General features: G+C 32.5%; 1 pseudogene across 1 annotated transcript; it reads left to right on the forward strand.

Annotated features, from left to right (window-relative positions):
- Positions 1 to 31901: 31901 nt before the first annotated feature.
- On the forward strand, positions 31902 to 57397 carry LOC149563026 (AT-hook motif nuclear-localized protein 16 pseudogene; annotated as a pseudogene). Its single transcript, XR_016364012.1, has 2 exons — positions 31902 to 33244; positions 57244 to 57397. The product of XR_016364012.1 is annotated as an AT-hook motif nuclear-localized protein 16 pseudogene (transcript).
- Positions 57398 to 72089: the final 14692 nt, after the last annotated feature.

Here is a 72089-nt window from a genome sequence, read left to right on the forward strand (position 1 = left end):
TTATTTTAGAAAACAAGAACGTCTTCTATCCAAAAAAAGGATAAGAATTTGCAACATTTTTTCTACCAATATTAGACAGTCGTTTTCTAAGTTAGGAATATTCCAAAAATTGCCTACTACCTATTATTGGATTCTAAAAATCATTAAACACTCCACCTACGAACTAAAAAAAAACTATTCTAATTTAAGATCCACACACCTGGTCCTAGGTGGCTATATCTGGAGAGCTTATCAAACTGCTACTCTAGGTATGCCACCACATGTAGGATGTTATTACAAACTTCAAAAACTAAAAGCATTTAAAACATAACATTAAATTCCCTATTACATTTTCAACAATGTTGCCTCCTATAGTGTTTCTCTTCTCTGCCACTGCAGTAGGGTGAGGCATTTTTGTGAAGTTAATGTGGTGATTCTAGTTTTAGAAGCTTGTCTTGTCCTTGCAGACCATTATTGATTGGCTAGTAGTTGCACAACACTATTTATTTTGTGCCAGTGATTGGTTAGTGTAACAATAACCTGCTATTTGTACAACACTATTTTTTCTTGTGTTATTGATGGATTGGGATAACAATAGAGGTAATCTTGTGCCTTTTTTTCCAGGCAGATGAATTTGCAATGAAAAAGGCTTCTGTTACTTAGATTTATGGTGATGAAGATGGGTCTCTCTTTAGAGTGCTTGCACCAACTTTAGTTATCATAGAGGAATTGCATGGCCCCTAGTTGTTAGTAGCATAATTTATGAATATGGAAGAGCATGTAATTTTGAATACACCTTCCCAGTGTTCATAAGGAATGTTTCATGAATTTGGCATATTTTCTCACTGTTCACATATGAAAATAAACAAAAATAATAATATCGAACTCCCAAATGACTATTTACATCGACTTTAAAGTTCAAGTTACTTTATATTATACCTTGCTAACAGAGAAGAAGAGGGTTTTTTAACAAACAAAAAATTATACATTTTTTTGTAAAGTTTAAGTTACTATAGGTCATACCTTGCTAATAGAGAGGAAGAGGGTTTTTCAACAAACAATATATAAATAAAATGAGTTGACAAAAGCAGTAAAACTTGACATAGCCAATTGTAAAAATATTAAACAAAATATTTAAGATTTTTAAAACAATTTTTGATACTTCTTTTATGTATTAGATATGATTTATAAAAAGATACATCATATATCAAGTTTTTTAAGGGAAAATCACACTAGGTCATATGATCATACTACTAATGCTAAAGGCGAGTTTCTAAAACATACTATAAACTATCCAATATACACTTTTTAAAGTATATACTGATATACAAAGTATCCACTTTTCAATGCATAATATTGTAGTAAGCATCAATAGTTTCTACTATTAGTATGCTACCCCATACCATTCCTATCTATAGGTTGTATCAGATCAGAGGTCTCATCACTCAACCTCACCAACTCCACTATGAACTCATCTCCTTGATTGACATGAAATTTTGTTCCACTTTGCAATAACTAGTCTTTTGTTAGTTTTTTTCTTAGTATGAGGAAGAGGGTTTGCTTTACATTTTTAGATTTCTCTAAGAACAACTTGTTATTTTTGCTTCTATAAGGGGTTCTTATTTGACACTGACCTGGATATAAGGGGTTTTCATTTGACACTGACCTGGAAGATTTTACCTTTCTCCTCATATGCTCTAGACAGGACAACATAGTATAAATATAGTGAGTCATTTCTAAGTATTTTGGTATATACATTTGATGTTCCATTATCATTAGAATTGGGTGGTGGATGATTTTAGTTTTATTCTCAAACAACTACATGGGTTTGATGAGAAGATAACACAAATGAGAGAGAAGAAAACATGTACATTGTTGATGATTTCAGGAAGATGCAAGGTGAGTTAGCGATGAAGCTTCACATCTGTTGCTTGTGTGATGGACCTATAGTCCACTTGAAGAATTGTTTCTTGGCTATCTTGGATTTATATTTTACTAGACATAAGTTCTGACTAGCCTACAGTGTGATGGTAGTTTCTTTACTCTTATCTCTATGTATGAATACTCGTAACTCCAAGTATACCTAGCCAAATTTGAAATAAATCTATAGTATGCTAGAGCATATAATTAATTATGAAAATAGGATTTCAAGGAAATTCTATTGAGGTTTTTGAATTGAATTAGCTGCTACACATATTAAGTAAAATATTAATATCAATGTACAATAAATTTGATATACCTATAGCGAGGATTACCTTTTTAATCAATCTCCAACAATGGATCAAACCCAAACCCTTCAATAGGTTCAAATTTTGTTTATGATCACAAACTTCCACATTATTGGTTGAGTGTCTTTTGAATGTGAAACTAATAATACCTTTGCATCACTAGTTCAAATATATCTGTAGCTCAATGTGTTATTCTGTACACTATTTTTAGTTGAGTTTTAAGAGGATAGACTTTCATATTGCAAACATGTAATCTATTTTCTTACCTAAGTGGTTACCTTTAGTCTATTTCCTTAGGTATACCTTGATCTCTATACTATTGTATTTGTGCTTTGATTAAATAGAATGTTGTTTATCATAGCTATTTATGCATCTTCTTAAGCTTTGACATTTATTTACTTATAGATGAAGATAGCCCAACTCCAATAGCAATAGCAACATTAGCAACAACAAAAATAGAAACAACAACTATAGTAGCAGCAACAACAACAAAGCAATAGCCAACAATAGCTTCAACAACAATCTTTTTCAAGTTAGCAATCCCAAGTTGCTAACCATCAACAACAACATTAGGAGAAAATTGGAGTTGCTACTGTAACTATTGATGGGAGTATGTCAAATTTACTTTGTGGAAAAATGATCAGGTAGTTGTTGCAACTATGGTGATCCTATATTTTGCATTGAACATTCTAGATGTAGATAAATAAAATGGTTAAATGATCTGTCTCAAATTTGAGAAATTCCATTCTTTAATTTCTAGTATATTGTGTTTCAAATTTTTTTTCCAATTACAAAAGATATCCTTGTTTCTTGTGAAACTGTGAATATTGACACAGTTATAGGACCCATGAAACAAAAAAAGTTGTTCTTAGAGAAATTTGAAAATGTAAAGACCATGCACCTGAGCTGGAAACCTTCAAGTGAGTCTTAAATAGAATTTGGTTGAGAAATCTTATTTCTGATTTTTTTGATTGTGAAAGGATAGCTCTAAAGGTCAGAATGGAAGAAAATGAAAGTAGCCTAGGTCATTGTTTGGTCTAGCTAATAGCTCAAGAACTACTAATACTACTGGTCCCTCCCCAAGTTTTGCACCCTCAATGCCATCAACTCATACCTTCAATACCATCAACTCAACTATATAAGCCTTATATCTGGACTACTTCAAATAATGGAGATAAATTTATATAAACAATTATATCTGTTATGTCAATTCCAATAATATCAATAATGCTCTTAGAATAACAAAATCAAATTTAGGATGGCAATAAGTTTGATATGTTTATGATTCATCTCTTTATGCATAAATGTCCATTTGTTCCATGTTGTATTAAACAATTGTTTCTTATCCAAGCCATTTAATTTGCAACCTTTTAAATCTTTGCAAAGATAAGGATAGAATGAGAAGAAAAAATTTCCTGCTCCAATTTTATCTTTGTAGAGATATGATAATGGAATGGACGCTTTACAATTAGAGGACACCTTTGAGAAGATAAATTCTCTTGCTCCAACTTTATCTTTGTAGAGATTTAAAGGTTGCAAATCAAATGGCTTGGATAAGAAAAAATTTCTTGATACAACATTAAAATAAATAAATTAAAAATTGACCAAACATTGGTGGAAATTTTGACCAAATCTTGATAGTTTTCTACCAAGAATTGGTCGAAATTGCAACCAATTATTAAAAAAATCAACCAAACATTGGTAAAATTTTTAACAAATTCTTGATAGTTTTCTATGAAGAATTGGTCAAAATTTCCACCGATTATTAAAAAAATTTGACCAAACATTGGTGGAATTTTTGACCAATTCTTGATAGTTTTCCACCAAGAATTGGTCAAAATTTGCACCAATTATTAAAAAAAATTGACCAAACATTGGTGGAAATTTCGACCATCAATGACAAATTAGAGCTACCAAAAATTAATTTTTTTTGAAAAATGTATTGATTGAAATTTTGACCAACCTAGATGTTGGTTGAAATTTTGATGAAAAGAATTCCCACAAACTGCTTGGTCAAAATTTCAACCAAACTGGGTCAAAATTTTGACCAAAATTCATCAAAAAATGTGTTCAAATTTACTAGTGATACTTGTTGAAGAAGATGCTACAAATCAAGCTACAAACCAACGACAAGTTTTAGTGACTATCGAGTCACATACTATGAATGCCAAGTTGTATTCAGGAACTAAGCTACATTCAGATGCTAAGTTACATAATGAAGCTAAAACATATTTTGATTTTGAGATTAGTATGCATGAAATAAATGTTGGGCTACCTGAGAGGGATGTACATAGTGACTCTAAAGTTGAAAGACAAAATGAAGAAACTAGAGCTAAACCAAGATTGTCCAAATATGTCAAGAGACATCATCCTTCTACACAAATTATTGGAGATAAAAATGCTACACCAATGACAAGAAAAAGATTTAGAAATGATACATGTTTACTGAGCATGAAGGAACCCAAATCAGTAAGAGATGCATTAGAAGATATGGATTGGAGTAAATCCATGGAAAAAGGGACTAAACAAATTGAGAAAAAAAAAACATGGACTCTAGTTCCTAGATCAAAAGACAAAAATGTGATTGGCAACAAGTGGGTATTCAGAAACAAGCTAGATGAAAATGGTGAAGTCACAAGGAACAAGGCAAGATTAGTTTGCAAAGGATATGCATAAGAAGAAGGAATTGACTATGGAGAGATATTTTCCCCTATTTCTAGATTGGAAGGAGTAAGAACTTTACTTTCTTATTCTGCATACAAAGGTTTCAAAGTTTATCAAATGGATGTTATATTTGCATTTTTGAATGGCATATTAGAAGAAGAAGTTTACATAGAACAACTATAAGGATTTGTTGATGTTAACAATAAGAACATAGTATGTAGATTACACAAAGCTCTATATGGCTTGAAACAAACACCAAGAGCATGGTATGAGAGATTTCATAATTATCTTATGAAGATTGGATTTGAAAGGACTAAGGATAACAACAATCTATACATGAAGATAGAGTAAGATAAAGCTATTTTTTTATCTAAAATTTTTGTTGATGATATCATATTTGGAGGTCAAGATGCTTTATGTAAGGCTTTTGCAAATGAAAAAAAGCAAGAATTTGAGATCTGTATGTTTGTAGAGATCAAATTCTTTGTGGATTTGCAAATACATCAAATCAAATATGGTATATACATCGCTTAGTCAAAATATGTCAAGGAAATATTAAAAACTTTTGGATTTGAGGATTCTAAACTAGCAAATACACCTACGGTGGCAAGACACAAGTTGTCAAAGAATGATGATTCAGTTGAGGTGAATCAAACATTATATAGGTCTATGATTGGAAAATTACAATAAATAGTACATAGCAAACCTAACATTGCATTATCTATAAGGATAATTGCAAGTTTCTCTGCTAATCCTAGGGAGAATCATTTGATGGCTATAAAGAGAATAATGAGATATCTTAAAGGAATAGAGGAGATAATAGAGGAGATATCTATACTATAAGAAAAATGAGAAGTTTGAATTAAGAGCCTATACAGATGTTGATTGGGCTGGAAACATTGATGACAGGATGAGTACTAGTGGAGGAGAATTTTTCTTAAGGAAGAGGTTGGTCACATGGACTATTGAAGCTAAATATGTTGCTACTGCTATAAATTGTATGAACATTGTATGGATCAAATAGTTACTCAAAGGTATGAAGGAAGAGATCATAGAACTGGTAACACTTTATTGTGATAATACAAGTGTTATAAACATATCAAAGAATCATGTGATGCACACAAAGACTAAGAACATTGCAATCAAGTATCATTACTTAAGAGAATTAGTTCAAGATAAAGAGGTGAAGATGGAATATGTTAACACAAAAGAGAAAATTGCTAATGTCTTCACAAAAGCATTACTTGAGGATGCTCATGCATATCTAAGAGGTAAACTATGGGTGATACCCCTATCAAAGGCTATCTAAGCAACAAAAGGAGTGCCTTGCATCAAACAACCTCATTTTCATATGTTACAAATTGATGTAGAGGATCTAACTTTAGGAGCTACCTAAAGTAATCAAAGAACTAACACTTCAAATCAATCACAAACAAGGTGACAAATGAAGAAACTAAGAAGCTTATATCTACATGTTAAAATGACAAGTCTTTGGCATTGTTGTCAAAGAGGGAGATAGTTACTGATTAAGGGAAATACAAGAAAGAGGGAGATAGTTATTGATTAGGAGTAATACAAAAGATTGAAGATTTAACAAAGAGGGAGAAATCCTACCATCTATCTAGTCAAAGAGAGATACAAGAAGTAATTCAGAGGGAGTTATAAGGAAGAGAATTGTAACCTATTCATAAGATGGAAGTTGCTGATAGAGGGAGAGATTTCAATACAAGGAATTATCTATTGGTATTTTGTTGGTCTTACTCTTTTAACCTAGTCATTTTGGTTGATTAGTTTGGTTTACTATCAATGCTAAAGAGGGAGATTGTTGAGAATAGATTGAGAAAGATTGTTAAAGAGGGAGATTTTTGAGAATAGATTGATATAAGTATGATCAATATATATGTTTCAATAATTTTTTTGTCACTAATGTAAAACATCCTAATTTCTAGTAAGACAACTACTTATTTGATTGATGAAGAGGATTTGATCAACAGATGTAACAATAGCACCTAGAGGAAAGGTTGAGTTATAAATATTTTAAAAAGTACAAGAATTAGTTAATACGGTGATAACATGATGTATTGATAATCTACTTAAGGTTACAAAGGCTAGTTACACTAAGAAAGTTTAGAAGAACAAGTTAAACCAATTTTTTCTACCAAGCTTGACCGAGTGGATAGTAGATGCTGAGAAAAGTTAGTGCAAGCTGAGCAAAAAATTAGTTGGAGCCGAGTAAAAGGCTATTTTACTATATGCTAAGAAAAATAGTGGATGTCGAGTAAAGTTTAGTTGATTTTGAGCACTAGTAAACTTTAGTTTATGCCAAGTAGTTTCATAGAGGATGTTGAGAAATGTAGTATGTGTCGAGCATCGAAAGAAAGTTAATGGCAAGTAGCTGGATTATTTGAGAGATCATGAATTTAATTTATCTTAGCTGACAAGTTTGTTTTCCTGGATTGTGTGAATCAAGTGGAAGATAAGATTGATGAGTTGAATTCAAGATAAACCATTTTTAGGAAAATTCAAAGAGGATTCATAGAGAAGTTTATGGAGGAGATATGAAATATGAGGTAAATTCATTGTATCGTACCGAATCTATCCTAATCCTAAATTGGATGATGGAGAATAAGCAAAAAATGATCTTAATTTCCTATTCATAGGAATGGCTAGTTAGAAGCAAAGGTTGTCATGTGCAAGAACCTAAGGAAGACAAGGACTCAAGGATTTTGCTTCATCAAGTGACCTAAGAGAAGAGTCTCCATTGGCATATTAAGAAAGAAAGCTTAAGGGTATGAATTCTTGAAGGGTGAACAAGCAATCAAAGCTAAAATGTGTGAAGGCCAAGAAAAATGGAGGACTGAAATAGAGATTTGTAATCTACAAATGGAGTTGTAAGTTGTTATTAGATTAAGCCTTATTGTTACTCTCTAATAATTGTATCGATCTAGGGTAAATCCTTTCAATTAAGGTTCACCTAACAGTCATTTGTAAATCCTTTAATCGGGTGACATTCCAAGTGAATGGTCTAAAGTCCTCTAACAAGGCTCACTTCTAATAGGGTGATTGGAATACTTTAACAACAACACATTTAATAGTGTGTATTGTAACCTTTAATAGGGCTGGCCTTTCATGGGGCATCACTTAAGAAGAGTGAAAAATAGTAGCATGTTACTATTGGTTTTTCCCAAATTGGGTTTCAACATAAATCATTGTGTCAATTGTGTTGATGAATCTGTTATGTTTCATGTTTGCATTTCTGCATGTTGATTTAGCATTAACCTACAAGATTTAAGTGATTGCATAATCTAATGGATGCATGCATGAAGATAAATGTTTTATGGGTTCACTAAGCTGTGAAACTTTTTATTTATACATCTAGTGTTGGAAACGATTGATTAATTGTGTGTTGTTTTTGATGTTACACAAATGTCATAATCATTATCAGTTAGTATATGTCAAGCTCACTCAAGCAGTGAAGATAGTTCTTAGTGCCTACCAAGCATTCTTATGTTTGCCTAGTTCTAAAGGCAGTGTCTACGAAGTTCACTCAGGCATCAAAGGAAAAGCTACAGAAAGTGAGCATTAACTGAGCTCACTTGAGTAGTGAAGGAAAGTTGGATGGACTAGTGCTAACTGAGCTCACTTGGTTGCTAAAGGATTTTCATAAGTTTGCAATGTTAACCAAGCTTCTGTTGGTTAAGAAAGGAAATTGTTTCAGAGTTAGTTTTTACTGAACAGGGTTAGCTAACAAATGATTTTCTTATTTTATTGTATTAAGCTTAATTGACCGATCTATTGATTCTAGCTGACTAAGGTGATGAATATTTATTATTGTAAATTGTATTTGAGCCAACTTGACAAAGTAGAAGGTATAAGTATAAGGTCAAGTTGTGATTTCAAGAGTGTGTGAAAAATGTAACAGATTGTGCAGATGGTGATGATGTAATTGAATATTTATTTATGAGCATAGGAAGTGAATTTGAAGGATAAGCAAAATATCCTTGTGGTGTAGCAAAGCCATATTCGATTAGGAAGGATTGAGTACAAGCCAGAACAAAGATCTAAAATTGACAACTCAGTCACATTTAAATCAGGTCATCTCATTGTTACTTTCTAACCATTGTAGTAGTGATCTAAATCTCTTAATAGAGTTGGCTTAACAACTATTTGCAAATCCTCTAACAAGGTGGCAATTCCATTAAATTGTTCTCAAGACCTCTAACCAGGCCACTCCTAATAGGGTAATTAAATTCTTTAACATGGTCACACCTAATAGTATGTTTTGTAACCTTTAACAAGGTTGGCTCCTAATAGGGCTCACTTCTGAAGAGTGAAAATCAATAACTAGTTGCGATTGATGGTTTTTACCAAATTGGATTTTCACGTTAAATCCTAGTGTCAAATGTGTTCATGCTATTTCCTTTATGTGTTTACAACTAAGTTAAAGTAATGGTAATCATAGATAAAATCTAATGGTTTGTATGTTAATTTTTTTTTGAGCTAATCTAATCATTATCGAGTTACAACATTTTGTGTATTTACCAAGCTTCAATAGTATTTAGTTATTTGTTTGCATCTTGTACTGAAATTCAAGGGATTTGGGATTTATTTTGTAATAATTGATTCACCCCTCCCCTTTCAGTTACTCCTCTTATATTTCCAACATCTAGACCTTGGATAACTGATTCACCATGCCCCCCCGCCCTCTCTTAGTTATTCTAAAGTATTCCAACAATAACTTCCCCTCAATAATTTTGTGAAACATTATGTTCCATCTTTAGCATTCTTGCATAGTCTGTGATTGATCTATTTCTTCTTTTAGCTATGTGACGCCTCGCCCCGACCCATCATAGCATAGTGATACCTTATTATTATTTTGATACTCATGACTCGAGATGTCAGGACATTTTCTGATGCTTTGAACATATTATATTATTTCATGTTGTGTGATGTTTACTTTTAGATATTTGAGTTCATCATTTAATGCTTTATGAACATGTATGTTGACAAAATAACTAAATGCAGGATTAACACATTGATTATGGAATTTTTATGATTAAGGATATAAGTAGGATGAAAGAAACCCTGATTGATTTTAAGATATATGTTTCAATTTATGTGATTTCTGATACATATATATACATATGTGCATGTGATTTTTTGGGACTACTGATGTGTGCAATGAGTGTGCAGGATATTTAGCCGAGAAACCTGATGGAGGAACAGAACAGATCGCTATGTGCTAATTGTGGAAACCTTGTTGTTTGTAACTAAATTAATTGTGAGATGTATGAATGTATCTTTCTATGATCAATAAATGTTATGTTTTGTAACTGTGTTCTTTAGTGTCACTTGACATTGGTAAATTTGCATATGCATTCCAGCATGCTACTTAGGGTTAGATGTGTAACCTTTGGACCTAAGTCAGATTAAGTTAGTGTCTTTTTGCTAATTTGATTCTTAATTGAGTTTAGTCACCCTTAATCTAGATTAGTGCTTAATCTACATTTTGGAGTTGTTAGATCGTCCTAAATATTCCTAGCATTTGTTTGGTCCCAAATCTATTCCTAAGACCTTTAAAACATGAAATATTTATACCCAAAGGGTATGGGTATGGGTTGGGGGCATTTTCCAACCCCTAAGCCCGATTTATTGACTTTTGAGGTCACTCAAAAAGTCTATTTTTGCCTTTGTGCGAAAATTTCAAGTGGTTACCATGAATTGCATTACCTCACCTCCACTTAGTGGTTAACCTTAGTATGGGTTGAGTTAAAAACTTCTAGAGTTGTAGGTGGGTGGGGGAAGTTATTGCCTTTTTGGTGGTTGAGTTTGAGACTTATTTAGAGGTCCTTCTTGGAGTAGTTTTGGTTATTACCCAATCTCTACTTTTAGAGAGGAGTCTTGGAAGAGTGAAAGAAGGAAGAGAAAAGGTCTACTCAAATTTTTTCATTTTCCATTACCTCTTTGTGAAGGTAGGAGTTCTTCATCTCCCTTGTTCAGATTTTCATGCTTATGCTACTTGTTGTTGTTTGGATGCTTGTATGTATGTTGGGTATGTTGGGAAGGATTGAAAACCATGTTCTTGAATGCTTTTCTTTCTTGTTTATGTTTGAATTTTGAAGTTTTCTTGTATGGGTGTTTTGGTATTACTCACCCTTGGATAGGGCAGAAGTGACCAATTTTGGGAAAGGTCCTTTTAGTTGGACCCCAACAGTGTAGAGTCTCTTCTCAGGACGAGAAGAGGGAGAGAGGGTAGGGTGTTATGGGCCCCTACCTATCAACACAAACCACGTATGAGTTTTGGCATGTAAGAATGGAAGAACGGAAGTTCTTGATTTATAGCCCCAATTGGGCACCTAGTTTGGTGTTGGGTTTGACATCTCCTATTGGAAAAATCCACCTTTCCCTAGTTTTGATTCATTTTGAATCTCGTTGTGAAAACCTAGTATGAATATGCAATTTTGATTTTGTCTCTTTGTCATGCTTGTTTGACACCTGATCGAATTTTGTTCCCTCCACGGTTCTTAGAAATGTGTTGCAAAATTGATATGGAACCCTTAATAAGGGTCATGAAGGAAATTCAATTAAATTGCTATAATTTTGGGATTGAAATCCTATGTAATTATAATTCAAAATGTTGTTGTAATGGCAACGACATTGGGTTTTCTTCCTAGTTCTTTCTTGACTGAGCCTTTGAATCAAGTTTGCCAATAAAATGGTGATTGAGTAATATTGCTTATCATGAGATTTAATCGTAATTTTCAATTATATGGATGCACATCAAAAATAGGATGGAAATGATGTTGATTCAATTAGGAAAATTTCAAGTTTTCTTATATGTTGGAAACAAAAATTGTGTTATACATGAAAGTTCAATTTTGTGATTTTTATAAACAAAACAAAAAAAAAAAATCAATCTTGCAATGTTATTTTAAGTAGATATTAGATTCCTGGTTTAACTAGGTGTTAGCCAAAAAAATTCAATGACAAAATCTGTATATATATATATATATACCCTCCTTTGATAAATGGATTAAACTGGTTTTCATCCATAGCTAAATATTTTCCTTATGTTTCTTGTTATTTTAAAAAATTTCTACACTTAGAAAAAAATATGACATCAAAAAAAAAAGTTTGTATCCTAGAGCCAAATAGTCTTTGGAATTTGTATGGGGGAAACAAATTAAATGCCCCTTTGGTAACAAAGAATCTAAAAGATTCCCTTAATATCCTTTTTTCTTTATTGAATGTTATATTTAAAATAAAAAAATAAAATAAAATAAATATCAAAAAAAAAGAAAAGAGATTTTAACTAAACTAAATATCCTAAATATCTATCTTGCTACCTAAGAAACTTTTTGCATTAATCCCCCCCCCCTTCCACGTCAGTTTTGGAGATGCATCTTAAAAAGGGTTTTTATTTAAACAAAGTCAAAACTGTCATCATTAAGGATGACATCACCTGTTCCCACATCCCATCCCCATCTTCATTTTCAAACTTGGGCGCTCACATGGATGGGAAGGCAATAAAGTTGTTTTTTTTAAAACAAAGTTAGCAAACAATTTAACTTGCTTTTCTCCCACCTTCAAATCCCCTTGGGTCGCTTGTTTTATGGGGGGCCTACCAAGGTCTTACCTTGGGCAGAGCGTTGTCCCAAGTGCAGCACTTGGGAAGCACTCCTATCTTTCGGAAACGCATGGGTGTAGGGGGGTTAGTATAGGTGTTAGGTGTTAGATAGTAATAGGTGTTAGTTTATGTGTTAGTATTAGAGTTAAGTTTAGTATATATTATCTTTTTTAGTTACTTTTTGTTATTTATTAATAATTTTAATTAGTTAGTTTTAAATGTAATTTAATTTGTTAGTATAATTTGCATAATTCAAATAAGTTTAGATTGTGTTAGTTATGTGATGATTAGTTTAATTTATTAAAGCTTTTAAGTTAGTCATATTTAGTTAGTTGTTAGTTAATTAGATTTAAATTTAGTAAGTTTTAGATAGTTATTTACTATGTTAAGATAGTTGTATTGTTTAAAGTTAATAAATTTTAGATATATATATATATATATATATATATATATATATATATTCAATTTTAATTTTAGTTAATTGTTTTTCTTAAGGTGACTTTTCAATATCAGTTAGATTGTCAAACGATGTTTGTCTAAAAGATTTATAGTTGATCTTGATTAGATATTTTTCAAATTAATCTAAACCTGAATTCATTTACATTATTATTTAAATAATTTTCATATCTTGTTGAGAAGTTAATAAAATAACGTTACTAATGATCGATATCAATCTAATAACAAAAGTTCAGATCTTAACAATGTAGTTCCCCACAAGTTTATAAAATTAAGATGAAATGTAGAGAACCTCTACTTTAACTTTGGACGTAAACTTATCGAACTTAGAGCATTTTAATTATTATTTTAAAAAAAAAATTGTGTGTTTTTGCTTCGTAGTTTGGGCATGACAAGCTATCTCATTTTGTGGTGGAGTCCTTGATGCAAACATTTTTCTTTTGATTCCTTTGTCATTTTAGAATCTATTAAACTCCTTTAATATGAATTTACCTCCTCTATCTGATCTTAACTATTTTAGACATTTCATTTTCAACTCTAGCCAAATACCACTTAAACATTTGAAAAGCATCAAATTTTTCTTGGAGAAACATCATAGTCATCATTCTCGAGAAATCATCAACAAATAGGATAATGTACTTGTCACCATATTAACTTTGTACACTCTAATAAGACATTATGAAACAATATGTACCAACTCCAAAATATCATCAAAAGAATAGGTATTTCTCTTGAAACTAGACATCATTTTTTCCATTTCAAATTGTTTGCACATAACTTTATTAGGTTTTTTTAAGTCTTGGGAATCATCTTTCACTTTCCATATTATTAATTCTTACAAAGTTATCAAAGTTCAGATGAAATAAGTTCTTATGTCATAACCAAACATCTTCAAATTGTGTAAATAAACATGTTTTTTCAGATAGGTATAGATAGAACAAGTTACATCTTGTTTACTCTCCATTTACAATTAGTTCACTAGTAGTGTAATGAACTTTCACCTTCTTGTTTTGAAATTTAACTCGATAGCGTGAACAATTCAGATGTACCACACCCAATAGATTATATTTCAGTCCATCAACCCAATATGCATTGTCATATCTAGTCTTTTCATTCAACATATTAGATCCTTTACCTTTCACATAACATGGTGCATCATATCCAAACTTAACACAAATTCCATTATAGTGTTCTATCTTTTCAAACTTACTTGTATCACTAGTCATATGATGTGAGTAACCACTACTAATTATCCACATATCATTCTTACTAACATGTGAAATGAGAGAAATTTTGTCAAACTTTTCATCTTCATCAGATTCATCTTTCATTGCAACATAAACAACTTCTTCATCATGTTCATCAAAATTATGCTTTTAGAACCATCTTCTCCAGCAATGTAACAAGATTTCTTACCTTTTCCCTTGTAGTTTTTGTTACCATGGGTGTCTCTATTGTCTCTCCTTCCTCGCTATCTATTGTCTTTCCTTTTTCCTTTTCATCTCAGTTAGGACATCTTGCAGTAATATGAAAAACTTTATTACATGTAAAATAGATTATAGGAAGTTTACCTTTGTATTTTCTTTTCCTCTTAGTAGCCTTTTTTCCTATAATAGTTCTAGATCATCAAGGTCATCATCTGATTCATGCTTACTTTTGAATTTTTTATTCGTTTATATCCATTAAGGGTTATTTGAGACTTGAAAGCACAATCAACACTAGAAGGTTTATAATTATCAAAATTTGACAATTCAAATGCAATGAGCCTACCAACCAGGTTTACTTCATTACTAGGTCTACATCTAATTTCTCATATTATAGATACTCTAATGGCATAAATAGGAATTAAATTTCTTAATACCTTGATGATCACTGTCTCTTTAGGAAGTTATACTCTAGCACCCCTAATTTATTATTATTATTTTTTAGGCAAAAGTGGCTAGCCACTATAATATTTATTAATCTGATTCAACGAGGTCAACTGGGAAAGAATCAGTGAAGAAAACCCAACATCATCCCTAATGTTTACATATATTTAGATATTATGAACAAGCAATTACAAAGGGTTATATAATTTTTGAGAGCTTGCAAACTTTGAGTCCTAACTTTCCAATGTGAATGGTTCATTTTCATTAAAGATTGGAATAAAAAATTATACACTATAAAAAATTAGTTTGTTGATACAAGATCATCTTATATTATGTAATTATTAAAGATAAGAGATCAACAATATATTTACGAGTGTTAAAAATATTTTATAATAATTTTTTTTACATATATACTTTACAAAAATCTACTCAAAAATTTAAAAAAATAAAAAATACTTAGCTCAAATGAAAAAATATAATAACTAGTTAAACACAATAAAAAAAAATCTCATCTTAATACTAGTCTATCTTCCACATGTATCCACCACTTCTTTGATTTGGCCACAATATTAGATAATAGTTTCTCTTTCTTTCATTCTCATGTCATCAAACTTTCTTCTCAAACTTTTACCTTTATCCCTTAACACATTTTTGCCTCCTCTATGCTTTTTTGATAACTTATCCAACATTTTCTTCATATTATTTCAATCCTTCACATCATCAAACTCAACATAACTTAGGAATGATGTCATATTTGTTAACATTTGATTATGCTCATGCTTTTCTTTTATTTTATCTTTTCTTATGGGTCTAGGTGCTTCTATGTATTCATTGTCCAAGTAGTATAGTGTAAGATATCTAACTCAGATAGATGCAATCTCAACAAATGTCACCATGTTGGGATGTTCTCTTTGTTCATCATGAACACTTCACTCTTATACATTTGATCTTTAATTTAAGTCCCTTCAAACATTCTTTGCAAGTGAATCAATTATCTTCAGCTCCAAATGTATTGATTCATCTTTTAACAACTTGATCAAACTTGTAAATCCACTTGGACTATATAGAAAACCATGAGTGACTCAAGTTATTCATATCAACACTTATCTCTATGTTTAGTGTTAGCCAATTGCTAGAAACATAAAATAGTAAATAGCATGAAACATGATAACAATATTCACAGAATTTTGAAACCAAGAGTTAATGTGGAAACCCAATTTGGAAAAACCACCAAGTAACATGCTACCACTTTTTTACTCTTCTAAATTGAGCTTGGTTAAGTGCCAACCTTATTAAATATTACAAAACATGTTTTTTGTTAAGAAAATAGGTTTTTAAGGGACCTTGAAATACACTATTAGGTGTGACCCCATTAGAGGATTTAATCACCTTGTTAAGAGTGGCTTTGTTAGAGATCTTGAAAGCATCCCATCTGAATGTCACCTTGATTAAAGGATTTACAACATGACTATTAGGTAAACCTTGATTAAAGGATTTAGCTTCCACAATGGTTAGAAAGCAACAACTATATTGATTTGATAAATTATAACTTTGTATATTTAGATCTATATTCAATTCATTCTTGGTTCATTGAATGGTCTTCATCGCATTCTCCATCTCTAGTCTTTGATCTTCTTGGCAACACCTCAAGAAATCTTACTTTCACCAACTCCTCACTTTTCCTCTACAATTCTTTTTCTTCTACTTATCCTTCATAAATTTTGTAGCCAATTAACATGTAAAACATCTCATATGCCTCCTTAAATAGATATGTTTAATTTTTTTCACTCAAACATAAATGTAGATCTTAGCTGGGCTTGGTCAAATTCATTAAATTTTTTCATAATTTTGTCCTTCTACTTCTCTCCTTGAAACTTGTAGAAACTTTGGATTGAATATTTTCCTTAGATTTATTAATAAACTTAAGTCATGCATAAAATTGTTGGAATTACAATAGGAAAGGTAAACTTCTAAGAGGGGGGGTTGAATTAGTAGTTTAAACTTGGACCCATAAAAATTTCACCACACATCCATCTCACACATTCAATGAGTAAACTAAAATAACATGTAAAACACATACATCTAAATCATGTAAACACATAAGAAATCACACACATATAACATGAAATATGATTACCCAAAAACCCTTCAAGTGAGAACGTAAAATTGGGGTGGGGATGACACCCAAAAATATTCATTACCATATTAATAAAATGTATCTAATGAAGGTTACAATGTTTTCGTCATGAGTCATGATCTACCTTGTGAAAGGTCTACCTTGTTAAAGGCTTACAAAGATTTTTAGGTCTCACCTTGTTAGAGGATTTCAACATGCTATTAGAAGTGTGCCTTGCTAAAGGACTTTAACTGACAACTAAGTAAGCACCTTGTTAGAGGATTTTATATAGCCTATTAGGACTACTGTATTAAGAGATTTTGATTGAAATCACTTCTTAGAATGTCTCAAATTTGATCACATGGTTACTACTTGCTTTCTTGAATCTCTAGACTTAGAATGTGACTTCTGATCTCTTGGGTGAAGAGTGATGGATTAAACAATTTGGTGTACAATGAGAATATTCTCTCAAGCACCTTCTTCACATCCTCAACCTTAGTCACCAATGCAACTTGTGTGAGTGGTATGTCACCTGATATCTTTTCATTCACTTTTTTTTGGAATTTCTTTTCTGACCATTCAAGTAATTTTGCATTAGTATCTAGGTCATCATTACTAGCATTCTCCACTATATCTGTCAGTTGTTCCATTAGTGGCTTGGTCTCATCAAGAGTTGGCAGACTAAATGCATCTAAAAAGATGTCTTTAATATCTTATAGTGATTTCTTCTACTTGTGCTCCCTTCTAAGAATTTATTGATGCTTCTTCCTTTCTAGGGCTTGCTATAGTATGCCCATCTATTCTATGTTCATGGTATCATAGTGATACTTGCACAAAATGATCTCTTTATCAAGGCTCACATATCCATATTGAATCACTTCTTCTACCTATGATGAACTCAGGCTCAACACTGAAATCTGCAATAGTGTAGCATCTATGCTCATCTTATGAAGAGTATGACTTTATGGAGTGCCAGATACTAGTAATGTTACCAAGGCTTGGAAATCATTTTGCTCCTTGAGTTGTGGTATCATCTCATTCTCTTCAAGCTTGGCTTGTTTTGCCATAATGACTTGACTTGCACCTTGATCTTGTGTTGTATGTACATATAAATCTATGTGACCTGTTTCTTGTTGTTCTACAATAGAAACTTGTGTTTCCACTGTGCTCTTCTCTACTGTATCAACCTTAGCAATTGTATCAACCTTGTTAGATGTATCTTCTAGTATCTGGACCAAAGGTTGTACATTAGTGACTAGAGGGATGATAGAAGGTAGTTCTTGTTGATTCACCTTTTCCCTTGCAGTATCATTCGCTGATTTCTGTAGCTCATCTACACTCACCAAAATAAGATTGTAACAAAGTTTGGCTTGTAGTGTAGGCTGATCTAGTATCTTCTTCAAATCATCCTTTGTTAGGGGATTGATGTTCTAAGCTAATAGATTAGAAACATCCCTAAAAATTATTGTTTCAATATCCATACTAGTTACCTATTGGGGGCTAACACTCGACAATTATGTGTGTTGCACACTCTATTATTCATGTTGCTCTTCCTTAGCTATTTCCTTTTCATCTATATGCATTTTTTTTCCTCCCTTAATAATGTCATTATGATCTTCTTCATCATCCTTCACTTGAATGGGTGCTTGCTCTCCTTCCTTGAATATTGTCAACCCATAAGAAAGTTTCCACATCTGTGTGGTCTTCTTAAAAACATCCTTAATATTATTTTATAAAATGTTGAAGGCTCTAAATTTAGGTGTAAGCCTAACTACATATTTCTTAACAACCTTAGCAATTTGTCCCTTGGTGAGTTCAGGCATCACTTGGGCTAGAGAAGTTTCTCTAATTTGTCTCTACAAGTGCAGGAAATAGTGCCATTTTTGCTCAAGTCTATTATATAGAATCTTAGGCATTGAGTTGGAAATATCTAGTAGAGTTTTCTCTAATTTTTCAATCATGGCATATATAGCCTCCTCCACTTGAATTTTCTCTACTTTACCAAAATTATCAAATTCAACATGACTAAATCCTGATAAGTTTGCACTATTCTTAACATTTTCACATAAATTTTTAAGATCTGACAAAGGATTATGACTCACCAGCTTAAATTGACTATTGCCATCTGATTCTATTTTCTCTTCATCTGACTTGGCTTGTGCCACATATTTTCTTCTTCATCTCTTCTTCTCTTGACCTCCTTGCTCTACTGGTTTGGTCTTTTCCTTAGCCTATTGATCTATTGCACATGTACTAGCCCATGTAGTAGGTGTAGTAGGCTTGGGCTGACTCAACTTAGCTACCTTCTTAGCTTTAGTAACTAGTTGGACTTTAGCCTTCCTCTTCTTTAGCTTGGCAAAAGTAGGTGCTTCCTTGGCTTCTTCTCCCTTGACACCTTCAATCTCCTCCTCTTCTTGGTCTTCTCCCATACCTTATGTGAATTCAAGGGGTGCATGTACTTGAGAGTCTTCTTCCTCTTCATCCTCTTCTTCTTCTTCTTCTTCTTATTCTTCTTCTTATTCTTATTCTTCTTCTTCTTCTTCTTCTTCTTCTTATTCTTCCTGCTTGACACCCTCTCCAAATTTAGCTTTCAGGTTCTTCACTATCTTCTTTCTTTTCTTCATGGCAGAGGTAGTCTTCAATTCCATGGTAATATTGGATTTTACCATCTCATAGTTTCCAAATATCTTTGCACTTTTAGCTACCTCTTCTGCAAGTAATGCAGTAATGGTTGTAGAGGCTTCATCCACATTGATTTCATAACCTAAGGGTCCTAACCATCTCACCTTTGGTTGAGTAGCTTGCACATAAGAATAATTAGCATCCACTAGAAAAAATACATCACCATGGTGTTTTTCTACTAGTGACACTGGTATTCTCAATATTTCCTTCAATGACTTCTTGAAGTCTTCAAAATAACTTTTCATTAAGGATTCAAAATGTTATTCTAACTGCTTAATGTATTCACCAATCTGTACTGCTATTAATCAATTGGTTTTCCATCCCACTCTTCCAAATGAAGGGAATATGTTTTGCACATAAAAGAATATACAAATCAATATCAAACCAAATTTACGTTGTGCACTTTTTTTCTTTTTGATTGCTCCAAGGTTCTCCATCAATTGTTGCAATTTTAGCTCTACTAGATCATATGTGTGATTTGTGTTGACAATTTTGTATCCCACATCCACATCTATACAGGACACACTATTCAACCTACTAGATTGGTAAAATTTGTGTGAAATCATCCTTACAACAAAGTCTATTACAGGATCAATGATTGTGTCTATTGTCACACATCTTTTGTTCTAGATGGCTCCAATATTCTTCTCAATTACCTCCTTCAAATCACTTCTCAGTATCTTAGTTCAATTTAGGGTTGGGTAACCAATAATTCTATGAATTATTCTCTTAGTAATTTTGATAGGTCCATTGTCCAACCATAATGAACTATCATGAATTTGGCTAAGCACTATCCTTATACATTCTATCTTAAACACATTTAGAAAATCTAGGGCTTGTGTAAATCCCTTCCTCTCAATGATTTATAGCTCTCCCTTTAACACACCATTATCACAGAGTCTTCCATATGCTTCCCTAATCTCCATAGCATTTTCTTACATCTTGCACCATTATCAAATTTGATGGAATCATTGACAATACACTAGAAGGGTTAGGAATAGCTTTGAAAATGGGTCGCCCAACCTCATTATTTACTAAATAAACATTCAAAACTTCATTTCCCTCTACATTCTTTGAACTTGATGCCATAATATAAAACTAGGGTTTATGAAAACTTAAACTACGTAGTTCAACTTTTGATAAATACCTTATGAAATCTGACAAACTGGTGAAGAATCACCATTAGAATCTTTTTCAACTACTTTTAATGGATTTCCATATCGCCTTCTACTCTGCTCACTCTTTCTCAATTTTGAATTGATGAAAAATGAGATAAAATTGATAAAATACCCTTTGAAAACCTTGCAATAAATGTTGAGTGCTTAAGCAACTATAAGGTCAGCATCAACCAATTTTAGGCTCACTCAGCATCTATTAACATTTCAATCACTTGGCAACCACTATGAGCTTGGCATCAACTAGCTAGATTGTTAGCTCAACATCTTCTAGCATTTTACTTGGCACATATAGGAAATATTTCATGCTTGGCAACAACATCAAAAACATAAAGATTTATCTTAGATTTATAATAACATCTTGCATCTTTGTTGATGCTAATGTAGTGTTCTTAGTACTAAGTTCTTTTGGAATTGATGTATGATATAACCCTTAAATATTAGTTCCACATACCTCTTGATTGCCTAGTTTGATGAGGTGTGATCACCTGACCCATTGGGTGAAGTGATCCCTTCTTCATTTGATGTAGTGCAACCATCCTTTTTCTTCCATGTCTTATTCATCTCATTTCTGATGTGTTTAGCATCTACCTTGCCTTTGCTTTTATCAAATTCACAACTTGGTGCCTTTGACCTAGTTGGACAATACATACTAATGTGATTAGTCTTCAATCAGTGAAAAAATGTGGTTTGACTCAACCATCTTTGGTAGTTACCTCTGAAGTGTGTCCTAATATAATTCCCAAGAACATGTCCATATTCTTGACAATAATGATAGTTATACCTTGTATTACAATCCCAGTTATAAGAGTTGCTATTGTTCCTTACCTTTGTTTTCTTGTTTGATGACTGGGATTGGATCTACACTCAAAAGCTCTATGTCCATGCTTCTGACAGTTCTACCAATATCCTTCAAATCTTTTTGTATTCATGGTCTTGGTTCTACATTCATGTGCCTGATGACTTTGTTTATTGCACTTATGACAGTGAACCATGTTCTTAAGCTTGACATTTTGATTTGTAGCTTTGCTCCTACACACATCAGTAGTATGTCCTTTCTTACCACAATTATGACATGTGGGTTCAGAGTTCTTAGCTTTTTTGTTCCTTTCTTATGCACTTTTAGATGACTCTCTTTCTTCAATGCTTCTGTATCCTAGTCTAGATGTATCCTTATTAGGTCTAGGGGATCTCAATAGTTGCTCAAAGTATTTGATCACTTCATTTGGTTTGTTGAAACTTTTAGCTCATTCCTTTTCCCTCTTTAGGCCACTCTGCAATTGCTCATTTTCAAGTTTCAATGTTGTTATCTCAATGTCCTTGACATTAAGTTCATAGTTGGAATTCATCATTTCAATTATAGTATTCAGTTGTAGGTTGGAAATCTTGGCTAGCTCTGATGATTTCTCTTCTAGTCTATTGGCCAAAACTATTTTGTCTTCTTCAATAATAGGTTTGTCCTCCATGACTTTCTTCTTTTGTTTAGTCACCTCACATAGTAGTATAGATTGTGATTCTTGCTCTATGTAGAGATTTTTGATTTCCTCAACTTGGTCTCTATTATTTTCCATTATATCTACAACTTTTACATCAAATTCATTTGAGTCTACATCTACAAATAGCTTATTAGTGTCCGTCTCTTTGTATTGTGTATCATTCTCCACAATAGCAATTTCCTTCTCTTCAAGGATTTCTTTAGTTCTTCTCTTGCTTCATCCAGTTGATGTAGAATGAGTTGTATTTCAATTCCTTGATTCTGAATAGTCTTTCCTAACTTGTAGACTTCCATTTCAAGATCGTTCCTCTAAGTTGCAAAGCATCTTTTTTAGAGAACAAGGGTTTGATACCAATTATTGGAATTAAAATAGGAAAGGTAAACTTCTGGGGTTGGGCAGGGGGGGGATTAGTAGTTTAAAATTTGGACCCTTAGAACTTTCACCACACATCCATGTCATACATTCAATGAGAAAACTAAAATAACATGTAAAGCACATACATCTAAATCATGTAAACACATAAGAAATCACAGACATATAAGACCAGATATGATTACCCAAAAACCCTCTAAGTGAAAAGATAAAACTCGGGTGGGGATGATACCCACAAATCTTCACTACCACAATAATAAAGTGTATCCAATAAAGGTTACAATGTTTTGATCATGATTCATTATCTACCATATGAAAGGTCTTCCTTGTTAAAGGCTTACAAAGATTGTTAAGTCTCACCTTGTTAGAGATTTTCAAAACCCTATTAGAAGTGTGCCTTGCTAAAGGACTTTAACTCACAACTGAGTAAGCACCTCATTAGAGGATTTCATATAGCCTATTAGGACTACTCTGTTAAGAGATTTTGACTAAAATCACCTGTTAGAATGTCCAAGTTTGATCATGCGGTTAGCACTTTCTTTCTTGATAATAGATCACTTCTAAACAATGTATTCTTGATTTTTCTTGATCAGATGTCTCTTTGATGTATCCTTTTCATCCTCTATTCTACTATAATTGATTTTGTAATGTAGTTTTACTTCATAACTTCTAAGCCATCATGAATGCTCTATTTGCACATGAAAACTTGTATGTTCATTCCTTCAACATTTTACACACACTAAAGAGTTTACAATTTGTCGTCCTTATGAAGACTTAGGTGACTTTGGTTTAGGTATGAATCTACAACTAAGATTCATCCATTTTGCTACTTAATCCTTCCCATTTTTTGATTGGCTGAATGTAATTGCATAGGGAATCCAACCCAAGATTCATCCTTATCTCAAAAATATCAAAATTTTAATCTTAAGTCGACTCAAAATTTTTTTACATAGTTGTTTGTAGCTTTACAAACAAATATGTCAAAACTGTCTTACTCGACATTTGATATTTTTCATGCTCAGCATACACTAATCTCTTTGTTGTGACTCAAGACCTGTGTTTCTTGGCATCCATTGTATACTTAGCTCCTGTGTCACTTGGCATATACTATTTCCTCAACACTTGAGTGACTCCACATGGTCTCTCTCTCTCTCTCTCTCTCTCTCTCTCTATATATATATATATATATATATATATATATATATATATATATGTATGTATGTATGTATGTATGTATGTATGTATGTATGTATGTATGTATGTATATGAGACCATGCTGAGTCACTCGGGTGTCGAGGAAATAGTATATGTCGAGTGACATAGGAGCTGAGTTTGACATCCATTGTTTACTTGGCTCCTATGTCACTTAGCATATACTATTTTCTCGACACTTGAGTGACTCAGCTATATATATATATATATATAGTGCTTGACATGTACTACTTGTTTGGCATGAACTAAGTAAATAACTTAAGTGTATTGAAACTCATCAAAATTGATCTAAGATCAACAAAAATATGCTAGCTCATCAATCCTTATCTTTAACATGTTTTGACTATTCCATAAATTCAATTGTGTCTACCTCAAATCTTGATTCTTTCTTAAAAAATTAATTTTCTAAAATTCAGCTATAACTATGTTCTTTAGCTCAATCATCACTAGGTAGCTCAATTATTATTGATTGGTTTTGCAATGGCTTGCTTATTCATCACTATTCTCGGTCATCATGTCTATTTTCTTCATCTTTCTTGTTCATTACCATTACTTGGCTAATACTTAAGTTCCTTAATATTCTGCTTGGTAATGCTTAACTTCCTCATTGACCTAGTAACCTATTGCTTGGTCAAACTCATGTTTTACTTAGATCCTTGACTTATATAAATCATCTCTACTACACTTCAACTCATCCTTCTTCTTCACTTAATACAATGATCAAACAACATATTATCTTGTCAAATACTAACTGATCAAGTTCCCTTTATAGTTCCATCATACTTACACCTCTTTATTTAACCATTTTACTAGTTCATCATGTTATCCCTCTTTTCAAATCCTCTTCATCAATTAATTGATATAACACTATATGCTATTAGGAAATGTCTTACTAGTAAGGTTTGACATCAATGACAACATTACAATTGTTCCTATTGTAGTTCCAATAGGATGCTCTTGAGAGGATCTAGAAAATCTTCCTTTGGTCTAGTTTGGAAGAAAAGAGGAAAATATCTATTAAAACTAGAGTCAAGTGAAGAAAACTAAGAATGAATGGGAGTTTAGGGGTAAGAAGTTTTACAAAAATGAATAAATCCTTAATTTCCAAAATGGGATGGTCTATTTTGGAGAATTCAAAAGAATGGATAAAGATCATTAGGGAAAAATGTCTAGCTAATGACCCCACTTGCCTCTTCTTAACCGCTAATAATGTTGATGGAACTTCTTGATTGGGAAGAACTTGTTAAAAAAAAGGGATTGTTAGAAGAGGGAGCATCAATATTGTTAGTAATGGTAGGAACATTATCTTTTGGTCTGACTCTTGGGCCAGTTACGCCCTTCTTTAAGAGTTTCTCTCTAACCAAGACCTTAAGAACTAGCTCACAACTAGTGTTGGTATCAAAGTGGAAAACTATATTGTTTGGGGAAATTGGAAGTCAAAATGGATGGATCTAGAATATCTTTGGTTAAGAAAAAGGGAGGTAAGGAGCATCTGTGGTATTAGAAGAGAGGATCTCTACACTCTTAGTGATGATTTGATGGATCCTTTTTTTTTTAATAGTATGTAAGAGGACAAATGGATTTGGAAACTTAACAACAATGGTCTCTTCCTAGTTCGTTTTTCTTATATTTATTTAGATCCAATGGGAAATGCTATCCAATTTTGGAAAATTTTTTTGGATTCCTAACCTTCCCCCAAAGAATAATTTCTTCTGGTGGGCTCTTTCTTGTGAGAATATCTTGGCTTTAGATAACCTCAATAAACGAGGGTTCAATTTTTCTAACAATGTCTTTTATGTGAGAAGGATGAAAAAAGTATTGACAACTTATTTATTCATGTCTTCTTCACTAGAGAACTTTGCAGTATTTTTTTGTAGGAGACCAAGGTAAATATGGTGGTGTTTTCCTATATCAAACTTCTCATTTCTCAATGGATCAATTCCCCTCAAGTCCACTCGAAACTAAATTTTTTTTGGCTTCTTATTCTTCTTGCGATGACCTAGGCTATATTGAATGAAAGAAATAAAAAGATCAATAGAAATTAAAAGAAAAGGAAATATTAACTATTTTATACATCACTAAGAGAATTATCATTGAAAGTATCAATAATGCAAGTTTCCATACAGGGTTGTCCTTTCTTGGTTTGAAATATTTAAGATTCAAATAAAATTGGAATGTTACACATAACTTGATACAAATGAATTGAAATAGTATATAGAATAGGAAGCATTGTAGCTAGATACCCTAGAGGACAATTGGATTAAGTGTAATCTGGATGGCTACTCTAAGGTAAACCTAAGAATAGTTGGGGTAGGTGGTATAAGAAGAAATAGAAATTGTCTTCTTCTTTTGGGATTTTCCAAGAATATTTGAATTAACTCTAACAACTTTGTTGAGGGTATAGTTATGTGGTATGGTATGAAAATGTTATAGGACTATGAAACTATTAATATTGAAGTTGAAGGGGATTCAAAATTTATTAATTATATTCTTCTAAACAAGGCTAGATTCCCATGGCACATTCACAGTCTCATAAGTAATTGTAAAAGGTGCCTTCTTTCATTCCACAAAGTTAGAATTTTCTATACATGAATAGGGTAAAATAAATTTGTTAACTTTGTGGCTAATTGGGGTCTACATTTTCAAAATTGGAACCTTATTTATAGTTTTGAATTCCTAGAGGAACTAAAAGATATAGTTTTAAATGAAGAAAAGAATGCTAAAGTTGAAGGATATGATTTATGGAAAGACTACCCACTATCATCAAAAGCATAGCTATTAGGAATAAAAGTATTTATGTTTTTGTCAGTTGTTAATGCTATTTAATTTGTGGATATTAATGAGAAGATCCAATTAGGTTTTGAGTAGGAATCTTAGAGATACTGATTATTTTTTAACTATAGATCTCTACAAAGATTGCTTTAATAAATTTGGTGATGTCACTTTTACCATCTTAATCATTAAAATTTTTGTGTACAGAGTTATGATGTCTAAACTTATGACACATATTATTGACATTATTTTGAAAATAAATAAAATCTTGATGACTCATTTGATGTACATCCTCTACTTATGGGATTGGGAATGTGGCTTAATGTGTAATAATGATTGATGTCATTTAAAAGGCTTGAAAGTTTCTAGTTTTAAAGTTGAGGGTTTCTTGAGAAAAGAGGAAACTTGTGTGACAAGTAACATCTTTATTATAAGTTCTTAGAAAGATATTCATAATAATACTACTAATGTGGCTCTTTGGCTCTATGAAATTTTATTCATAATTAGTCTAGTTTCTTTAGGATGATTAAGGTGGGTGTTTATAATGCAAAAATATTTGTCGATCTAGGTATTGTGAGGTTTAGTACTAATCTAAACTTGAAGAAGCCTAGATTTTTCATAAGGCTTACATTATGGGAGGTCCTCCAAAGAGAGTAGAGTCGACAAACTATAAGGAATTATTACAGAATAAGGAAAGATGGAACTACTTCATGAGGAAAAGTATGAACAAATACATTGAGGCTATGAAAGGCCATAATTTGATGCTCTCAAAAAAGTTTGGTAACTCCATGTACAAATATGAGGTCACCATTGGTAGTGTAAATTTTATTGTGACCCCTCAATTGATTTGTGAGGCAACGATCTATATTGTGAAGGGCATTACATAATATAGAAAATTCAATAATAAATTCTTTGAGGGCACAGAGAAATTGGTTGGGATTAAATCAGGCAATAGGTATGATCAATTATCCCTCTCTAACCCCTTTTCATTGGTTTCTTGTGGGTTATGCATTATTTTACTTTGGAAGGAATATTTACCACTTACCATGGTTACCACTTCCCACTTCTTAATATGTTAAGCCATGGTGAAAAGATTGATATGACTTATTTTCTATACTCATCCCTGTTCAATAGTAGGAAAAATGATGATAATTTGCCAATTCATCATGGTTTTATTTTTTTATTGTATGACGATGTGTTCTTCAACCACTTGAGTCTTGGAAGGTGTCTTACTAGTAAGGTATCCCCGTCAACCTCCTATGAACTCTATTGTTATTGAGAAAATCAATCTTGAGAATAACTTGGATATACACCACCCCCCCACCCCCCCCACCCCTGCCTCGCCCCCCTCCCTCGCCCATCTCCCCCCCCGCCCCCCACTACAATTGGTGAAACCAACAATCCCAAGCACAAACCCAAAAATCCTAAAGGTAAAACCCAAACCCAACAAGAATCTTTGTTGTTTGAAACATTAGCTAAATTCACAAATGGGTTTACCAGAACTAGTATAATTAGTACTCCAAAGAAAAGTAAAATCCTTAAGAAAATAATTGAGGTGGACAAGAAGGATTCAAAAGGATTAGAACATAAAGATGGAGACTAGAAATTGAGGCTTAGGGTTATGGAATTGAGACTAGTTCTAGGGAGAGGATATCTAAAAGGCTGAGGGTGAAAAAGAGGAAAAAACTCTAGGAGAAAGTAAAGATGACACATGAGATAAATAGGATTAGGAGACTTCTAAGACCGAGGTTGAAGAAATATGACAGAAAGATGATAATAGTGCCATTAAGCAGATCATGAAGATTCTGATGAGGCTAAGAAGGAAACTCAGGAGGCTCATATTAAGGTTGTTATAAGGCCCAATGTTGAAACCCCCATTTCTTATAACCCCATGGTTGAGTAAGTTAAGGTTCCAGTCAATCCCATGCCTTCTACAGATATTAACATTGAAAAGGTTAAAAGATAGTTGGAAAAAAATAAATCAAGGATGTTAATGAAAAAATGTTATCACTTAACAATTTAATTTTAATAATACCATACTAGAATTGAGCTTGGTGTGCCCATTTCAACCATATGTAGGGTCCTTAAAGAAATAATGAGGAAGGCCATCTTTGGCACTATCATAGGTCAAAGAAAACTCAAGAAAGATGGTATAAAGAAGGAAAATGTGTGTCTGGAGATGAAGAGTATGCAGGATTTTCACAACTAGAAAAAGATCTCAACTACCTAGTTGAGCATTGGGAGAACATCAAATAGGCCTAGTGTCTCTAGGCCTTCAATTCCCTTTTTTTATTAGGGTTTAATGTTGAGTAATTTTAGTTATTTTCTTTTTGGTATTGTGATACTACTTGTAATTTCCGAACACAATTTTAAAACTGTTATGTTAAATTTAAATCTTGTTAATGGTCAGTTATCTTTTTTGATTATTAGTTGTATTTTTGCTGATAAGTTGGACTTTGACACTCACGGTATTTTACTTTGTATTTGATTAAGTTTTTCTCTCTGATAGGTCTCTAGTAGTTTTTGTTAGAGATGGTCTTTTATGTTGCTTGGTTGTAAGAGTCTATTGTAAATTTATTTTTCTTAAGTTATCTTTTCCTTAATTGTGTATATTAATTTGTAATATTTTCTCAAAAATATTCAGGACTAAAATTTTTCAAGTAATAATATTTTAGCTTGAATGGTAAATTTTTAATTACAAAAATAAATAAAATTAGACTTATTTTTCAAGCTAATTGGTCTTTGGTGGACACTATTTGATTCCCAAAACTTATAAATATATTTTCTTAGATTTTTGCAAAATCTTTTGCTGTGATTGTTGGTTTTAGAACTTTTTTTTAGCATATAAAATGCCAATTTCATTGAAGATAAAAGAAATTATGCCATGTACTAAGGTTGGTGTGTGCGACCATCCAATGCTCTAGTACTCTTGTTATTTTTCTTGTATTCTTTTTATAAATCAAGTTTTTGGCATAATTAGTAGATATATCTTGAGGTCTTGAAGGATAAATGAATCTTCTTAAATATAAAAGTCAAGCACACGGGTTGATAAAAAATGTACGCATGTCAATTCTTGTCAATTATTACTGACAAATCAAGAAAATAGTACTGAAATTGAATTTTAAATATTCAAGATTAAAATATATTAAAAATAATATACTATGACCCAATTCGATGGCTACTAATCCTGAAAACTAATCTTAAAAGTCACATCTAAAATATATCAAATAAATAATGAGAAAAATAAAATGAAATGGATTAGACAAATTAAAAGAAGTTGCTTAGACATCCTGCAGAAACTGAAAAATTAAAGAAACAGACCATAGATTTCCAATTTCCACCATTGCACGCTACTTTTCCAAAACTGTTAACAATGGCTGTCACCATAGGTCACATTTCTGAAATAGGATATTTCGTTATTGCAAGTTAGGGGAGTCCATGATTTTGTGGGATGTGGCAGTAGTTTGAGAGAGCCAAGACATGAGTATGATATTGGGTAAAGTCTATGGAAGATAGTTGTCTGAGACGTCTGACAAAAATAGGCAAATGTTTGACTTAGAAAACACGCTCTCCAGTTATGAGGCCCTCAAATTTGAGCTATTCAAGGTTGTGGAAGGCGTTAAAAGCAGCTAAATACAAAGGGAAGTTCCCGAGCTGAATCTCTGTAAAGAGTATTCTATTGATAAAAGTGAATCCAATGGCATGAAAAGTAAGGTGTAATATGGAGAATGTGAGGATTAGAAGTGCGAGGAAAAAAATGAGAGAGTTATGATTTCGAGGTTAACTTGCACATGACGATAGGACTAGGGCAGAAGCGAAGTAATGAAAGGGTGCACGAAGATTAGGGTTTCCGACAGAGCTATTTGACCTGGTGAAGGAACCAACTAAATGGCCGGGCCATTTTATGGGCCCCGGCAAGGAGCGTAAAATGAGCTGTACTTTGTATATATCGAGACGTTGTTCCCCAATGAAAAGATAAAGAGATTTGCGGAGGTGTATTAACATAGGTTAGGAACTAATGCTTTCCATAAAGTCTGCCTCGGCCCCAGATGGAATGTGCTCCCATGGTTGAGTAAACTGATGCGGGCTCTTGCGACATATGCATGAGTTTTGGGGAGGGATTCAGTCATACTTCATATTGTTTTATGAGAAAGGAAAGAAAATGGGTTATTTAAAGTTTATAGTATTAGTTTTGAGTTATTTAAAGTTTACAGTGTTAGTTTATGTATGATAACAGCAATATGACATTATTTTATGTTATCTGTAGGAAATATTAAATTGTATGGCAAATAAGGTGTACATATCTTAGTCTATGTGAAATTTGAACTTGAGATCTTCTTATGAAAAGTACAAGTTTTCATTAATATTGTATTAAATGACCTATTTTGTAGTGTTTAAAGTGGAGTTACATAGGATAGAATATTATAGAGTTCAAATTGCCTACCTTTCTTATCCTTAACATTAACAAAACCAAGATATGTGAAACTATCCGGAAAGCAAGACATATGAACCAAATAATGATTTTAATGACAGCTTGTAAGGCTTGCTAGTCTAAGGAGCTAAAAGTCTCATAGTTTTAAACCATCTCTATGTTCCTTTCTATCTCTCACTTCATGTTAGGGATCTCCACTAGAGAGCTAGCGGTTTAATTGATCTAATCCTGACAAGTAGACTATGCATGTTATTGGTCTTCAAAATGATTTTTAATGAACCCTAGATATCTCCACACATTGTGCTTTATCTAAGAAAGAATCATTTTCTCTAGTTTACAGCTATGTTGCAAAACATGTAAGTTCTCTCGTCATATAGCTTTTTGGGCCTCTCCATGTTGACCCAATCTTACACTTGAAATAATGTAATCCCATCCTCAATTATGCATTGCTTTCTATTGAATACCTGCCCTTAAATATTCTTAGTTAGAGTTTTCTCAACTTAGATTAAGCTCATTTTTGTTTTCACCAATATTAGGGGAAGAGACCAAATAATGGCTATGAATGGCTTTTCCTCGCTCTAATTTGCTACAAGAGTGTTGCCTCGTGGCGTCTCTTCTTTGGGTTTGACCACAACTCGCACGTGATCGGGAAGGTAAAAGGAGAAGTAGCAATGGATAGTGGTCTACAAGAAACGGACAAGATCGGGCCCGGGGCTGTGAGGCTCCAACTTGCCAATTACCATGCGTGACCATGACCCATGCCAAACCCTAACCCACCATCATCATATACAGCGCCTGCCCCAGTTCTTTCATTCCTTCACTGCACCATCGAATTTCTTTCCCCTTTGCCTTTGCCTCTGGCCGTTCAATGCACACGGTCTCCACCAATCTTTCCCCAACTTTATCTTCCTGAATCGGCACCAACAGTTATCATCAGCTCCAAGTTCCAACACGTACTAGTTCGTACTTGCAGAGGTTTCTGAAATTCCTTTTACAGAGCCACAATTAGGTTAACTATGGTGTGACTTCACCGGTCTGTGAAAAAGTTTCTAGTGCATGAGAAAGTGGTAGGAGTAGGAGGAGGAGGAGAATAAGGACTATCTTGTGTCTAGATATATAATGATTCCGTACTCTTGATGTAAAAATCAGACCAAGCGTTTGTGAAGTGTGAAAACCAGTCCTGCCAGCAGCCAAGCAATTCTATTGTAAACATCACACTAAGGACTGACTCTTTGTGAAGGCTGAGAATCAGTCCTGGCAGCGGCCAAGTGGTGGGCGGGGAATGTGTCTTTGGCGGGGATGGATCCAGGCGCCCACTTCACATCTCAGCTGCCCACTTCTCTCAATCTCCACGCACCTTCAGACGACGAGAACAGCGGTAACAGTGGCCCAGGCAGGGGCCAGAAGAGGGGGCGAGACGAAAACAACAACAACGGAAACAAGAACGAACAGAGTTTGGCAGTGCAAGATATGGGGGAAGGAGGGAGGCGTCCAAGGGGGCGCCCGCCCGGGTCGAGAAACAAACCCAAACCGCCAATCATTATAACCCGGGACAGCGCAAACGCTCTGAGGGCTCACGTTCTTGAGATTGCAAATGGCTGCGATGTGGGCGAGAGTTTGGCAACTTATGCCCGGCGGCGGCAGCGCGGGGTTTGTATTCTGAGCGGCAGCGGGACCGTGGCCAATGTTACGCTGCGGCAACCGACTGCGCCGGGCGCGGTTATTACGCTCCATGGAAGGTTCGAGATTCTTTCGCTGTCGGGTGCCTTCATGCCGCCTCCTGCGCCGCCTGGGGCAACGGGGTTGACCATTTATTTGGCAGGCGGACAAGGGCAGGTTGTGGGAGGGAACGTTGTGGGAGCCCTAATGGCCTCTGGTCCAGTTGTGCTGATTGCGGCTTCTTTCATGAATGCTACTTATGAGCGGCTTCCTTTGGATGAGGAAGACCCCGTGCAAATGCAGAATCCCAATGGAGGAGGACCCGGTTCGCAGCAGCAGTTAACGGATCCGTCCAATATGCCCATTTATAACCTGCCGCCTAATTTGCTCAACGTTCAGCTTCCTTCCGATGCCTATGCTTGGGCTCCCGCTAGGCCTCCGTTCTGATACCAAATTTGTGGCGGTAGCAGCAGGAGGAGGATTTATTCGGACGGTTTTTTTTCGAGGTCAGCACATTCATATATTATGTACAAATTATGCTCTGGTTTCATTGCTTTCTTTAGGAATTGAGATGATTGGCAAGACATGAGTATAAGACACAAAATCAAGTTGAAGGATTATGGTTTTCGTTGCTCAATAAACTGTACTTTACTTTCGTCTGTAAAGAATTATTTTTTCCCCCGTCATTCATATGGGTTCTTATGTTTTGCCAATATCTGAAGCCTTAGTTCTCAAACATTTCCTAACACGATCATGTTAAACGTCTGTAAACTTAACCTGAGTATTTGAATTCCTGACCAGACAATCCCAAAATCGACCATTACTGTTATGTGTGACGTGACGTATGGAGAATCCAAAACCATGAGCCGAAATGGAAACAACGATGGTATTTATTGCTGCAGTGAATAGCCCGTCTCTATCAGTTCTGTACACGTAGTTTTTTTGTTCTCACACACATCTTCTCGTTTCCTGATTTGGGCTTCGGAAAGTACTCGCAACAATACTGATTCTATCGGTACAAAATTTGTCCTAGGTCAATATCGACAGCTGCCTGGTAGTACATAACCATAACCCTACAGGGATTCTCTACCACAAAAATACGAGCAGGTTATGTTTGGCATAATGCATTAAAACTTTTTTTTGAAAAAATTCTAGTGATTGTTTTTAAATTACAATTACAGATCATAAGAACAAATGCTCCATTATATTTATTTTTTACAATTTTGTTCAAAGTACATATTGTCCGCATCCAGAAATTTTATAGATCGTTTCCCCCTTGTGCGACATGTTTCTCTACTGAAGGTTTCTTCGGCCTTGGAAACATTGCTTCGAAAGAAGCCCGTCATTTATAGCAGTCAAGTAATTGCCTGCAATGGATGCATTTGATTGGTGACAAGTCAGTCGTCCACTACTGAAGGACAATGCAATTAGGGTTTCGAACTTGTAATTTTGATTTTGGTTTAAGCATTTGTTTCAACCGGAAATATCTCTTCCACGGAAACCTTTAATTTTAACATTATATACCTAAATCTTTGCCAAGTTTAGGCAAAATGGAGAACTCTAATAATGTACTAAAAGCGAAAGACATAATCTAATATCTGTCTTCTCCCAGACTGCTGAATACTATGCATTAAAACAGTATGCTTTAACTTGAAAGTCAGAAATCAAGAAGAATATTTTTCATTCTTATATTCACATAAAATTGTACAGGCAGATATATAGTTGTGTGCCATATGCATAAAGCTACGGGAAGGAAATAGCTAAAAGAATAAAAGAATCAATTTAGGAAAGAATAGTTAAGGAAAGAATCAATTCAGGAAAGAATCAATCCAATATTATAAACAATTCAATATTGCAACACTCCCCCTCAAGTTAGTGCATAGATATCCCACATGCCCAACTTGTCCAAAAACTATGAGAACACTCGACTTGAAACTACTTTGGTAAGAATATCGACCAGCTGATCTTCTGATCGAATCTTAGGCAACTCCAAAATCTTCTCATCCAACTTCTCCTTAACAAAGAATCTATCTACCTCCACATGCTTTGTACAATCATGTTGAACTAGATTATGAGCAATATCACATGTTGCTTTATTGTTACAATATAGTTGAATTGGCCACCTAGGTGAACAACCCAAATCTCTTAGGCGAAGTCTTAGCCACAACACTTCACATACTCCAAGTGTCATACCTCTAAATTCTACCTCTGCACTTGATCGTGCAACAACATTCTATTTTTTACTTCTCCATGTAATGAGATTACCTCCTACAAAGGTGAAATAACCTAAAGTAGAACGGCTATCATCTACTACTCTAGCCCAGTCAGCATCAGTATATGCATCCACACTTTGATAATCCTCATTTTAAAGTGAATAAAATTCCTTTTCCAGGAGCAGACTTTAGACACCTCAAAATGCGCATAACTACATTCATATGTTGCTCTCCAAGATTATGCATAAATAGGCTAACAATACTTAATGCATAGGCAAGGTCTAGCCTTGTGTGTGCTAATTACATTGATCTTCCTATAAGTCTTTGGTATCTTCCTTTATCAGCTGGTACCTGATTAGACTCAATATATAACTTCAATCCTTCTTCCACTGGTGTATCAGCGAGTTGACATGCTGACATGCCGATTTCCCATAACAAGTCTAAGGCATACTTTCTTTGAGACAGAAAAATCCTTTTATCAAATCAAGAGACTTCAATCCTAAGGAAATATTTCAAGGGACTGAGGTCTTTCATTTTGAATTCTCTGAACAAGTAATCATGTAGAGCCCTCCTTTCTTTAGGATCATTTCGTGTAACTATCATGTCATCCACATACACAATAAGTGCAAAGATCTTACCCTGCTAACTCTTTATGAATAAAGTCTAGTCTAAATCACCCTAACAGTAGCCAAAGGCTTTCATTGACTTTGTGAATCTTCCAAACCATGCCCTCAGAGATTGTTTCAACCCATATAGTGACTTCTTTAATCTGCACACCTTCAGACTATATATTTCTGGTATCATGTAGCTAGGTGGGAGTTCCATGCAGACTTCTTTAGACAACTCTCCATGTAGAAAGGCATTCTTCACATCAAACTGTTGTAATGGCCAACCCAGGTTTGTAGCTAGAGACAAAAGGACTCATACTATATTGAGTTTAGCTACAGGTGCAAATGTCTCTATATAATCGATCCCATAGGTTTAGGTGTACCCTTTTGCCACCAGTCTCATCTTAAAGAATTCAATTGTACCATTTTCTTTGTACTTAACAGTATAAACCCATTGACATCCAATTGGTTTCTTTCCTGGTGGATGGTCAACAAGTTCCTAGGTATTATTTTCCTATAATGATTTCATCTCCTGATTCATAGCAGCTTTGCACCTGGGATCAACTAAGGTTTCCTACACATTGTAAGGAATAGATATAGTAGATAATTGATTTATAAATGACTGATTTGATTCTGGCAAACAATGATTAGATACATAATGACTCATAGGATATTTAACTTTACTAGAAAGTTCGGGTTCATATGTGGATTTAGGGATACCTCTGGTGAGATGCTGAGGTAGCTATTTTCTAGAGGGTTCAAAAACATCCTTGGTAAGCGATTGGTGTGGTGTGAGGGACTTGGATGGAGGTGGACCCACAGCTTCAATTTTTGGGTGTTCATCACTACTTTGATCCAAAGTTTCACCTACTTTTTAATTAACAGTTTTAGAGAGTTCCCCTTCTTCAGAGATGTCCAAGCTACCCACATCTTCAATGATGTGAACATCCACATCTTCAAAGGTGTTATCCACATTTTTAGAGATGTCCAAGCTACCTACATCTTTAGAGATGTGAACATTTTCATCATCATAGTCTAGAGTCTGAATTTCCTTCTAGTACTCCCCTTGAAGTTTAGGCTTAGAGGAAAAATATGTCAAGTCTTCATGAAAAACTACATCTAATGTAATTAACATTCATTGAGTTGGAGGATGATAGCATTGATACCCTTTTTGATAAGTAGTGTATCCTAGAAAGACACATTGCATGGCTCGAGGAGATAACTTGTTGCGCTAATGCTTATGGAGGTGTATGAAAGCTACACAACCAAAGATGTCAGTAGGTAAATTTGGGACAACTAGAGCAACAACCATCTTAGTGAGACCCTGGAATGGTGTCTAGAAATCAATAGTGTTGGAGGGTACCTAATTGATCAAATATGTTGCAAAGGTAAGTGCTTTGCCCCAATAGGATAATGGCATATGGGCTTCTATCATAGAAGCATAGACAACCTCCATCAAGTGACGATTGTTTCTCTCGGCTACCCCATTCTACTAAGGTGTATTGCAACAAGTAGTTTGATGAATAGTTCTATGTGCTTCCAGATATTGCTGAAGTTCAAAACTCAAATATTTGCCTCCATTGTCACTATGAAGAACTTGAACTTGTGCATTGTACTGAGTACGAATCATGTTATAATTTTTTTGAAATAAAAAGTTCACATCACTTTTAGACTTCATTAAGCACACCCAAGTCATCCTAGTAGAATCATCAATAAAAGTAACAAACCAACATGATCCACCCAAGGTAGTTATTTTGGATGGACCCCAAACATCAGAATGTATGATCATAAATGGAACTAGACTTTTATTCAAAGTTAATGGAAAAGAAGCATGATGGCTTTTTGTAAGTTCATAAACATCACACCGAAAGCTAGAAACATCAAATTTTGCAAATAAACTAGGAAATAATTTCTTCAAGTAACCAGAGGAAGCATGTCCTAGATGTTGATGCCATAACCATGTTTTAGATTTCTGCTTGTCCCCCTCAGAGCCATCTATCACTAGAGCTTGACGTAGCTTGTCCGAACTCTTTGACACCAAGTCTAATTAATAAAACATCTCTTGCCTAACACCACAACCAATATTTTTCCTTGTTTGGATGTCCTTAAACACATAGAAATCAGACCAAAAAATTACAACACAAAGTAAAGTAAAGTAGTGGTGATTTGGGAAACTGAGAACAAATTATAATCCAAAGATGGAACCACTAAAATAGAATCTAGATTCAAAATATCAGTGAGAGGTAAGGATCCTTCTCCAATAATTGGGGTTAGATATCCAATGGTAATGGAAACAAATTTTTGTGAGGATAGTTTAAGGGATGAGACCTATCTAGAATCAAACGTCATATGATCTGTAGCAACTGAATCAATTATCCATGCACTATTAAAATTTTTTTAGACATAGTTAAAGACTTACCACCATTACTTGCCATTGTTGCTAATGCTGAGATCTATCCAACAACATTATCCTTTGTCTTTGTTTCAACAAACACTACACTAGAGGTCTTCTTGGAATTCTTCTTTTGTGAATCACGGCTACGATCCCACCATTCTGGATACCCAACAAGTTCAAAGCAATGACTTTTCGTATGACCAATTTGATTGCAATGGGTGCATTCGTAGGTGGATTTAACAACACCATTAGTGATCTTAGGTAGGTTTTGAGGAGGCCTATTTCGATTAGATAAGTTTCGAGTCACCATGGTTGAAGCTTTCATCTTTTTTGGTTCTCCAATCATTTTGTGTGTCAAATAGATTCACAGGGGACAATGCATAATACGATTCTAATTCAAAAATAGGATCCTTTCTCAAAATTTCACCACAAACTTGTTCGAAGTCACCATCTAATCCAGCAAGAAAAATATGCAACCTTTATTGCTGAACTGATTTTTGATAAGATTCATCATCATTCTCACTTTCCATGATCACTTTATCATGATGATCCAACTCACCAAAAATCTCTGTTAATTTTCTATAATACACATAGAGTTTTTTTCCATTCTATTTGGCAGAGAAAGCCCTTTGATTCAAGACAAACACTTGCAATTCATCTGCTCCATCATAAAAAGCTTTAGAAAGAGCTTCCCAAATATCTATATCACTTCATAATTTCTATGGACATAGATATTAATAGCTATCTTTTGACCTTTTAATTGTCTACATACCACTTCTCATATCCATCATCCTTCTGGGTAGGTGGTTGTGAGTTACCATGAATGAAAGAGAGTTTCTCCTTCTCAGCAATATGCATCTCAATGATTTGAGACCACAAATCATAGTTTGTTTCATCGAGTGTAATCCTTTCCTTGAACGATGAACCTTCAGATTGAATAATAATGGGAGCAGATTTTCTCTCAAATGATTTGCTCTCAAATACTTCCAAATCTAAATCAACCATGGTTCAATGAAGGGATACAAATGATTCAAGCTTCAAAGCTCTGATACCAACTTCAAAATCAAAAATCAAGAAGAATATTTTCCATTCTTATATTCACATAAAACTATACAGGTACATATATAGTTGTGCACCAGATGCATAAAGCTATAGGAAAGGAAACAGTATAGGTACATATATAGTTGTGTGCCATATGCATAAAGCTATAGGAAAGGAAACAGCTACAGGAAATGAAAGAATCAATCCAATATTAGAAACATTCCAATATTGCAACACGTCTATGTACTTTGAATGCCCTAGTGTTTCTCATAGGGATAGGCTAATCTTTAGAAAAAGTGTACCAAAGACAAAACAAAGTCAAATCTTTTTTTTTCCAGATTCATGAAAACTAGTGATTTTTTTCAATTTGTTTGTTGTTTTCTACTACAAACTATGCAGATCACAAAGACCAGATGCTGAAATTTTAGAAAAAAATCCATAATGTATTCCATTTTTTAAAAATTGGTCAATTGTAGAGTTTGTAAGAAGGATAGCCATGTCCCGTCTCAAATCCCTTAATTAAAATGTTTGTTCATTCTTCTTATTATCAAAATCTTGAGCAATTTTTTTTTGAGAATTGATTTTTCAGGGTTTTAAGATTCAGATTGGAGTGACAAGGGAAGTAGAACCTTATCATTTTAGTATCAGTGAGAAAACAAGTAATGCCTATCTTCTCCCAGAATAAATACTGGGTAGTCATGGAATATGGTTTTATCCCACTTAGTCAGAGCATTCCAGTGTTCCGCTATCACTTTAGAACTTCGTTCATCTTGTCATTTATAATCCTCTTATACAACGCATATAGATGTATGTTGATCGTGTGAGTGTGTGATTCAGATCATAAGGTTACCGTTAGAAAAACTACACAATTAAATACAAGAATTAACATCATTAGTATGATAGATTGCATGAAATCTTAACATTAATATAGACACAGTCAAACTGCAGAGCTATATGATCTCTTCGGACTAACTTCACAGATCTCATAAGATTGAATTCAGGAAAATTAATATTTTGATTTTACTATACAAGAAAGAAAATGAATTTAATCGAATACTTATTGTAAATGTAGTACCCCGGTTACTATTATCAAATAAGTGACTGTTGTCTTACTGAGCAGATAAGCAGATAATAGAGGTTGGTTAGGGATACATTTCAAGTTACTATTCGCAAATAAGTGACTGTCGTCTTACTCAGCAAATAATGGAGGTTGGTTAGGGATACATTTGAAGGTTTATAAGTTTTGGAGTCACATTTCAATCGGTAGAGAACGCTGTATGTCTATTATATATTATATCAAAAGCATTTTGTGAGTTCCATGTATTTCTTCTATATTTCTTCTTCTAAGATTCAAATGTTTTAATACTAATGGCTTTTTATAAGATGAATAAAGTAATATACAATAAACCTCCAACTTCAATCATAAAATTTTGCTTCTATCCATATTAAATCATTTGTATATTAATCTGAGTATTAATCTTGTTGGGAGCCAAAATAACACAGTACAACAAAAACTAATCATTTAATTTAGTTAATAAGAAGCTCACAATTTATCATTGTATTGTAGGTTCTTGTTTAAAAAGAATTTAATAAATGATATTAATTTTATATTAATTAATAATATTAACACTATGAAATATTTAATAGTTTCTAAAATTAAAAATGATTATTGTAGATACTTCCCTTTATAAATACTTCTACATTTTTTATATTTTATTTTATATTATACTTTGAAATAGATATAAAGTTTAAATTAATTGTAGTCTTAACTCATCTTGTTATTTATCATTTGTTATATTATATTTATAACTTTAATACGATTCTAACATTTTAATCAAATATCATAAACTAAGGATATATTAAACTTATCATACACTTTTAAATCTAAGAAAAATTAGAGAACATAGAAATATTTATTTCCTCCATAATATAATCACATCTAACTCTTCAAGTATGAATAGCACAATATTATTTATGAATAAATATATGAAGATTACAATACTTTACATTTCTCATTTCAATGATTTGTACAAAGTCCTAATATTATTTATAGATTTTTTAGCTAATTTAAATTAGCAACATATTCATATCATCATGCTTTTTATAAAAATATATTTCTTAAAAAAAGATAAGATTTTGTTCAATGTATAATAATTCTCAAAGTTAAATTTATGTAGATCAATTTTATTAATAGTCAGACAAATTTGATATAGTTAGTTAAATAGACATACAATTAATAAAAAATAAGATATATATCCACTATTAGTTATTAAACGAGAGTGTTCATTTCAAACTAGTAGAAAATTACATTGGGATATTTTTGAAAAATATGGTAATTATCTATATTACATATGTTCGAAAAATAATGGCAATTACATAGAACAATAAAGAGATGTAAACACTAGGGATTTTTTTATAGAGAGCTTCTCAAGTAAAAAGAGTTCAAAATGGTCTATATTTTAAGAGAGGACCCTATGTTAAGGTGTCAAGTTCATGTTGTTCAAAGTTTGCAAATGTTGATAAGTGTTGATTATCAAACTTTCTTAATGATTACACATAGATGAACTAATTTCATTTATAAACAATTAAAGTAATCCTTATAGATATTTATTTATTCTATTGATCTTAATTGGGTTATTAGTTAAATCTTATTACTATTCATTTCATCTTCGTACATTTTTTGGGGTCAATGACTATGCATTATATAGTTGTTTACCTATAATTTAACGATTTTTTACAAGAGTTGTGTGGGTCATATCATCTTCAACTCATATTCAACTATGTTGATTTATTAGGTATGATTACATTTTATGATCCAAATTATCATATCATATAATATATAGAAAAATCGTAAGGCCCTTTCTTAACTTTTGGGCTTCAATTCATTTTATTTTGACATCAACCTAATGGTAGTACCTAATAGTCCAATGATGACTATTATTTTCATGTGTTTGATTGAGTGACTATCTACTGAAAATTCCTCTTTGTATTAGGGAGTTGACCAATGTAATTACTCTCATGAATATTAGTATTTGTCATATGCGTTCAACATGACATGCATACAAATAATACTTTCTACTATTTTATTGGTTCATTATTGATGATATGTAGATGTAGGCGAATCTTAGTGGAGCTGACTGTTTCTTTGAGACTACATGTCTCTAAAATAGTGATGGTAGTGGCTATATCTATCTATCGATCTATCTAACTAACTAACTAACTAACTAACTAACTAACTAACTAACTATATATATATATATATATATATATATATATATATATATATGTATGTATGTATGTATGTATGTATGTATATATGTATAATATATGTATATGTATATATGTATAATATATGTATATGTATATATGTATAATATATGTATATGTATATATATATATATATATGTATATTTACACACACACACACACACACACACACACACACACACACACACACACACACACACACACACACACACACACACACACACGCAGAGAGAGAGACATACACATATATTTACACATGTATATGATTTTTTGAATGTTATGATCAATAGAAAGAAACACAATAAGTATTTGGTAGTTTTACATGAGGAATTTTCAAAATAGTACTTATGGTTGATAAAATTTTAGTTTAACTTAATATATAGGAAAAAATAAATGTCCTCATCAATTTCCAATGTCTAACATATATTTTTACAAGAGGATCTAGAAAACAGATTTTTTTGGCTCAAAACATGGAGGTCATACAAATGCATGATATTGTTGTGAAAGTGTGACTTTTAGATAGTGGGTATTAGACATCTCAAATGAATTTTCAATTTATTTCTTTATTTGTTTATTTTTGGGGAAAGGACAACCTAGAAAATATAACTCCCATTTCAAATCTTTTATTTTCTTACAGTAATAAGTAGCCACAATAGGGGTTGACCCAGAATAGAAAAAGAAGGCTAAAGATTAGGTGTAAGTCATTACCAAACAATTAACCAACCCCCTTCCTTAATATAAAAAACCCCCAAACAAAAAAATTTCTATAATTAAATTTACTACATTTAATAACTAATAGACTATCAGAATTATAAATAAAACTAGCCCAGTTTATGTCTATGGGCATGAAACAAGTCTAGTGCTTAATAACAAAGGAAGCTCCATGGGCCAAGTAAAAGCTATTAAACATTAACAAGAAAGAAAAAGAAAGAGACCAAGAGCCAATTCTCCTTCTTTTGGTTCTTCGATTTCTCCAATAGTAGTCACTACCAGTTGCTAGCCAAAATGTTATATAACAAATGGGTTATCCCCATTTCTTTCACATTATTTCTCTCCTTCTTCCCAACCTATAGAAGATGAATGATGGTTTGAAAAAAATGCATCTCAAGAACATAAAATTTGGCCACCCTATCAAACTTATCTTCTACATCCTCATTTATCTTGATTAGACTAGTGACAAATTTTATGATTTTGGTAAATTTTGGGTTAACCAAAGGATGTTTATTAGTCATAGAATGTTGCCCAACATTCCCCTCCTTTTGATTGTCATGCCCCACTGTATTCTCCTCCGTTTGATTACTACCCCCACAATTTTATCTCCCCGATTCTCCATTTTTCTATCCACCCCTTGGTTTTTCCCTTCCATATTAAGGATCCTAAAAGGGATTGTCCCCTAGTCACCTATATCACATTGTTTCATAGAATCCATGGAATTTTTTTTGGTTTTAAAAGTATCAAACACAAGGGAAGGCAAAGGACTATCTTGACCCCCACCAATGTACTCCTCATTCTTATCTTCACTAGCTATCTCTTCCTCATTGCCTTCTCTATATTTTCTCTTAGGTGATTTCCTTTTAGGTCTAGGCCCACCTTTCTTCCAAGAGTTCACTATAGAATCAAAATTAAAAGGTTTCTTTACTAGGAATGGTCAAGGGATTTTTCTCTCTTAGTCTCTTCCTACACATATCAGTACCCTTTTTGGCTATAGCTCCTATACTTTCTACATCTAAATCCTAAATTTTATCCATTTTAACATTCCTAATAGTAGAAAAGGACTCCTTACCAACATAGGTTTTTCCAAAAGGGGACAAAATTTGGGCAACATATTTTATTTTCAGTGGATAATGGGTCAAGATAGGAATCAGAGGGTGGAGACCTTTATAAAAGTTAAACAATCAAAACATTAATCCTTGGTAGTAAATAGTGAAACTTTTACCCTCTTCTCTCTTCTTGCATGTGCTCAAAACATAATATTCTATAGAATGTAGTAACATGTAAGGAAAGGAGATACACTTCTTATTCCTAAAGTGGTTGAGAATGGGGAAATGATAATAGTAAATCACCTTATACATTTCTTCCATGGTAATGTACCTCATAATCACATAGAACACCATATCCTTGGGTTTTGCAAGCTTGTCGTGAGAAAAAACATTGCAAAAATGAATAGGATCCTCATTAGGTTGAAATATAATTCTCAAGATTGTTTCATCCATGACCCTTGACTATTTTTCTCCATCTTTTTCCCTACAAAGAAAGATTATTGGCCTTCCCTATCAACTCCTCAGTGATTTCAACTAAAATTTTATTAATATTCACCGAGTAGTTCTTCCAAGAGTTTACAAATTACTAGGAGACCTTCTTGTATGGCCTCTTAATGCACTCCATAAATGGAATTAGACCTCCTTCCTTCAGGTAAGTTGATGTAGCCTTATCCTTCTTGATGCCATATTCAATTCTTGGTTTCTAAATTTGAGCATTGGCACTCTCCATTATTTCTTCTTGCTAAGATCAACCACCAAATCATACACAACTTTTGTCATCTCTACCAACAACCTCAAGCAATATGCATAGAGAAATTTGAGAAAAACCTTTCCTTTCATGAAAACACAAATTTTTAATAAAAATGAGTATGGCATATTGATTACACTTGGGTTTTTCATATATGAAACCAAAATAAAATGTGTTCTTATCATGCCACTTCATCTCCTCATTAATAGTTGGAAATCACCATCCTTTGGGATTGAAAAAAAATATTTCAAATCTTTCCTTTGGATACAAACCTATGCTTAGCATGAAAGGTCATAATTCAGAAATTAAATCAAAAAGTGAACTATTTTAAACTCATCATCACAACAACCACTTTGAAAGATGCCAGAATAATGACGACTCCCACAAACCCCTTATTTAAATTGTCCATCCTTACATGAAAAGTCCATTTTTATGAACAAGAGATGAAATGATCTTTGAAAGATCATATTCCATTTCCCAAATATGGTTATTTATAGCTCTATCATCCTACCATTCCAATCTATTTTCCACGTGACTTCCTTCATGGTTACACATGCCAAGTTTTGGTCTCAAAAATCCTATTTAATAATATTTGTGCATCCCTTATTATTGTCATGACGTTCCAGCTCATCTTGAAGACCGCTTTAATGGATTCAATAACAAGTAAGGAGTCACCCTCCAACACAAGATTATGAATGCCCAAACTAAAAGGAATTTCCAAACCCCAAAGAGGATTTGCCACTTTTTCCTTATTTCTAGATAATTTTCCACATTTTCCTGCACAAACCTTTATGCAATTACCTTGTTCATCTTATATAATCTTTCCAGTAGTCACTATTCCATTTATCCTAGATCCATCAAAATTGAGCTTCAACTAATTAGTCACGGGGTGGTGGGGGCGGGGGTGGGGTGTGGTGACTTCCATTTAGTGCCCTTCTTTTTCTAGGCTTTCGTGTTGTCCATTGTTTCAAGTAGATCAAATATATCCCACACCTCCACCTAGTAATTATCTATTTATGTTGGATGACTAGGGGAGGTATCAATTTCCAATTCATAATATATTCTCTAATTAGGGCCATAGTTCTTTAGAAGACCACCTTTAGAGTGTAAATTTATCCCTAAATATATCGTTATTTCACTATTTCCAAATGTTACAACATATGTCTAGGGGGGTGGGTTTCCATATAATTTTAATAACGAGGTGGTGGGAGGGACACTTCCAACCTAAAATGAATCACTAAGCATCACTATTCAAGACATAAAAGATCCCCATATGATTAAATAACTTCTATTAGATCTGAATAGAGTAGGAGCAAGGAATTAGGAATTGAGACATACTCTCCTCACAATTATACAACACACACCAATTAACCATTTTGAAACCACACCTTTGGAGTTTCTCAATTGTGGGTATAGTATTATGCATAGAAGATCACCAAAATAAGTTAATCTCAGGAAGGAAATGAGATTGCCAAACTTATCTACATTCCAAGGAGCCTTCCTCTCCAACAATACTAAGATAGTCTTAGTTAACACTAAAGTGCCCCCCGAATTTTTTGTCCAAATTTTTTTTATTTCTATCCTAGAAGGAAGGGATACATGTATCCTTCAAGAGGTTCCTCAACTCCTCCTAGAGTGCTTTCTTAGCTAGGTTAAGATTGTCCATGTTGATCTCTTCATTTGTCATTTCAATATAATTAATTTCCTTGTTTCCATAGTTAGCCACCCTATTACTGTTTAAACATAAAACTTAGTATCGATTAGAGAAGAGTCTCTAAGCCATTTGTATTTCCATAATTTGACCAAATTTCCATCCCCAGTGCTCCATTTGATCCCTTCTATTAAGTTCTTCCTATTCTTGATAATATTGGTCCATATCCTTGATCCAGTCAAGAGATCTTATTTGTATAAAACCTTATTAAAAAGCTCCTCCCTCAAGTATCTAGATCTCATAATTTTGTACCATACAACTGAATCCTAGACCAATCTCCATCCTATTTTAGTCATGAGGGCCTTATTTAAATCCCATATTCTCCTTAGGTTCAAACCCCCTTGATATTTTGGTCAACATAGTTTCTCCCAACTCACAAGGCTCTTTTTTTTTTCCCCTCTTCATTCCCAATCACAAAAATTTCCTCAATATTTTTACTAGAATGTCACTTGAATGAAATGATAAATTAAATAAGGACAAAGAGTAGAATGAGATCCTCTAAAGAGAGAAAACAATGAGTTATAGTTTCTGGACTTTACTAAGCATGTTACCTTTCCAACCCATTAACTTCTTTTACATTCATTCCACCACTATATTCTAGAATTGAGTGGTAATTTCTTTCACCATGAGGAGGATACCTAGATAGGTGTTGGGGAGGTAAGCCACTTGATAATTCAATTCCCTTGTTATCCTCTATTGGGGATCTCTCTCTTTGTTGAAGAAATACAACTTTTTTTTTGATAATTGATATGTTGTCCAAAGAACTTTGCATATTGATTCAAAATTTTCTTCCAAGGTTTCTCTTCCTTTATAGATGACATACCATATCAAAGAGTATAGTCAAAAAAATTGTTGTAAAATCTCTAGTAGTAGAGTCATGACAAGTTTGACTCCTACAATATTTTCTTGAATAGAAATAAGAAGGTTTCTCCCTTGAATTTTTTCAACTATAATAAATAAATAAGGCAGCAAAAGGTCCCACTCTCGAAGTCCCCTCTTAGATTTAAAGAATTGTCCTAGAGATCCATTTCCAAGAAATGAGAATTGAATCACACTAATCATTTACCCAATATAAGAAATGAAACTCTCTTGAAAGAAAAATGTTCCCATAATTTTAGATAAACCTTCTCCCCTAAGTTTATCACATACTTTGGATATATCAAGTTTTATTTCCATACTTAAGTTTCTACTCTTCTCTATACAATGAAGAACCTCATGAGAGGTTGTCACCACATCCAAAATTTGACACCCAAGAAAAAAAACCATTCTAAGTAAGGCTAATAGCTTTACCTAGAATAGGCTTAATGTGATTTACCATAACCTTGGACAAAATATTATATATGATATTTCCCAAGGTGATTTGTCTAAACTCCTCCAACTGAGTGTGATCTCTGATTTTGTGGACCATAAAATATAGGTTATTTTTAGTTCTTTAATGATTCTACCCATCCTAATAAAATCGAATTCCAAATGCATTAGTTCATATTTAATGATATCCTAAAATTGCTTGAAAAAGGTTGGGGGAAGTAATCTAGACCTAGAGCTTTAAACATTGGCATAGAAAAAAAAACTTCCTCTGTAACCTCTTCTTCATATGTACATTCCTGAACAAATCTTGGTTTTTTCTATCATTGACTACGAGGTTCATGAATTCAACAAGGAATTCTCTATATTATTATTTTCTTGCATCATAAGTGGCTTATATATTTGCTAGAAATATGTAGTGAACCAAGCCCCAATCTCTTCCTCATTAGTAATCTCAACATTGTTACCATCAAATAGCTTTAGAATGGCATTCCTCTTCTTATGTTTATAGGTTGATCTATTAAAGAAATATGTATTCCTATCTCATTTAGTGAGCCACTAAATTATAGATCTCTATTTCTAGAAGACTTCTTCTCTTTTAGTAACTTGCTTTAATTTCCTTCACTAGATCAGTTCCTCCTCATGAGTTGCAAGGGACAAGTATCCCTTCACTATACCCTCCTAAATATCCTCTAATATACCTTCTGTCTCCTTCTCCTGCTTGAAAATATCTACAAAGTAGGACTTGTTCTAAGCCACAACCTCCCTTCTAATATTCTCAAGTTTCTTGGTTATGTCAAACATAGTCATATGTTGAACCCATATATTTCATCAATTAAAAATACTGACGTAGGAAGATTTGAATAACTGGGGCAAAATGCTCACCCAACTATCCAAACCACCCTACAAGAGTTAACACAAAAAAATGAAACACAAAGAGAAACAACCAAATGAGGAAGAAGAGTGCAATACTTTTATTGATTCATAAAAATATCTTCATACATGCCCAGCTGTAAGGCCTTCTAGGTTACAACCAGATACAAAATACAACTTCTAAATCCATGATCTAGCTTTAAATTCGCATTTCCAGACACATATGCATTCCCTTTCAACCCTCTAAGTTCCATGCTTTAATCTAATCCTAAACATTCTATTTATACTTTCCAAAATGACTTACAAAAGATTCTAGAACATTACATAATAGAAAGACTGACCTCAAAATGGTCAACACTCATCCCTATACAATATCCTATTATTAAATTCATGATCAAAATTAAATACACAAGTTAGCTCCCATTAAGAACCAAAAGCATAGACAACTTAGGACACACTGGAAACTGGTACTCGGCATCAACTAGAAACTAGCACTCAACATCAACTAGAAACTAACACTCGACATCAACTAAGAATGGCTCAGCATCCAAAGAGCTCACTCGGCAACAAAAGGAACTTGGCAGCAACTAAGAATTTATTAGTCACTAGTACAAAGAGAAAAAGTACAAGATTGCAAGGAAACCCAGGATGCTCCTACATTAGACAACTAGGGTTGGAGAAAATGATTCTCCCAAATCATGCAAGTGTCACAACCTGAGCTAAATCCAACTCAAATTGTGAAATCTGTGTAGCATCTTCAATAGGTATGTTCTTCCACTTCACCAAATACTCATAGTAATCTTTTCCTCTTGTTCTCTTACAAATTCCTTTACTCAATATCCATTCAACTTCTTTAATCTATTTCTTAGGGTAATCGGTAGGTATAATAGTTTCTTCATCTGGCTCATGATACTTGTATAAATCAACAAGATTGAAGATAGGAGATATATCCATATCATCGAATAACTCAACTTCATAAGCATTACCACTATGAAACTTCTTCATCTTCAACTTATTGTATGTCCCAATTGGGAATCTTCCTTTCTTTAGATGAACCATCACCTCATCACCAACTGGAAAATCATGGTGTCTTCTATACTGATCATCATTCTCCTTATACTTTTGATTACTTTGTTCCAATCTCAACTTCACTTCCTTATGCAAAGACTCCATATAATCAGAAAATTCTTCTTGTGCAACACTTTTCTTTCCTTCACCAGCAATATCCCTCAAATTTGATACTCCTCTTGGCTTCATTCTAGTAACAATCTCAAAAGGTGTCTTTCCTATACTCCTATTCACAAAATTATTGTATGCAAATTCAGCTTGTGCCAATACCATCTCCCAATTGCTTGGCTTGTCTCCAACTAAACATCTCAATAAATTACCCAAGCTTCTATTTACGACCTCTATTTGTCCATCTATCTATGGATGGAATGTAGAACTAAACTTTAATTCAATACCCATCTTCTTCCACATATTCTTCCAAAAATAACCACAAACTTACTATCTCTGTCAGAAATAATACTTCTTGGTAATCCATGCAATCCCAAAATCTCTTTAAAGAAAAGTTCAGAAACATGCTCAGCATCTGATGTCTTCTTACATGGTATAAAATGAGCCATCTTAAAAAAAATTTCCACTACAACAAATATAGAATCATACCCCTTCACTGTCTTAGGTAATCCAAGAAAAAAAATCCATACTAATGTCACTCCAAGGTTTCTCAGGAATAGTAATAGGTGTATACAACCCAATATTTTAACTCACTCCTTTTCCAACTTGACAAACTCAATAGCTCTTAACAAATTTCTAAACATCTTTATACATTTTTGGTCAATAATATTTCTCTTTCAGCAAACTCAATGTCTTATCAATTCCAAAATGTCCAGCCAATCCACCACTATGCTTTTAATTAATCAGATTCAACCTCGTAGAATTTTTAGGAATACACAACTGAATACCTTTGAACAATATACCTTCTTGAATGAAATACTCATCATACTTATTTATGTGATCTATCAGATTTGGTGCTCTACACTCTCTCCACACCTCAGAAAAATTAGGATTAGCATCATACAACTCTTTCATTTCATCAAAACCAATAACTTCAACCTTCATTTCAGTCAAGAAAGAATGTCTTCTACTCAATGCATCATCAACTCTATTAGTAACTCCACTCTTATGCTTAATAAAAAATGTGAAACTTTGCAATCAACCCACTTCATATGTCTCTGATTTAATTTATGTTGACTTCCCAAGTATTGTAAAGCTTTATGATCAGTATATAACACAAACTCCTTAGGAATCAAATAATATCTTCACTTCTTCAATGCTTGAACAATAGCATAAAACTCTTGATCATACACATAATACTTCCTTTTAGCATCATTCAAATTTTTTCTTAAGAAAGTAATAGGCATACCTTCTTGAATTAACACAACTCATATTACATTACCACTTGCATCACATTCAATGTCAAATACTTTGTTGAAATTAGGCAAAGCCAATATAGGTAATTCAAAAACCTTTTGTTTCAAAGTCTCAAAACTCTTATCAACACCATGTGTCCACTTGAATACCTTTTTATCTCCCCTCATTGTTTAAGTCATAGCATTACAAACAAAACTGAAATTCTTTATAAACTTTCTATAAAAACTAGCCAAACCATGAAATGATCTTACCTCACCCATATTCTTAGGTGTAAGCCATTTCAAAATTTCTTTAACCTTCTCAGGAATCATGTTCAATACATTAGCTGAAATAACAAATCCCAAATACACAATCTCCTCTTGCATAAAAGAACACATTTTCATATTAATCAAAAACTTTTCCTCTTTCAACCTCTACAATACTTGCCTAATATGCCCAAAATGTTCTTCCTTAGTATTTTTAAATATCTAAATGTCATCCAAATAAAAAATCACAAACTTACCCAAGAATCTTTTCAAAACTTCATGCATCAACCTCATGAAAGTATGAGGTGCCTTAGTCAGACTCAAAGGAATAACCAACCATTCATACAAACCATTTTTCTCTTGATAGTAATCTTCCATTCATCACCTTATCTAATTCTGATCTGAAGATAACCACTCTTCAAAATAATCTTGGTAAAATACTTTGCTCCACTCAATAAATTCATTATGTCATCCATCCTTGGCATAGGAAACCTATATTTCATTATTATCTTGTTAATAACTCTAGAATTAGTACACATTCTCCATTCTTTTTAGGTGCTAATACAATAGGTACAACACATGGACTCAAGCTTTCTCTAATCAAACCTTTCTGTAGCAACTCATGCACATGTTTGTTAAGTTCTTCATTCTCTGTAGGTGTCAATCTATATGGTGCTTTGTTCGGCAAACAAGCTCCAGGAATCATATCCATACAATGACTTATACTTCTCATTGGAGGTAAACCATTAGGAATATCTTCAGGAACAATATCCTTATATTCCTCCAGCAAATTTTTAATTTTTTCTAGTATTTGACTTCCATTAGTTTCTATTGTCACTTGGCCACCACAATCTGGTGCTCGACTAATGTTGTTTTCTGATACAAAACTTGGTCCTCTAGGAATTATAAGAAAACAAACTTGATTCTTCATTACTTCCTTTTCAAAATGCTTTCCATTAACCATGCAAACTTTTATTGTAGTACAACTGACCTCATTTGGACTTTCAATCAAAGACAACAATGTTTATTTCTTCCCATTTACCCAAAGAGTATATTGATTCAATCTTCCATCATGTACAACATATCTATCATATTGCCAAGGTCTACCCAAAAAAACATGATGACAATCCATGGTCATAATATCACAAAAAACTTCATCAAAGTAATGTCCAATTTTAAACTTCACAAGGCATTGCTCACTTACCAATATCTTATGCTCATCTTCGATCCATGGAACATGATAGAGTTTAGGATGTTTTAGCCTCTGAAATTCCAACTTTGTAACCAACTCCTCTAATGCCAAATTTGTAGAACTTCCACTATCAATGATCACTTTACAACATTTTCCAGCCATCTTACATCTTGTGTTGAAAAGAATTCTCCTTAAAATAGGTTCCTCATTACTTCCCTTATTACATAAGGTTCTTCTCACCATCAAATTTTTTCCAACCTTAGGTCCACTTGGTGAACCCTTATCATCTCCTTGAATCACATCATTAATGTTACTTTGTCCACTTTTAGAGGATCTTCATTCAAAAGATCTATGTCCCTCTTTTACCATGGAAGCCACCTCTAGAATAATAATTACCTCTTTCACGATAAGAACTAGTATCTCCTCGATAGGAATCACCACCTTTAACACTCAGTCTTGCCTTTGCAATCATTCTTCCATTCAGATTTTCCCTTGTCTTGCACAAAATTGTTAGATCTGCCACCTTTTCCATAGGATCTACCTTTGCCTCTCTGCAATCTACCATCTCTACCTCTTTGTCTTTGTTCATGCTTCTTTTCTAAGATCTCCTCAACTTTCAAGGAATATTGGTATGCTTCTTCAACACTTTCTAACTTCACAAAACTTATTTCATCTTAAATTCCAGATCTTAATCCATTTAATTTATGTATCTTGTATTTTTCTCAACATCATCATCCACATGTCCAGATCTAATGTCCAATCTATAGAATTCCTCAGTATACTCCTTCACACTTATGTCTCTCAGCCTCAAATTTGGCATTTTCTCAATAAGCTAACTTAGTAATTAGTAGGAAGGAATTTGTTCTTTACCATGTTCACTATTTTTGGCCAAGTTTTGATCTTTTCCTTTCCTCTCCTTTGTTTATCAATTTGCAAATGTTCCCACCATAGCGATGCATGACCTTTCAACCTAGTGACTGCAATCTTCACCTTTCTATTATTAGGGGTTTTTTCATACTCAAATAAATTCTCCATATCAAAGATCCAATCCAACATAGTATTGGTATCCAATTTTGCATCATATGGAATAGCTTCTACTGTAGGCTTTGAATTTTCCTTCGACAACACCCGCAACAATATTTCCTCATCTTGATATTCTTGAGGTTTTGGATTATGGTTTGGTTATGCTACTTCATCATCACTTACATCATCAAGATGTGCTCCTTTCCTCTGGGTTGTCTCCACAACATCTAATATGGCTACAATTTGTCTCAACTGATCCAATATAGCATTATTAGCATTATTTTCTCTACCATGAACCATTTTTACAAATCAAGTTCCTACAAGATTGTAATCCTCTACAAGTTATAGGTCAAATCTACAGATCTACCATCATACAACCAAATCCAAATTAGGATTCTACGCTATGCAATCTCCATAAGGATGAACCTTAAGCTTTGATACCACCTAACGTAGGTAGATTTGAACAACTAGGGCTAAATGTTTACCCATTATCCAAACCACCCTACAAGATTTAACACAATGGAAGCAATAGCAAAGAACAACAACCAAAGGAGGAAGAAGAGTGCAATACTTTTATTGATTCATCAAAATATCTTCATACATGCCCAACTGTAAGGTCTTTTGGGTTATAGCCAGATACAAAATACAACTTCTAGATCCACAATTTGGCTTTAAATTTGCATGTCTAGACACATATGCATTCCCTTTTAACCCTCTAAGTTCTATTCTTTAATCTAAGCCTAAGCATTCTATTCATACTTTCCACAATGGCTTATAGAAGATTTTAGAACATTACATAACAAAAAGGTTGACCTCAAAATGGTCAACACTCATCCCTAAATAAGATCCTATTATTAAATTCATGATTGAAATTAAATACACAAGTTGGCTCCCACTAAGAACCAAAAACACAAACAACTCAGCACACACTAGAAATTGTCACTCAACATTAATTGGAAACTGGCACTCAGCATCAACTAGAAATTGGCACTTGGCATCAATTGAGAATGACTCAACATCCAAAGAGTTCACTCAGCAACAAAAGGAACTCAACAACAACTAAGAACTTGGTAGTCACTAGTAGAAAGAGAAAAAGTGTAGGATTTCAAGGAAACCTAAGATGCTCCTACATCAAATATAGTCCCTAAATTGAGGATGTGAATGCCACATTATCTCATACCTAAAGGGTTTCCTCCTATTAGAATGTCTAATCAACCAATTAAATAGGAACATAGAGTAGTCTAAGACAATCCTAGGAAACCCATGAAGAGAGGTGTAAGGAGGAATGGTCCTATTAGTTTGCAGGAGCACTCTATCTAGTCTAACTTGGATACAATTGTGGCCTATAAAATTGTTGGACTGGTGAATGGGACTCCCAAAAAATCCATATCAAAAAGATCAATCCTTCTAAGGAATCCAGCTAAATCATGCATACTCTTTGAGAAGTCCCTGAAGTTCACTAATTTTTTTAGGGGTATTGAGGAGTACTAAAATCCACCATACATATGAATTTAAACACCTTACAATTGTTATTATAGAAAGAGGTGTCTTCCAAAACTTGCATTCTCCCCCACTAGTATTAGAAGCATAAAAATTAATGAGGACCTAGTCACTAACCTATTAACAAAGGCTACAACCAAAAAAGTGGGTGGTTATAGAGCTTAACCCCATCAAGTCTATTGAGATTCCACATGGTTGCAATTCCTTCAAAGGAACTAGTCACTTCACTTTAGGAATACTTAGTACCTTTCCAAATGTATCCTGCTACTTTATCAAAGTTATGCTTATTCATTTTCACATCTTGAATGAGGATAATATTTACCTTATGATCATATATCATACTTTTCAAAGAAAATTGTTTAATTGGGCTATTAAGGCCCATAATATTTCATTCAATAAATTTCATTTCCTACCCTTTTGAATATCCTCCAAGGTCCTTTTCTTCCCAAGAGAAATGTCTTGGGAAGTTACCTTTTTTCTTTCAACTATTGCTAGAGGTCTTTTAGTTCTTGTCTTTGAGCCCACATCCATGTTCGGCTGTCCGCTAGTTCTCTTCTTGGATTACTGCCAATGTCCTTTATCCACAAATGATTAAGAGAGGTTTGAAATGAGAAAATAGTCCTTCTTGCATTGTATAAATACCATTGTAGTACCCTTTGGGGAGGGACAATCAATCCATCCAATGGACATAACTGGTCATTGCTGTGTGCTCTCCACAGTAGTCTGTGGGGTTCAAAAGGGAAGAGTTTCATTCATAAGATTGTCATTACTTTGGGGAGATAAACATTCAATCACTATGGTTTTACACTCCTCCTTGGGAAAATCCCCATCCACATCTCCTCTACTAGTGTCAAAGGATATTTGTCCTTCTTCCAGATGACCACTTTGGTCTTCCCTATTCTTTGGTTTCTCATGAGAGAAAATAAGCATCTCAATATTTTGTGTAAATGGGTAAGCATCTAGCTGATCAATCCCCTTCTCTACATCCCCCACAAGGGGTAGGGTGGGTCTTGGGGATACCCCAATTCTTCACTAGGCACACATTTCTTGACAACAACCTCCTTCCCTTTCATTTTCTCCTCTTCCTACATAATAGTTGGAAATCAGTAACAATAGTCCCATACTTCCTACATTTCTATTAGTACAAGTCAACATTCTCATAGTTAATCATTTGATTTCAACTCCCCCATTTTGATTTTAAAGAAATACTACTTGAGAGGGTTTTATTAATAACCACATTTACTCAAAATCTAGTGTATTTGGTGCAATAGCACACATTGGATGAAGATTCAAGACATATTTCATGTTGTAAAGTCAATTAGAGTCTTACAATTCAAACATGATTAAACAATGAATTATTGACGTAAAATGACTAATTTAATCCTAATTTATATGTAATATGTCCATTTATTATTTTTAGAGTCACACTGTCAAGATAAATGAAAATTCTCAAATAGGTAATACAATTATCATAAAATATTGACATTATGTAAAGATCATGTAAGGGAGAAGGTGAATAGTCTTGAGGGGTAATATGTTAGTAATATAATTTTAAAATAATTTAAAATATGATTTATTGGTCATGATTTCAAGAATGTAATGGTCGAGGAATCTAAAAGAAGTGGAAAAAGGAGACGGTTGTATTTGTGAGTTTTATGACAATTTTCTATGAATTTTTTTAGAAATCCAGATGTTATTTCTATTGGTAAAAATTCATATGAAAAGATACAGACCTCTAAATTATATTTTCATAAATTTATTTGAGTTAGCTTTCTTTTGGTTTTAGCTTATCTAAATTATATTAAGTTTTACAGAAGTTATGACCAATTTAGTGATTGCAAGTCTAAATTTGGCCTAGAGTTAGCAGTTTTAGGAAAAGTTCAATAACTTTTATTCCAATTATCATTTTGAGCTATAAATTGGGGAAAACATGTTTAGCTCATCCAAAATAAATATCATAAAATTAATTTGTGATATCATGTCATTTGTAAAAGTTATGAGTAAATACTTGTGGAGCATTTTGATATTTTTCAGCTCTTTAATTTGGTTGAAAATGTCCACTATTGAAGCTTCTTGAATTTTGATCTCAAAAAAAGTTTTGAAAAGGTGTACCTCTACATAATTTTTTGTATTAGAGCTTAGCAAAAGGTCTGGACAAATATGAATTGTGAGTTTGTTTTTGTTGTGATAGGTTGAGGAGAGAACTTGTAGAGTGGCCAAAAGACTAGGTTGAGTGGAAAGAACCTGGATAGGAGAAAATGTTCACAAGAGGAGATTTTTCTCATGATAAGAGGATACTATTAGATGCATGGGTTTCATATTGGGATTTTAAAAAAAAGAAAGAAGAGGCAAAGAAAAGAAAGGAAGTTAAAAGAAAAAGAGAGAGAAGAGGAAACTAGAATGAACCAAGAGATAGAAGAGAAAGAAAGATTTCTAATGAGGGAACTTAAAAAGAGAAATAAAATTTAAAGAGGCTAAAGAGGAATTGATGAAAAATATGGATAAGGAGAATAGCAATTTGGACTAGTCATTTCTTGAGGATACAAAGGCATGTGAAGATGAAATAGATAATTTGGTTACCAATGAAGAAAAGAGTTGTCCATTGGAAGGATGCAATGAAAAAATTGATGTGGCTATGAAAACAAGTAATATGCAACAAGATACTCTTATAATAGAGAATTTGAAGGAAAATTTTAATGCCTTAGAGTTGAGTACTGGAATGAAATGCAAAGAAGAAGAAATTCAGATTAGGAAATATGAGTTGATTTGAAGAGAAGAGACTATAGAAGAATTGGTTATGGGATATGAAAGGTCTCAAGTATTTGTGTATTCTTCGTATGGAGATATAGCATGTTGATGGTGACAAGAAAGAGGAGCTTCATTGGAAAGTGTATTTGGTGGAGCCACAAATGTATTTTTTAGTATAGATGGTATATGTAATTAAATTGTTGCTGAAAATTAATGGGCAGCAACAAATGGTTTTCACATTACCAGAAAGCAGCAAACCAAAGATTAAGATAATGAAGGAAAGACAAATACAAGTGATTCAAGGTCAAGTAAGGACAAGATTGTAGTTGGAAGATAAGTATAAGCCTAAAGTGAGGATGATGAAATATTTTTATCTTTTATAATTTTTATTTTGTAGGTGTTTCCAATAGGACATGGAAATATTTCAAAGTTGGGATTATGATGCAAGAGCGCACATTAGATGAAGATTCAAGAAATATTTCATGTTGTAAATTCAAATAGTCTTACAATTCAAGAATGATTAAAAAATGATTTTTTAATGTAAAAGGATTAATTTAATCCTAATTGATATGTAATATGTCCATTTATTATGTTTGGAGTCATATTGTCAAGATAGATGAAAATTCTCAAATAGGTAATAAAATTGTCATAAAATATTGACAATATGTAAAGATCATGTAAGGGCGAAGGTGAATGATCATGAGGGGTAATTAGTTAGTTATATAATTTTAAAAGACTTAAAAATATTATGTATCGGTCATGATTTCAATAATATAATAGCTAGGGAATTTAAAAGAAGAAGTGGAATAAAGAGAAGGTTGTATTTGTGAGTTTTATGACAATTTTCTATGTAAAATTTCAAAATTTGACTATTGTTTCTATTGGTAAAAATTCATATGAAAAGATAAAGACCTCTAAATTATATATTCAAAAATTTATTTGGGGTTAGCTTTATTTTGGTTTTTGTTTGACCAAATTATATTAAGTTTTGTAGAAGTTATGGTTGATTTGGTGAGTGCAAGTCTGAATTTGTCCTAGAGTTAGCAATTTTAGGAAAAGTTTAATAACTTTTCTATTCCAATTATCATTTTGGGCTATAAATTGGAGAAAATATGTTTAAATCATCCAAAATAAATATTATAAAAGGAATTTGTGATATCATGTCATTTGTAAAAGTTATGAATAAATACATTTGAAGCATTTTGATATTTTCCAGCTCATTAATTTGGTTGAAAATGTCCATTATTGAAGCCTCTTGAGTCTTAGTCCCAAAAGAAGTTTTGAAAAGGTGGATCTCTACGTTAGTATACTATAAGATATTTGTGGAGGTTGATAGCATCCAAGTTGATTAAATGACCAAAAGAATCACATATTTATCTATAGGTCTTTTCATCCTAAAACTCTAAGGGTAGAACTGGAAGACTAACCCAAACAAGAGCCATTCTATGGATGTCAACACTGGTGTTGTATCCTCATTTTTATTTGGCTAATACTAGGTGGAATTTACCATAACTCCATGTTCTCACTAGAACAACATTTTGGTTCTTCTCAACAACAAATTTAAATAAAAAGAGAGTACCTAGCATAGTGCCTACCTTAATCGATCCTTTGAATTTACATTTTATTGAAACCCATCTCCTAATAGTTTCAATGGTAGGCCTATAAGATAGAAATCTACCAACTAAGCTAAGAGAAAAAGCCTGAGAAATATTTTCCATTACCAAATTTGGAAGAAGGATCTCTAAACTAGTTTCCCTATGAGATACCATTGGGAGATCCACAAGTGGGATACTAGAGCCAGGTTGTCCCATCAAAACTCCTTTCTAGTTTGGGTTTGGGATCATAACATTCTCTACCTTCTCCATTCTATTCTTGGAGTTGATAAATTGAAGAAATCCCATGTCATCTGACAGTTCCATATCAACCCCCAATGTCAACTATTGGTCAATATCCAATGCAATCCTAGAAATAGCGGGGTCCATTAGAAGAGATAATAAGCCAAAGGTTTGGATAAAGATTTGGGTCTGGGGGGTGGGGGTAGGTTGGCATTCAAAGGGAAGAGCTCACCATAAATGAAGGTTAAGGCAAGGTTACAGAGCTAACAAATTAAAGATGTTAAAATAAAAATTGATTATAGATAAAACTCTTATAAAAAACTCTCTATTACAAAATAAAATGAGGTATACATTTCAAAATAAATCCACATGGATGCTAAGATTATATTGAATTTATAGATCATAAAGTATAAAAATCATTATAAATGCAATTTTTTTACCTATTAATTAATCACAACTTTACATTTCTATTATACAAAATATTTTTTTTGTGATATTTTAAGAAAAACTTATTTTGATATATAACTTATTTGAAAATATTTTAGTTTGACATACATGTCCTACACTATTCCATACATTATATGTTATCATCAATGGAGAAATTCAAGAAGATGTATCTAGAAAAATGAAACCAAATACTTCTACATTTATTCTTTTTCTAAATTATTTAAATATTCATTGGTTATTGTTGGTGCCTGAAAATTTGATAATCACTAATTTAACTTATTACTTCTATGATATCTTCCATATTTACTTTCCACACAATGTATCTATTAAAATTAATTTTATTAATATCTTTTCAAGAACTTAGATGCCATGGTTTTGAATAGCATTCATAAATATCCAAAAGAGTACCCTAAAAAAGGGTTCATATAAAAAAACAAAACTAATCCACACTTGGAAATAATCATTGACCATGAAACTAATCTATTATCCCTAATACCAAAACTTCAAAACAATGCTAAGAAAATTTTTAATATTTAGTTACATAAGTGTATGAAAAGTTGAAATAAGATTACCAATTTCGGTTTAGGTAGTGGACGAAACATTTAAAACAAACATAAAAATAAAAAATCATTACAGAAATTAAATTTTCATTGAGAATCCATTATGAGGGGAAAAAAATATACATGGGAAATGGGATAAGTATATTATTAATCTTTAGAAATATATGTATAAGATTGAGTTTCACTATTTTACTCAAGCCAACTATGCAATATCATATTGATAATAATAATAATAATAATAATACATAATTAGAGAAGGGACAATGGGTGTGAAAAAGACCAGATTCAAATTTTTAAAATTGAGGCCTTATGTTTGTTGTAGAGGATTTGCAAGGGAGATTGTTTTACTAGGTAGAAGAATAATTAGGATGGAAAAGATGATATGGAAGTGTCTAGTATTTAGTATTGGTAGATCTATAATTCTAGAAGATTGGGGTTCTAGGCTGGGAATCATATTACAAGTTTTTGCAATTTTTGCTAAAAAGTTGCTTGACAACTTTTGAGCATTTTTTGCATTTTATGCAACTTTTAAAATTTGTGAACAAAATATGTTCAAACCTTAACTAAATGATCCACATAGGATAAAAAAATTCTAAAAAAATAAAATCATAAAAAATCCAAGTTTTTTGAGTCATGTAACCACCTTTGACCATAATTGATGAAGAGATTATAATTATGCCAATCTTGGAACTAGGCCTTACAAATAGGTCCAAATTCTTAGATGCTAAATCTAACATATCTTATAGGTTCTTAGGAATTTTTAGATTCCTCATTTGATGTGGGTGCTCCAACACCAAATACTCATTTTACTTCTATTATCACAATGTATTTTTAAAAAATCCAATACCCCAAATATTTTAGTATTATTTCATCCACTTTATCTTATTATAATTATTATCTCTTGCAACATATTCTTCCTCTATTGTAGAATGTGAAATAAAATCTTGTTTCTTAACCAAGATAGTAACCTTTTACAAAGAAATAATGATCCTCCACTTGTTCTTTTTCGACCTACAATATTTCCTCCCAATCAACATCAATATGTGCATACAATGTGAAATCATTAAATTGATCATACCATGAGCCAAGTGAATAGTTTTCTTCAAATATATGAAAAATTATCTTTATCAGTGCACAACTTATCTCTTTAGTGTCTAATTGAAATCTTCTTACAATCCTAGTTGCACTAGCTATATCTTTTCTTGTTTGAATCAAGTAATTTAATCCACCAATCATTTATTTGTATGGTGTTTGTAAAGCACTAAGTGAACCATCTTTGTTTGAAAATTTGCATCAAGTTTATAGAAGTTGTTCCAAAATGTTTAAGTCTTTTCATATGAACTCTTACTAGTAACTCTTTAGGATACTTATTCTGAGATATAAAAGTATCTCAAAAAAATCATTTGACCAATCATAAATAACTCAAATATTCATCTTTCATTTTACCAAAAAATTGCTAGTTGCCTCATCATTGCAACTAGAAGTTATATCATCAACAAATACCTCAATGATTGACAAACCATAAAAATTAGTTCTAAAATATATGTTAGCATTTGCATTACCTTTGTTAAAGATAAACTCAATAATTCTTTATCTGATCTTGCATAACAAGATCTTCATGCTTACTTTAGTCCATACAATGCCTTCATTAGTTTACATACCACATGTTTATCTTTAGTCAATAGAAATCCACAAGGTTGTTGAATGTAGATTTGTTCCTTTAAATTACCATTCAAGAAAGATGACTTCACCTCCATCTTATATACTTAAAAAAGAATGCATAAGTCAAAAATATTCTTACAACTTCAACTCTTCCTACAAAGGCAAAACCTTCCTCAAAACCAATACCTTCTTGTTGTGAATAGCCTTTGCATACAAGCATTTTTTATATCTTACCAGTACATTTTGCTCATTTATTTTGTTCCTAAAAACCCATTTAGTACCAATAACATTCTTATATTTATATCTAGTTACCAATTTTCAATTTCCATGTAATTTTCAAATTTATCTTCTCAAGTTCTTTCATTATATCTATCAAAAATTCATCCTTACATACTTCATCATGCAGTCTTAGGTTCAATGTGTGAAATAAAATAAATATTTTAGCTTACCTTACCTCTTGTCATTACTCCTCTACTAGCATTACCAATGATCTTATTATCTAGATGGGTAGTTACAAAATATTCAGGTGTTCTTTGTACTTCTTTAGGTTCTTCAATATGCACCTACATTCCTTTGTCAAATTTAAAGATTTTTTCTTTTCCTATATGATAATTTATTGCATGCTTTCAAATTGTACTAGCTTGAACATCATCAAAACCATTTTTATGTGTTCTTTCTTGAACCTAAAATCTCTCATGAATCCTAACATTTTCAATATAAAAAATGTTCTTTAGTCTTTGATTGTAACATATATAGGCATTACTCTTAGTGGAATAACTGACAAATATGCCTTTATCACTTCTAGGATTAAACTTTCCTATATCATCTTCTCTTTTGATATAATATTTTCTTCCTGAAACTATGAAGCATTTAAGAATGGGTATAAGACTAAAGCATAGTTTTGAACATGTTTTACTATTCTTGGTATGATATGAACTTTTCTCATTGTCTTTACTACAATACTAACTACTTATCTCCAATGTATATGTTACACCTTAACCTCAAGCAACATTTTCTCTAGCTACTTCAATTTTCGTTCTAGTCCTTCTCTCTCCCATATCATTCTATTGTAGTGTTTTAAGTGTTGAAACATGGATATGCATAGCATTATCCTCATATAATACATTGAACTAATTATAATTAAAATATCTACCTATGTTAAATGTAAAACATTTGATCCTTAAGAAAGATTCATTTTAAACTTTTCCCCCAAATTTTTTTAACATATCAAAAGATTGAAATTTATCTCTATAAAGTGCAACCCACATCCATCATCTATAATTGTAAATTAAAATAATGAGATACCACTCACAGTATAAACTTTTAGTCCTTGTAGGACCACATAGATTTCTATGAAATTTTTTGATCTTTTCTGAAGTAGTCAATTTCTTTATAAGAAATGTACTCTTCTTCTATTTTTCCATCATTCAATCCTTATACATCATGTTGGTAGTTTCCACAATCTTTGAAAGATCTCTCACAATATTAGAATTACTTACCTTTATTATATTAACAAAATTTATGTGACATAATCTTTGATGCCATAGCCAATAGTCATCAAATTTTATAACCAAATAATTGATCTTAGCAGGATTTAATTCAAATAAATAACATCATATTATTTTGCCCATGCAAATTAGTTTTCTATTATTATTATTGATGACAATTTCCTTATCTATGAATTTTAGATGATATCTCTTATCCACAAGTTGTCCAACACTCAATGAATATGTTTCAAATATTCAACAAAAATATATCTTTAGTTTTAGTTTTATCAAAAGGAGTAATAGATCTATTTTCCTTAATAGGAAAAATTACATTTTTACCAACTTTGGATACACATCGATCATAACACCTAAACTCAATAGATTTGTTATTTTTATCTCTCATGTAGTCTATTAATCCACTCTATAATCCAGTCAGATTTTTTTTCCTCAACATATGAGTCAAGTGTCTTTTCTTCTTTAGCAAGACTCTCCTCCTAAATAGAAGAAAATACAATTTCATCTTCATCATCATTTTCTATAAAATTAATCACTTTAATTTTGATTTCATCATCACTTAAACATAGAAATTCTATTTGATTTGTGAGGTATATGTCTCCTCATAGATTATCTCTTAAGATATTTAAAAGAAAATTTATCAATTTACTTGCAACTCCAAATAACAAAGGTTCCTTATTTGCATCCAATGATACAAGTTCATCAATCTTCTTCTCTTTTTCTTGAATGTCTTCCCAAACACTTGCATATCCTCAATATCTTCCTCTCATGTTTGTACATTTCATTAGGACTATCTTACCTTTTTGTGTACTAGTTCTGAAAGTAGTTTCAACTCTAGGAAAATCATCTCTTAGTCTGCTAGTCTAACAATATTACAATTTTGTAATCAAAATTTCTCTATTAAATCTTTCAAGAGGAGGAATAACTTCTTCAACAAAATTTTCCTTTTTTTCATAAGGAGTTAAGGGTCTAAGAATATTATAGAAATCTTCAACTTATCTTATTTTTCCTCCAAATGTTTTTCTTCCTCTAATAATCTCAACTATTCTTTGCACATATGACCTAATAGTTTAATCTTCTTGCATTATATAGAGCTCTCTAACATATATTTCCAACTCTACAACCTCACATTCCCTATATGTTCATCACCTTCACATAATATTCCTAACCTAGTCCAAATATCAAATGGAACATCAAGATCTTTTACATTAATGAATTCATTTTTTAAAGTATACTAATAATACCTTCCTTTGAAATCATGTTATATGTTAAAAAATATAGTTTTCTACAATTGTGCATGAAGATATATTAAATTCCTTCATAACCTCACTATATATTTTTATAATCAACTAGTAGTCAATTCCCATGTAGATCAAGTATGTTTACATCTTACCCATCCAACTATTATATTTCTCTCCATTAAAGAAAAAAAGAAGACTTTCTTTACTACAAGATATGGATATATAGAAGTTGCAAAGGTTTGGTTTAAAAAAGTACTTGATTCTCTAATACCAATTATTATTAACTAAAGTCCAAACACAAGTGAGGGGGTGGGATGGGAGGTTGGGGGAATGAATCAATTGTGAGATATCCAAACTTATTAATTCCAGCTCTAACAATTTTAAAAAATGATGCACATCAAACCATTCACCACAACATAATAATTGTTAACTTAGAAAACTCTTGTTTAGAGGGAAAACCTTTATGGAGATGGCACCCATGAGATAACAAACTAATATATATTCCATTTAGAAGGATGTGACCTTATTAGGAGCCAAAGTCAATTAATTCAATACAATAGTCCTTCTTGAAGGATAGGTCATTGTTAGGAGATCTTAAATCCTTGTTAGAAGGTTCTAACCCTATTAAGGGATAATGTGGAAACAAATAGACCCTCTATATAAATTTCTACAATAATGCTGAAGATCAAATTTCAAGATAACATATCCACCATTGAGTAAGCTAAGTGATTTTCAAGTTAATTCCCAAATTAGTTCCACTAAATCCCAATACCATCAACCAAATCAATCATTTCTATTCTCTTTTGATCCAACATTCAATCTTGTATCCTCTAGCCAAATACATGATATATGATTATTTCTCAACCAAGGAAAAAAATTTCCTTCATACCTTTATAGTTATTTCATTAGGTCATCATTTTATAACTTCCCCAATGTACATTTGATTACATAGGACTACACTAAGTCATACATTCATTCTTGAGGTGTGTGTGTGTGTGTGTGCGCGCGCGCGCGCGTGCACATAAACAAAAGACTTTAATTATATATTTATTGAAAATAGAGTAACTATCAAAATTCCATATAGGCAATATTACCATTTTTTCAAATAATTAAAATTAAAGAGGAGGTGGAGGAGATATATATTATAGAAGAAATCAAACTAAGACTAACAAAAAGAGAGTAATTGAGAAATGGAATAAAGAAAGAGAAGGAAATAATTCTATATTACATTAGCAATGTTAAATGATTGAAAAATCTTCCAAAGAAGACATACACAACAGACCCAAAAAGGTATAGAAATATTAAAAAACTACCATTTTGGAAGAAGTGAAAAAAGATATCTTCACTTATCCTAGTCAAATGCCTCTAGAATATATTGCATATTTTGCATAGTGACCAATCTAGAGTGAACTCTAAGCCTTTCTATCACTACCATAGTATCAAAAAGACATCTTGTATCACAAACTAATCTTGATGGAATTACTTCAGCCTTGCTAATAGGATATTTCAATATGCCATAAACTATCTCTATCAATATTTGATGGACACAAATCTACTGCCACTATTTACTAGATAATCTATAGATTATTGATAAGTCCATATAAACTCCAATGATCATAGATATGATATCTATACTCATCCATGAATAAAATTATTGGATCACATTTGTTATCCTATTATATGCTAAATTTTTTGCTTCAATAATCTTTATGTCATATACATAATCTTTGTTTGTCATGATCACATAACCATATGTTGTCATCAAGAACAAAACATTTCATCAATATAACACATAAATAGTACATTCAAGGGAAAAAAATATGTCTATTTATAATAAGGCTTTGGCCTAGTGATTGTTGTCTTCAATAACAAGCACCTTGCTATTTTTATACCTATTATTTAGATAGTATTTGGTTCAGGGTTGCTAGTTTCAAGTGTCTTTTCTCTTGCAATATTTTATTTTGCTGGGGTTCAAGACCCCTCTTAAATACATATTTAAAGGGTTTAACAGTACCTTCAAAACATTATTTCTTTTCCTCCCTATAGTTGTTTCCTCATCTTCAACGCTCTACCTTGGTTGTAGTTTTTTTGTCTATCATTGGTTGCTAGAGCATTCCTATAATATCTATAGTAGAGTTTTCTATTAATGGGGTTATGGATCCCCTTTAAAATCTAAATGTAAGGGATTTTAGGTCCCCTTAAAATCTAATTTTTACAATAACACAAAACTCCAACAAAAAAGTTGAAGTAACCATATATAGCTACTAAAAAATGCTGAAGGTAAATGACAAGAAATAAATAGTGTGGTACAAGTTATGATGCAATGATTTTTCTAGTTACAAGGATGAAAATAATATAAGAGGACCTAATAATATTAGTTCAACAAGAGTGACAATATTTAAAATGGACATGAGGTTCTCCTTCTAGAATGGACTATTAAAAGATAATATTTATGAGAAACAACCATATAGTTATGAAGTTTCAAGAAAATGAAGCAAATTATACATGGAGAAAAAAGAATAATGCAGTGAAGGAAACCATGATCACAGTACATTATAATTTACTCATACTTGTTAAGTAAAATAAAATTTTGCTACACTAACTCTTTACATCAATGTAATTGACTATGTTATTTTTATTATTAGTTCTTACATGGATAAAAAAATTAAAGGAAATAAGGATTTCCTTATTTATTATTTCATACAAGATATTAACAAAGAGTTGTATATAAAAAATTGAGGCTATAAAAAGTGAAACAAATGGATGGTAGTGTATATATATAATCATGCTTTAATGTTATAAAGATATCATGATGTGAAATAGTAAACCTACATAAACATGAAGAGTCACATGTCTAAAATTTGGTAAGATTGCAGTAACAATGTGAATCATACTATGTACAAAAATTTGGATAGAATTCAAATGTAATTTATAAAAGGAAGGTCAAGTGTAATATATAAATTAATTTTTAGTTCCCAAATTTAAAACTAATTGAATGGGGATATATTCAAAAGTAACCAATAGAATCCTAAGGTATTTAAATGGGTCATAGGTACATTGTATTTGATATACTATAGAAAATGAGCTTGGATGGATTGCATGTACATATAATGACTGGGAAATAGGTATAAATAAAAGGAAGAGCACATTGGGATATTGTTCTACTTGGGTTTAGGATCTATCGAATTGTTGTTTGAGAAAAAAACAACAGTATCCATTTCTATAGCTGAGTATCAATATATAGGTAGAAAATGTAGCAATATTTCAACTTATTTGCCTAAGGTGATTCCTAGGAATTTCAATAGAATAACAAGAAGATGGTATAAATCCTAGGGCAATTGGGTATAGGGGAAAGCCGATAAATAATTACATGATGATATTCTTAAGTAGTGGTGGTTCCCTTACGAAGTCAACCAACTATCTTGATAAAACACTTCTTCCTCCCATGGTGTTTGTCTAGATTAGCATATATATCATGTCTATATTTAGGAGGAATCAAGTGATACAAAATAATGGCTAAAAGAAGCCCAAAACCTAAATTGGCCTATTAAGACATGCATTCATTATTCATAAAAAAACAATAATTCATTTCAAGAATATATCATTTGTTATCTATACCTTGAAGGTTTTTTTATTTTATTTTTTCTATAATAGAGCTATGTAGTGATAAATAAAATAGGTGAAAAAATAATAATCACATCCCAACTAGTGTCTTCATAATAATATAATATGAATGACTACATGAGCGGATTCATAATTAATAGCTTCCATTACTATCTTTAATAATAATATATTCATGAAAGAAATCGATTTTTAATTTGTAATTTATTTTTTAAATCCTATTTTCTATGTTATTTTAGTGAAAGTTACAAATAGAGTTAAAAACATTATATTGCTCAACAATCTAGAAGATATGAGAGGTAATGAGAATAATCTCGATCCCATTAAATATGATGAAGGAAGAAAGAATGTGTTCGTTTACAATACTCTAAAGAAAATGGGCATTAATCCTTACTTAGAGAGGTTATATGGATTCGATCCCAAAATCACAAAAACAATTTAAAACATGAAATTACAAAAGTACTACAATGTTTGTTCAACAGTGGGAATTCGTGAAGGAATTGATTGTCAAAGTAACTAGTCTCTCTATGGAGGGAAAGAAGTTCATAGGGTAAAAGGGTTTGGATGTCATTGTGGTAAATTTCATGAAGAAAAATGAAGGTGGGAAACTTGTTAAGAAGCAAGAAAAGGAACATTGCATTAATTACATAAAAAATACTATGCTCTTATGGATGAATCTATTTATGTGGAGATGCTTCTCAAGAACTTTGTTGATGAACAAGTCATGTTGATCAATTGTCTTTTAAAAAAAAAAAAAAATTTGTTAAAGGATAATAGATTCCTTAACTTCCTAGATCAATAAATTTTATAATTATAGAGGTTACTAATTTTACAAAGATATTTATAGGAAAATGTGATCTCTTATTTAGGTAGTTGCTAGGGATGTTAAAACTATAAAGCTGGATTAGGAAGAAAAGAGTAATATGCTACAAGTAACCATTGGGAAAGTACAAAACAATCTCAAGATGGTGGTATTTGTTAATCAGCTCCTAATTTAGATTTGAAAACCAAATGTCTTAAATCAGGTATTGTGAAGAAAGGTATTGATACTATCTATGAGGATGTGAGTGTTATTGATGGTGAAGATAAAATGGGTTCAATTGATTCCCTTCAAAACCTATTTTATCTCAATAAAAAAAACATATCTATAAATAGTTTTTATGCATTATACTCATTATTTTAATGATTCTTGTTCTAATGTACATATATTCACACAACTTTTTTTTTAAAATTTGTTTACAATTTTTTAGGAACTAAAATTGTTCTACTTATTTAACACACTTGACAAATCTCGATAACATGAAATGCATTGTTCTAGAGTCCTCTATCTTAATGACTTTATATTTAGTACAATAGAGAATAAATCAAATATATACAATATAGTGAGATTTTAATATTTTCACAAAGCTTGCAATTGTTATTTTATATTTTAATGTTATGTTTAAAGTTAAACTTTATGTTGATACTTTGAACTGTGATTTTAAGAACTTTTGAGGATTTTCTCTCTTATTTGGTATGCAATTAATGGTAGCTATTGTTAATATTAGTTATGTTGAAAGTATGTCTAATAGCCCTTTTATGTGTTGAATTTTCAGTGGGAAATGTACTTTTTTCTTTGACTTTTGATTGTTTGGCTAAGTGATTATAGCAATACTTGTAATGAATATAAGGTGTGTTCTTTAAATTTCTATTACTGTGCAATTGGCATGTCTGAATTGAAAATGCTCTCCCTACCATGTTATATAACCATAAAACTAAATGATCTTATGAAGAATGTTTAGACATAAAATCCACATAAGTAAATAATAGCTATAACTATATTTGTTGCAATTACAATGTTTTATAACCTTAATAGTAAACTCTAACTTTGAAAACCCATCAAATTTATTCTTTTTTGTCTCTATATGTGATGTGTTAGTTGATAAATAGTGGCATGTGCTATTACTGTTCAAATTGTCACATGCTCCATTGATGCACTTTCTTTTGTCTCATTATGAGTGCTTATGTATGTTGGCTTTGGAGTTTTTATATTGAGTGCTTTTGTAGTCAATCATACATATATTCATTAGTAGTAGGGTGAACAACTTGAGATGAAACAAAAATGATTATCTAATTTCATCTATTTTGTCAACACACTGAAAATATAATGAAATACCTTATGTTAGCATCAAGAGGAACTCTACTATTTTAGTCTACTAGTTATTAGAAGCTTTGACTTCACAATCATAATAGTTTCTTCATGCTTACAAATATACCATACCTCAAAGCTTCACCATTTATAAAATGTTGCAGATGCATAGGGACGAATTTAAAATTACCTTAAACTTCAAAATTATCTATTGAAGTAAATAATAACTTCAGCTGCAAATCTCTAACTGTGTGTGTGTGTGTGTGTGTGTGTGTGTGTGTGTGTGTGTGTGTGTGTGTGTGTGTGTGTGTGTGTCTACACAGACACACGCACACACACACACAAGCATAAATGGTAAAAAATATTGTCAAATTCATAAATTTCATTCAAACCTGCATTCCTTTTTGCACTCAGAGACCGAACTTAATACAAAAACCACCAATTTCATTGCAAAGATTAGTTAACGCACCTAGTCTAGGAAAAACATTTGATTTTTTCATAAAATCTCACTGATCAATATTTAGAACTAAATGCAACAAAATTCAACGCCCACTTATGGTACTAAACCAACAACAATGACATTTTTTTTCATACCTTCTTATACCTTTGTATGATTCTCATGGCACTAACTCTTTCAACCTTCCTATATCAATTATTTGAATTTCAAGTACTAAAAGTATTTATAAGAAAATAATAGTAATATTCATCTCTATTATACTTTCTAGTAGCTAGTATTGATTTCTGTATTTATTTAATGATGACAACCTTGATATGAAGATAACAATAACTAAAAAATCAATTATAAATATTGCACACAATATACCATGGAAAGAAATTGTGAGGGGCATTGGACTCCTCCCCAAATTGGCATTCTTAAAATCAATAGTGATCAATCTTCTTAGGGAAATCCTAGATTGGCTGGTATTGGGGGAGTTGGGTATGATAGCTCTGGTGATGTTTAGTTTCTATTTTCTATCTACAAGGGTTGCCATACAAATGACCTCATGGAAGGCCTTGCTATCTTGGGTGCAGTGGAATAGTGCTGTCAATGGGGTTGGAGAAGAATTATTTGTGAGATTGACTCATAGGTGGTTGTGAATATATTGAATAGATGGAACCTTGTGGATTTGGATTGGCATCTGAGTTATGCAATTCTTTGGATTTTGTGTCTTTTATGCATATCCCTGGAGAGTGGAATGGTGTGGCTGATTGTTTGGCTAAATGGTTCTCCGAGCATGCACCGGTTTGGAACATTGTTGATCATAGGATGCTCCCCCCTAACTTACCTCATAA

The sequence above is a fragment of the Cupressus sempervirens genome, chromosome 4 (assembly GCF_028749045.1).
Source record: "Cupressus sempervirens isolate cs-2001-9-10 chromosome 4, ASM2874904v1, whole genome shotgun sequence".
NCBI classification, from domain to species: Eukaryota; Viridiplantae; Streptophyta; class Pinopsida; order Cupressales; family Cupressaceae; genus Cupressus; species Cupressus sempervirens.